This window comes from Apodemus sylvaticus, chromosome 12, assembly GCF_947179515.1.
Source record: "Apodemus sylvaticus chromosome 12, mApoSyl1.1, whole genome shotgun sequence".
Taxonomy (NCBI): domain Eukaryota; kingdom Metazoa; phylum Chordata; class Mammalia; order Rodentia; family Muridae; genus Apodemus; species Apodemus sylvaticus.
The window spans coordinates 78,527,582-78,581,323 of NC_067483.1; the positions used below are offsets into that span (position 1 = coordinate 78,527,582).

Consider the following 53,742-nt stretch of genomic DNA (forward strand, 5'->3'; position numbering starts at 1 on the left):
ACAATCAAATAATAAATGTTTTTCTCTGTAGGATCCGTGTACTCTGCTGAGCCATCTCCTGCTGCATTTGAATATGGGCACAGACAATTATGTCAACAAACAGTTACGGCTGCATCTGATATAAATGTGATCGTCACCACTGAAGTTTGAATTTCATATCAATTTCATGGGCTACACTATGCCTTCTCTTTAAATTTTAGTGGAAGAGCTGGAGAGGTGGCTCAATAGTTAGGAGCACTTGCTGCTGTTCTAGAATTCCCATGTATAGAGTTCCCAGAAACACATCCAGTGGTTCACAACTGTGCATGTGCTCCAGCCCCAGAGGATCCGGTACCCTCTTCTGGCCTGCACAGGCACCTGTACAAACGTGGGAACATGGCATATACTCACACATACAGTAAATCAAATTCAGTGTATGTGATGGTCTGTATATGTTTGGCCCGGGGAGTAGTGCTATTAGGAGGCATAGACTTTTTGGAGTAGGTGTGTCACCATGGGCCTGGGCGCTAAGATCCTCATCCTAGCTGCCTGGAAGTGAGTCGTCCTCTAGCGGCCTTCAAACCAAGATGTAGAACTCTCAGCTCCTCCTGCACCATGCCTGCCTGGATGCTGTCATGCTCCCGCCTTGATGAAAATGGAGGGGACCTCTGAACCTGTAAACCAATCCCAATTAAATGTTGTCCTTATAAGAGTTGTCTTGGTCACGGTGTCTGATCACAGCAGTAAAGCCCTAACTAAGAAAGAAATTGGTACCAGAGACTGCGGTATTGCTGTGATAGGCCTGACCGAGCTTTTGTTTGGAAGAATGTGGATTTGGGGACTTTGGATTTGGAAAGCGGTGGACTCCTTTAAGTGGGGCTTCATGGGCCATCCTAGTAGGAATATGGAAGACTTTGATGCTGAAAGTGGGTTGACTGGTGCGGACCTGGCCCTAAAGGTTTCAGTGAAGAAGAATTCAGCATATGGCATTGAAACTGTTTTTGCGATATTTTGGTGAAGAATGTGGCTGCTTTTTGCCATTGGCTGAAGAGTATGCCTGAGGCTAAGGTGAAGAGGTTTAAATTAATTGCTTTGATAAAGGAAGTCTCAAAATAGCCTGGTATAAATTCCGTTGTGTGGTTACTAAAGTTCGCTTTTATGAAGGGCATTTTAATGAAAAGGAGAAAGCTGAGAAAGGAAAAATACAAACTATATGGTTCAAGTGTTAAAGGGGCACCAAGAAGGAGAATGGAGCTGAATCCTAGGTTCTAGGAGATAGCAGATTAAGGGAGTTGGACTTTGGGGCAAGATCCTATCCAGCTAAGTTTAGATCCAGGCATGGTGGTACACACTTTTAATCCCAGGAGGCAGGCATGCAGATCTCTGAGTTCAAGGGTCAATCAATAGAGCAAGAGTCAGGATAGCCAAGCTTAGGCGGTGAAGGAGTTGGAAAACAGAACAGAAAGCTGGTGATAATGTAATAGAACAAGGGGGCCAGTGCTCCAGCTCCTGCAAGGAGCAGAACTGGCAGCTTCGGCCATGTGGCTCTGGCTTTAGAGTAAGAAAAAGAAAGGACTGCTGGGACAATTGATGCTGGCTAGCTGGAGCTAACAAATTAGTGGTGACTGAGAAGAGACCAGCATTACTGAGGTGAAAATTTCTGGGAGGTGTTTTCTAAGAGTACAAAGAAGCCGTGTTTCAGAGATAGCCAAAATTGTACCTAGTGCTGCAGCTGGACTTGATAATGTGTTAGAATCACCCAGATGGTACTGGTTTTGAAGGTATAAAGGGGTCATGGAGAACAGCTAAAGTTTGGCACTGTGAGAGGCCAGGGAAGGCCATTGGTGAGGTGTAGCCTCAGTTTGCAGTTCATGGCCCAGGACTGAAGGGGTCATGCAAAGAAGCTGAGTCTTGGCACCGTGAAGAGAGCCTATGAGAGGCTATTGGTGAAGCCTGGTTGCAGCAGAAGACCCCAGTGTATTGGAGATGCCAGTACCATCAGATGACCACCAAGAACAGCAGTGGCAGTGGAGTGGAACAACTTGAGCACAGAGTGCTACAGAAGGCAAAGCTGCAGATGTAACACAAGCTCTTTGGAAGAGCCCAGAAGATCATGTGTGGATCCCAGACATTGAAACAAGAAGTTGTAACATCGAAGTTGCCTAGGAGACCCCAAGATGTTCGAGATGCCAGAGCTGTGGGCTATCTGCTGAGGAAAGCTGCTAACAGGGAGTGGAACCACCCAGGAGAAAGAAGTTTGTTGCAGTCAACAAAGATGAAAAAGAAGTTGGAGATCTAAAGAGTGCTTTGGCATCAGACATGGAAATGCAGAGTATGGGGCATTACAGTAAATGCCCCATAAATCTCAGAAAAGACTTTCAACTTTGGACTTTTAACATTGTTGAGACTGCTATAGGCTATGGGGGCTTTGGAAATTGGACTAAATGTATTTTTTATTATGCTGTGGGTAGGTATGGCCCCCATAGACTCATGTGTTTGAACTAGTCTATGGGGGCCAGGAAGTGGAATGTGGTAGTTCATATATGCTTAGCCCAGGGAGTGGCACTATTAGGAGGTGTGACCTTGTTGGAGTAGGTGTGTCACTGTGGGTGTGGGCTTCAATACCCTCATCCTAGCTGCCTGAAAGTGAGTCTTCCACTAGCAGCCTTCAGATGAAGATGTAGAACTCTCAGCTCTGCCTGCACCATATCGGCGTGGACGCTGCAATGCTCCCATCTTGATGAAAATGGACTGAACCCTTGAACCTGTAAGCCAGCCTCAATTAAGTATTGTCTTTTATAAGAGTTACCTTTGTCATGGTGTCTGTTCACAGCAGTAAAACCCTAAGACAGTGCAAAAAACCATTCTATTTTTTAATAAGCTATATTCCCAAAGAAACTAATAATACTGCATGATGGGAAAAATTATCTAATTGTAGGATCTGATTTTATTATTATTTTATTTTTTTAAGATTTATTTTTGTTGGGTGTGGTGGCACACACCTTTAGTGCCAACACTTGGAAAGCAGAGGCAGGTGGTTTTCTGTGAGTTTGAAGCCAGCCTGGTATACATAATGAGTTCCAGGATAGCCACAGCTACATAATTGAGAGAACTTCTTTCAAAGAAAGAAAGAAAGAAAGAAAGAAAGAAAGAAAGAAAGAAAGAAAGAAAGAAAGAAAGAAAGAAAGAAAGAAGGAAGGAAGGAAGGAAGGAAGGAAGGAAGGAAGGAAGGAAGGAAGGAAGGAAGGAAAGAAAGAAGAGAGGACAAAAGAAAGAAAGAACAAAAGAAAGAAAGAGAGAAGAAAAAGAAAGAAAAGAAAAAGGAAAAAACACAAAATAACAACAAATCATTTTCTTTACTTGTTTGGGTTTTTTGTTTTGTTTTGTTTTGGGTTTTTTGGTTTGGTTTGGTTTGGTTTTTGGGTTTGGTTTTTTTCAAGACAGGGTTTCTCTGTGTAGCCCTGGCTGTCCTGGAATTTACTCTGTAGACCAGACTGGCCTCGAACTCAGAAATCCACCTGCCTCTGCCTGCCAAGTGCGAGGATTTTAGGCGTGTGCCACCACCGCCCGGCAACAAATCATTTTCTTAATGTAAGTAAGTATTTTCCTGCATATACTGTGTGTGTGCCCGGTGCCCAAGGAGGCCAGAAGAGGGTGTCAGATCCCTGGGGCTGGAGTCACAGGTGGCTGTGAGCCTCCGTGGGAACTGAACTTAGGTCCCTCTGTCAGAGTAGCAAGCATCCTCAACCATCGTGCTAACCCTCTAACTGATTTATTTTATTTTATTTTTTAAATTATTTTTATTTTGTTGTATGTGCCTAAGTATATATCTGTGTATCACATGTGTGCCTGGTGCCCACAAGAGCCAGAAGAGGGTAGTGGATCCCCTGGGACTGGGGTTATAGAGAGTTGTGAGTCACCATGTGAGTACTAGGAATAGAACTTGTGTCCTCTGCAAGAGCAGCCGTGCTCTTAAGTGCTGAGCCCCTGATTTATTTTACGTTTAATTATGTGCATGTGTACTCCTGGGGAGGGGACACTGTACATGTAAGTGCAGGTGGTAATGGAGGCCAGAGAGGCCATGGAATTGCCCAGAACTGGAATGACAAGTAAGCCACCCTGATGTGGGTACTGAGACCAAGCTCCTCCAAAGAGCTGCCCAGGCTCTTAACTCCTGCGCCGTCTCTACAGCTCCAGTAAAACCATTCTTATCCACAGTAAGCTATATTTGGCTCATAAACCACAACTGCCAATCCCTGACATAGATGATAATATATGATATTATGTTCATATGATAATGTGCCCTCCCTTCCCCCCCCAGCCCTTGAGCGGGAAATTCAGACCTTTATGTTTGCCACAATCATTCTCCTAGGGTGGAGCTTTCAGACCTAGGTGAAGCCTATTCTTCTTCAGATCTGCAGCTTCCTGCACTGAGACAGCTACCCACTGAGCAGCTGATCCAGGTTTCCCTGAACAGACCCTGGCACTTGGGGGTAAAGGTTTTTTCCCCTACCTTTAACTTCAAAGTCAGCCATTACAATTCAGGCCTTGATCAGCACCGCTGTCTTGGTCTCACTCCTTTCTCACTGTTCTTCCCATCCATCCCCAGATCCCTTTCCAGGTAACCCATTAGACACAGCTGCTGGCCAGCTATATGATACTATAATATCATGATAATATAAATATGTCTAAATATACTGTAATAGTAAGTCATATAATGATAAATAGTAATATGTAAAAGAAAGACATCAGGATCAAAAGAGTCCAAAGCTTCCTGGGGAAGGTAATATTGAAGTTGAGCCTTAAAGGAAGAGGTTCAAAAGCAGTAATGAATATAGACAAATGAAGGGGGAAATCTGGGTAATAACAAGAAAAATACAATTAAGGAAGATAAAAAAAGGGTAAATATATATGGAAGGGTCTTGACTATCAGAGGAAGTTTTTAAACTTAGTCCTCATACAAACAGCACTGCTATGGCTGAGAAAATGGTCCAGCAGCCAGAAGTGCGTGCCACAGTAGCTGAATGACCTGAGTTCACTCCCTGAAGCCTATACAAAGGAGAAAGGAGAGAACCGACCCCACGGTGTTGCCCTCTGACCCCCACGCGTGTATCATGGCATACATTCCTTCCATCATACACAGGACACTATTAAGTAAAATAAGCAAAAAATACGATGTCTAGATTGTATCTGCAGAGGAAGCAGGGTTGCTTTTATAAGAAAACCATTAACAGCAAGAAGGCCATGGTGGAGCATCGCAGTCGTCCACAGTGCAAAGGCCCAGGTGACAGTTCCCGGGAGAAAAGGGACAGCATCAAGACAACAGGCCAAGAATGGAGGCAGGCCTGTGCTTCCAGCAACGGAGAGGCGGAGATACAAGTATCACAAGTCTCAGGCCAATGTAGGCTAGACACCTTTGCTCAAAAACCAAAATTCTGCCTGGTAGTAGTGGGAAACACCTTTAATCCCAACACTTGGGAGTCAGAGACAGGCAGATCTCTGAATTCCAGGCCAGCTCAGTCTACAGAATAAGTTCCAGAACAGTCAGGGCTACCCAGAGGAACCCTGTCTTAAAGACAAACAACAAAAAAACAAGTAACAGCAATCCCTATGCAATGTAGACCTTGTAGTCTAGTAGGAAACACACCAGCATGCACCAGAAAGGAATATTGGGTTTTTTTTTTTAAGAATTTATTTATTATATATGAGCACACTGTAGCTGTCTTCAGACACACCAGAAGAGGGCATCAGATCTCATTACAGATGGTTGTGAGCCACCATGTGGTTTCTGGGATTTGAACTCAGGACCTTCGGAAGAGTAGTCACTGCTCTTAACCACTGAGCCATCTCTCTAGCCCAAAGGCATATTGTTATAAGTGCAGTGTAATGAGAATTTGGGGGGGGGGCAGGCTGGAGAAATGGCTCAGCGGTTAAGAGCATCGACTGCCTTTCTGAAGGTCCTGAGTTCAAATCCCAACAACCACATGGTGGCTCACAATCATCTGTAATGAGATCTGACTCCCTCTTCTGGAGTGTCTGAAGACAGCTACAGTGTATTCATATATAATAAATAAATCTTTTTTTAAAAGAGAATGTGGGGGGGGGTTGGTTTTTTAAAAAATAACTGAGATATTATAAGACTATGTTTCTGTTTTAATACCAGGGGTGGGACATGGGGCTGCTTCATGGTGGGCTATGATTTGCCTCACGCTCTAGCAGGGGCATGTTTTTGCCAGCTGCAGATAGTTTCTGTGATTGTGTGACAATGGAACTCTAGGGACTTCTCAGGGGTATATAAATGCTAGGGTAGAGGGCAAGGTTGTAGGTTGGTTGTTGTTGGCTGATTTTTGGCTGTGTTGGCTATTGTTGGCTATTATTGGCTGCTGTTGGCTGTTGTTGGCTCTTGCTAGTCTTTGTTGGTGGCAGCTTGTTAAACAGTCATGTGCAAAGAAGAAACACCAAGAATAAATTAGATATCCTAACAGTGAAGATCAAACTGGACCCCAGGAACTTGACTTCCTTAATCAGCAGGAAGGGGTTTACCCTGTTCTGACTCCTGACTTTATTGACTTTTTTTCAGATTTCTCCCCTCTATCCTTTTTTCTCTCCTACCTAGTGTTAGGGGGTTCAAAGGGTGGAAGAAAAAAGGTGGAGAGGAATGGAAGAAAGAAGAAAAAGACCCGTAAAATAGACAAAGACCAGCTACAGTGCCGTGGTAGAAGTCTGGGCAAGGGAGGAGTCCAGTAAAAGTAACAAAAAAGGATTCAGCTGGGGGCCTTAGACCCCAGCGTTTAGGAGGCATAGGTGGGCAAACCTCTAAGAGTCTGAGATCAGACTGGGCTACAAGTGAGACCTTGTCTCAGGGGGGCAGGAGGTGGGAGAGTTTAACTTGAGAAAGCACCAGAAATGACTATTAAGAATAGCAATACTTAAACCAGGCGGTTGTGGCGCACGCCTGTAAGCCCAGCACCCTGGGAGGCAGAGTCAGGTGGATTTCTGAGTTCGAGGCCAGCCTGGTCTACAGAGTGAGTTCCAGGACAGCCAGGGCTACACAGAGAAACCCTGTCTCAAAAAAAAAAAAAAAAATAGCAATAGGCTGGAAGCCAAGTGTAGCTCTATGAACCTTTAGTCCAGCCCTCTGGAAGCTGAGATAAGCAGATCTTTACAAGTTCAAGGCCAACCTAGTATACATACTAAGCTCCAAACCTGACGAAGATATGGAGGGAGACTCTGTCTCAAAACAAAACAAAAAGCAAAAACCAGCAAGATTCTGTGGAACTAGTTACAAGTTTTGGAGATGGTCTCATGCTAAGATACGAATAAATAAAATAAAGCATATAAAGGTACTTTGCAAACTGTTATGTTAAACTTAGATCTTTTTATTTCTTTCTGGTACCTTGGGAATAGATGACTCATTAAGGAAGAACATCAAAGATGAAGGGAAGCAGAGCTGAGAGTGGACCTGCATAGAAAATATGCATAGCTGCTCCCAGAGTCTTGGGAAAAGAAGCATCTTTGAAGAAGGAAGAAAACAGAACTGTTAGAACACGGAGAGGCAGGGCTGGAGGTATGGCTCTGTGACAGGGAGGGTGCTTCTCTGGTAGTTTGATCCCCAGCACTGGGGGACAGGGTGCATGAAGAAAGGACAATAGCATAGAGGTTAGAGGAGAAAAGGGTCACAGAAGAGAATGCGGTATCAGAGGCTCAAAAGCAGTTAAGATATTGATAAGAAAAACATAAGAGAAAGCTCACTGAATTCAAGAGACTATAAGAAATCATTGGTTGCTGGGTGATGTTGGCACACGCCTGTAATCCCAGCACTCTGGGAGGCAGAGGCAGGTGGATTTCTGAGTTCGAGACCAGCCTGGTCTACAGAGTGAGCTCCAAGACAGCCAGGGATACACAGAGAAACCCTGTCTTGAAAAAACCAAATCCAAAAAACCAAAAAAAAAAAAAACAAAAAACAAAAAACAAAAGAAAGAAAGAAAGAAAGAAAGAAAGAAAGAAAGAAAGAAAGATTGAAAGAAAAGATTAAAATCAGGTTACAGGATTCAAATGAAAGCCGCCCTTCCTGTTTGTGCCAAAGCCTGGAAGGGCAAACAGAACAGAGCAGGTCCAGACTGGAAAGTTGGATAACAGGGTGAGGTCAGCCAATATCAAAGGCAAACACGGAAGGTAGGAACAGATGTAGCAACAGTTCAGAAGTCAGAAGCGAGTTGGAATGAGCACGAGAGACTAATGGGCGTCTGGCTGGAGAGTCGGAAGAACAAAGAATAATGAGGCCTGAAAGACAGCCGCTAAAAGGAAAATAGGAATGCTTCCAGATGACACCTTGGGACTTCCAATACAGCCAAGTGCCTCACACAGACAAGATACCCATTAAACATTCACTGAAGAATGAATGCATTCACCAACACTGAATGAACGAATGACACAAACAACTGCACCTGATAGCACATGGAAAGACTATTTAGAAAGAGACTATATTTTATTTTCTATTATTTATGTATATCAGTGGTTTTTTTTTCTTCATTTATGTATATGTGCCATCTTGTGTTGTCTAAGAAGTCCTGATGTCAGAGAGGGGCATTGGATCCTCTGCAATTGGAGTTACAAGTGGATGTAGCCACCATGTAGGTGTTGGGAACCAAACCTAGAACCTCTATAAGGATAAGAACTTCTCTTAACTACCAAGCCATCTCATCAGCCCTTGGCATGACACTTTAATTCATATCCCTGGCGGTTTTTCAGCCCACGAGCATTTATTATATGTGCTTAGAGTGCTCAAGACTCTGTGTACCCCACCCAGGTGTCAGGGTCTATGTTTGTAATCCTAGCATTTGGGAGGCTGAGGTGAAAAAGATTGCTATGAGTTTGTGATCAAGCCCTGGGAGCTACAGTTACAGGCAGTTGGGAGCTGCCAGATGTGGGTGCTGGGAATCTATCTCTGGTTCTCTGCAAGGATAGCATATGTTCTTAACCCCTACGCCATCTCTCCAGCACAGGGATTGCTTGTTTTGTAGTCTGGATGACAGAGCAAGACACCAGCTCAAAAAACAAAACCAGCCAAACAAGCAAGCGAATAAACCAACCAACAACAAGGCTCTTTGGAACAATCAATAAAAGATGCCAACTGCAGTCTGGCTTGGTGGTTCATGAGTGCCTGTAAGTACAGTATTCAGCTGTAGAGTGAGAAATCTCTAAAGGGAAAGGAAAGGGGGCTAGAGAAATGGCTCAGTCGTTAAGAGCACTTAACTGCTCTTCCAAAAGACAGGGGTTTGATTCCCAGCACCAACCTGGCGGTTCACGGCCATCTGTGGCTGTAGTTCTACAGGATACAGTGCCCTCTTCTGACCCCCGTAGGTATCAGACATGCCAGTGGTGTACAGACCTCCATGCAGGAAAGACACCCATGTGCATAAAATAGAATTTTAAAGTGAAAACGAAAGGCAACAAGAAAAGGCAATCCTTGTGCTGGAGAGATGGCTTAGGGGTTTAGAGCACATACTGTCCTTGCAGAGAACCAGAGTTTGATAACCAGTACCCACGTCAGGCAGTCCCCAACTGCCTGCAACTACAGCTCCCGGGGATCTGATGCCTTTCTGATCTTACATGAACTCTTACATGAGTTCTCACACAGGCTTACACACACACACACACACACACACACACACAGAGAGAGAGAGAGAGAGAGAGAGAGAGAGAGAGAGAGAGAGAGAGAGCACAATAATTTTTAAAAAAAATTTAAAGAAAATGTTTATTTTTAAGAAAAAAAATTCCATTATAAAAAAAAAAGCAGTTCTTTAAGCCAGTAGCTTTACGTCATTGATAGTCAGAAGCATACAGTTCTTCCATTTGGGCTTTGACAAATTTGTGTGCAGATATAACTTCCAGGCTCCTAGAGGTGATCTGCTATACTCAAGACTGCAGGGTCAGGACCAATGGAGGAGAGACAGAAAGTGGGGGGTGGGGGGGTAAGTGAGGTGACAGCGACTGAACGACTGAACGGAACAACAAGGGTGAGTGTCAGAGGTACGCAAGCACAACCTGTTCAGGGCACTCTAAGTGTTTGAGCTTCCAGAGCCAAGTGTGATGTACTGGGTCAGGGCAGAGAGGCGGGGACAGAGGAGAAGAGGCCAGCGTGATAAATAAGGACCAGGTCACAAAGGACTTTGTGTAACACGCTAACGAGATTGGATTTTTTTTTTCCCCTGAAGGTGATGGAAAGCAAATGAAGAATTTTAAGCAGGGGAGAGACATGATCAAATTAGCATTTTAGAAATAGCAACCACGGAGGATGGGTTAGGAGACAAGGCTGAGAACACGGAGAATAATTCAGCAGGCTACCGCCGGGATGGGTGAAAAATGATGCCGGCCTGAGATCAGCTCACAGGCAGTGGGCACTCAGAGGTCATGGGAGAGCAGTGACAAATCATGGCTTCTAGTTAATTTTAGGGAGAGAAAAGAGGCCAGGTGACTCCATCTTCCAGCGCAGCATCTGGAAGAGGGTAGGAATGACAGAAGACACAGTAAGGGCCTGAACACATGTAGCCCACCCATGTTCTAAGCACTGTGTAAAGAATCTTATACCTATTACCTCATTCGTCACAATGAAGAAGGTCTGATGGTTCCCCGACCCCATGTAAAAAGGAAGATGAATTCAGAAAGCTTATTGCTCAGGTCTCAGATAGGAAGGTGTTTTCCGATCCTGGCCTGAGGTGTTGGGAGACGGTGATATATCAATTACTTGAAAGCCTGTTCTCTATGGATGCCAGGGATCATTGCAGAAGATTCCACTCTTGATCTGTTTCACAAAAGAGACCCTAAGGCTGGGGAGCTGTTCTCTACATAGTAGAGTAAGCTCAGAGAGGTCTGTTTTCCAGGCAGCAATGTCTCAAAGAAGTGTAAGATATACTAGGTGTGGTGCTACCTGTCTGTAATCTCAGCACCCAGGCGGCAGAGGGAGGGGGATTGGAAGTTCAATGCCAGTCCCAGGCACATAACAAATTCCAGACAAGTTGGGGGTACATGTCTCAAACAACAGCAACAGCAGCCACAGAAGAAGCACAAGGTAAGCTTCTCTAATCACAAGGCTCAGTATAAGTCCTAGAACCCCGTGAATGAACAGCTCCAGGCCCAAATGTGTCACCTCCATCTGACCTACCAATAAGCAGCCAGCGCTGTCTCAGTCACTGCTCTATTGCTGTGAAGAGACACTGTGACTATTGGGATACATTGTGTGAAGGTGTCTCTGTATTGTCAACTGTTGAGTACTATACCCACAGAGAGCTAAGTACTAGCTGGATCTTGGTATAATTATTCCTATGGCCCGTCACCGGCCTCAGATTTTGTAAAGGTTCGTCCTTCCTTCCTTGCTGGTAGGCTTTAATAAAGAACTGATGGACAACACATAGGCAGGAAGTGGAGGGCTTGGACTGAGAAGTTGGGTCTCTGGGAGAAGACATTAGAAGCAAGAAATTCACCCTCAGACTCTAAGGGATAAGACAGAGCGCAGTGGAGCAGAGAGGTTCCGAGGTAGCCACGTGGCAGGTCGTAGGCTAGTTAGTCATGTTAAATTTCAATAGCTGACTGAGAGACTGCCCTAACTTAAAGGTCTAAGCATTAAAATATTTAAAAGAGACTCTCATCATTTATATCGCTGGTAGGTTATAAAAGTCCCACTATACCATGACCACGACAATTCTGATAAAGAAAAGCATTTACCTGGGGCTGGCTTACAGTTTCAGAGGCTTCATTATCAGCATGGTGGGAACCATGGTGGCAGACCTGGTGCTGGAGAAGGAGCTGAGAGTTCTACGTCAGATCTGCAGGCAGCAGGAAGAGAGAGAGCCGTGAGGCCTCAGGGTGTGAAACCCCAGAGTCCACCCTCAGTGGCACACTTCCTTCAACAGGGCCACACCTCCTGATCCCTCTCAGGTAGTGCCGCTCCCTAGTGACCACACACTTAAATATATGCGTCTACGGAGGCCATTCCTGTTCAAACCACCGCCTGTACCAACCTAGATAAGTTCTGTAGTGAGTTCAGGAGGACAACATCTGATTTCCAGGGCCCATTGAACTGGGTCCCAACTGTGTCAAACAATCAAGAAAAGGGCAAAACCAGTAATTCAGCTAGTAAGAGTTAGGGTCGGAACTGGAACTTAAGTTCTTGGTTAGGGATTCTTTCATATTTTTTATATTTTATTTTATTTTATTTTGTTTTGTTTTGTTTTATTTTATTTTATTTTATTTTATTTTATTTTATTTTATTTTATTTTATTTTATTTTATTTTATTGACAGAGTGTCTCTGCCCTGGCTGTCTTGAAACTTACTATGTAGAACAAGCTGGCCTTGAACTCAGAGATCCACCTGCCTCTGCTTCCTGAGTGCTGGGACTCCTGAGTGGTAGTAAATGCCTGGCTCTTAGGGTTTCTATTTCTGTGGTTTAAAAAATTAAAAAGGCAGCCTGAGGAGGGAAAGAAATGATTTACTTCAGGTTACACTTTACACCCTGTCATTAAGGGAAGCCAGGGTGGATGTTCTGTGACCAGTTGGTTGCTTGAGTTCCTGCCTTGCCTTCTCCGAAATGACTTGGAACCTGGAATTGTGAGTTCAATAAATCCTTTCCTCCCTTCCGCTGCTTTCTGCCAGGGTATTTTACCACAGCAACATAGAGAAGCTAGAACAGTGCCATAATTAAATTCCTTTGTAATAAGACCTCTCTCTCTCTTTTGTTCCTCCTCCTCCTCCGTGTCTAATCACAGAACAGGCACTTGATAGTACATTGCTGAAATATAGTCACTGTGGAAGAGGATCGGGAACCAAGTGGAGGACATTAGTCCTTCTCCAATAGCCTCTCTTTCCCTCGGTACCACCATCCTCTCTTTCCCTTAGTACCACCATCCTCCAATCTCTTCCACCCAGTGACCTCACTTCCTGTGTAGTTCTCAACATGCCCTCTTCCTAAATGTCCCAGTGCTACCATTCTAGAGCACGCTTACTCCGTCACCTGCATTACAGCAATAGCTCGCTAATGGCTTTCTGCTCCCAGCCCCCCATCTTCATCTTCGCCTTCCAACCAGCTACCAACTCGGGGTGCAGACCCAGCCGCGTCATTTTCCAGCCCATCTTTAGGTTCTCTTACATTGGCCTATCTGTGCGTACGCTGGTTGTCGACAACCAGCAGAAGTTGCTTCTCTCCTTTTGTCATGTGGGTCCCTGGGATTGAACTCTGGTCATCAGACTTGGCAGCAAGTAGCTGGAATCCAGCGCCCTCTCTTTAGACTCCAGTTTACCTGATAAAACTGGTGTGGTCCTATACTCCTGTGATCCCAGCACTGGGGAGGCTAAAGGAGCAAAACTTCAAGAATTCCTGCTAGAGCTACATAACAAGATCCAAGACCTATATTGCAAAAGAATAAATAAATAAAAAGATTCCCAATGGATTAAAACTACTTAGTATGACACCTGAGGCGTCTGCGTAACTCAGACTCCAGACTCCAGTTACTGCATAACTGTAACTCCAGTTCTAGGGGATCCAATACACTTTTATGGCTTCTATAGGCAACACACATACACACACACGGTGAACAAAGAAATATGCAAGCAAACATTATCATAAACATAAAATACAAATAATTTAAGGAAGAGGATGATGAAGAGGAGAAGGAGGAAGAAAGGGGGTGTGGAGAGCTAGCTCCCTGGCTAAGAGAACTTCCTATTCTTCCAGGAGGACCCGTCTGGTTCCTGGCACCCTCTTCTGACCTCAGCAAGCACAAATTCGCAGCAAACATACATTCACACAAACACATGCACATGCATAAAATTCTTTTAAAAAGAAAGATTAAAAAATAAAATAAATAAAATAAAAATAAATAATTTTTTTTTAAAAAATACAAAGAAATCAAAAGAAATGTTTGTTCCTAGGTAGAAAGATTACTTAATGCAGAATTAGCAAATACCCAGAGAGACCTGCTGTAAAAAGAGCTCCTTTCTACCTAGGAAGACCAGTTGGTGAGGGATCAAATTTACGCAACATAGATTTATCTAACATATTTTCTATCCACAGAACATCCAAATACTTTGGAAATTATTTTTTGTGGATGTAGCTGTTGGGAGACTAAACATACATTCAAAGATATTCTTCAGTGATGGAGTTATTAGGCATATGAAATAGATATGAGTATACCTATTTCTGATTATTTATTAGAAGTTCCTCTTTTAATTTTGTTTTGAGATAGCATGAAGAGGAAATTTCTGGTTTCTTTAGCAACTCAGTTGTGTCACATGATGTTCTTCTGGAAGCTGTCCTTCGAGAGGGCATGTGATGTTTAGAAAGAGTCTAAGTGGAGCCCCACAGACCGCAAGGGGAGGCTCTCACATTGCGGCGCTGTGCAACACTTCACTTCTTCACTGGTCTTCACTGATCTCCACTTTGTGGAGAGAAATGAGCCAAAGAACTCCTCGTGGTATTCCAGCTGATTCTGGCCACTTGTGCTGACTCATGCCGATTTGGAAGAGCTTTGCTCTATCTGCTGGACTGAACCACTGATTCGTGGTTGGCGTCTGCTATTGAACGGCATTGCTGGTATCCTGACAATGAAGGGTGGAATCATCCCAAGGAACTATTTCTGAATGGGTCCACAACCCTTTTTTACTATTAACCTTTTTTCTTCCCTACCTCTGGTGAGTGGCCTAGAAGGGAGGTTGAAGTGTTTAAGAACCCTAAATAAAGTAGGTTTTGAAAAAAAAAATCTAAGCCTACAAGTGTCTCACTACATAACCCAGGCTGGCTTTGAACTCATGACAGCTCTTGCTTCTACCTCCCAAATACTAAGAATATAAATAGGCATCATCATACCAGCCCTAGGAATCCTTGATCTTGGCTCTACACATATTTGGTACATATTTTTGTATGTTGGTTTGTTCGAGACAGGGTGTCATGTCCCAGACTGACTACGTGACTGAGGGTCAATTTGAACTCTTGATCACCCAGCTCTTACTTTGCCCTTTACCTCTTCAATTACAGGCATGCTATACACCAGTTTTTGTTTTATTTTTGGGGTTTTTTTTTTTTTTTTTTTGGTTTTTTTTGGTTTGTTTGTTTTTTGTTTTTTTCAGATGGGATGTGGCTGTATAGCCCAGGCTATCCTGGGACTCAGTTCCCTGCCTCAGTGACAGGATGACAAGCATGTACCACCATACTTGATACATGTGCCAGTTAGTTTTTTATGTCAACTTGACACAAGCTACAGTCATCCAGAAAGAAAAACACTGGCTTATAGCAGGACTGGAGAGGTGGCTCAGCAGTTAAGATCACTGCCTGCTCTTCCAGAGGTCCTGAGTTCAATTCCCAACAACTACATCATGCTATAATGGGATCTAATTCCCTCTTCTGGTATGCATGAAGATAGGCAGACCCATATACTTAAAATAAATTAAAAAATCTTTTTTTAAAAATTAAAAGAAGAGCCGGGCATGGTGGCACATGTCTGTAATCCCAGCATTTGGGAGGCAGAGGCAGCCGGGTTTCTGAGTTCAAGGCCAGCCTGGTCTACAGACTGAGTTCCAGGATAGCCAGGACTACACAGAGAAACCCTGTCTCGAACAACCAAAAATAAATAAATAAATAAATAAAAGAGGTAAAAAAAAAAATTAAAAGAAGGGTTGGCTTGTAGGCAAGTCTGCAAGGACATTTTCTTGACTAATGATTGCTGTGTGAAGAACCAGCCCCCTGTGGGTGATGCTACCCCTGGGCAGGTGGTCACAGGTTGCATAAGCAAGCAAGCCAAGGCATTGGGAAAATGTCTCAGTGGTTTAGAGTCTCCTGAATTCTTGAAGAGGATCATTCCCAGCATGTACATGATAGCTCACGACTGCATGCAATGCCAGTTCCAGAGGATCCAACACTATCTTCTGAAATTCATAGACTCATGCATACATATGGTGCGTCTATGCACACTCAGGCACACATGTATGCATAAAATTAATATTTTTAAGGCAGGCTAAGCAAGCAATAGAGAGTCAGGCAGTAATCAGACTTTCTCTGTGGTCTCTGCTTTGGCTCCTGCATCCAGGTTTCTGTTTGAGGTACTTCCTGACTTCCCTCAATGAGGAACTGTGATCAGGATATGTATTAGGCAAACAAACCCTTTCCTCCCCAGGTTGCTGTTGGTTGTCGTGTTCATCACAATAGAAAGCAAACGAGGACAGAACTGGTACCAGAAGTCGGGTATTGCTGTGAATGGCCTGGCCTCGTTAGAGAGACGAAAGAAGAAAGGTGTGGGGGCTTTGAGCTAGAAAAGTTAGTGAGTGCTCTGCGCTTACTGACCTGCTGTTGCGGGAGGTTAGATGGTAAGAGCAGTGCAGGTGATGGAGGCCTTGTGGAATTACAGAGGGAACCAAGGACGATCAGTGAAGTGGAAACTTCAGGGTTCTTTAGAGAGTCAGTTGTACTGGATGGTGTTTTGCTGGGGCAAACACGTGAAGAAGTGTTTTCCTGAAGTAGACACAGGTGTGAAAGATTAAGGCAGATTTGTGAAGGAATGTTTCACTGAAGCAGACACAGGAGAGAGGATATACTGCTAAAGCAAACACATGAAAGAACGCGTGATGAAGGATTCCTTGCTAACGACATACATGTATTGGTCTGCCTTACATTGCATAGTTGAGCTGCATTTGTCTAGACTCTGTGGACTGGAGCTGATTGGATACACGTGCTGAGACAAGGCACGCGGCAGACTTTGGAGGGTATAACTAGGACTCAACCGAGAGATGGAGACAAAGCTTAGCTCGATGGTGCAGCCAGCTGTGCAACGCTCGTGGGTCTGCATCTTCGCTGATCTTTGCTTCCCTGGAGAGGCCCAGCCGAGAACTTCTCCGGAGCGGTGTTCCTGTTGGTCCCTCTAAGGCTGAGGCCTGGCTGTCTCTGCTAGGTTGTGTCCCTGCTGTCGCTAACCCGACTCTACCAAACTGGACTGCTGGTGTATCCATGAAGTGTTTGTGAGAGGATCCAGCTGTAGTTACTAACCTGTGAACTGCACTGCTGATTTCCAGACAACACAGACCAGAGTTGCTCCAAAGAACCTTTTCTAAACAGGTCCACCGCACCCCCACACCCACCCCGTATCCTTTCTTTTCCACTACCTCTGGATGGTGGGCTATAAGGGAGATTAAAGCGCTTAAGAACCATCATAAAAATAAAGTTTGAAAAAATTAAAGGTATATATCGGGACTGTTCCTTTGATATTTTTATTAAAAACCTGTAGTTTCCAGTCAGTTGGGCCTAAATAATAAGCTATGATTAACAAGAGGCCACCAGCCCTGATGTAGACAGCGTGAGAGCTCCAAGTTGAAGAGATTAGGGAGAGAAGCTGAGACTTGGCCCCAGGTGCCAGGGCTGGGGCCTGGAGGGTTTTCGTTGTCTTTACATTCTTTTTTGGGAGGAAAGATGCCATTAAGCTACTAAGTGTGTATAAAGGTTAGAGAACAGCTTGCAAGGGCCAATTCTCTCCTTCCACCATGTGAAGTCCAGGGATCAAACAGGTCACCATGCTTGGCAGCAAGTGCCTTTACCTACTGAAGCTTTACACCGGCTCCGCCTTGGTTTTTGGGGTTTTGGGGTTTTTTCTTTTCTTTTCTTTTCTTTTTTTTTAATTTGGTTTTTTTCAAGACAGGGTTTCTCTGTGTAGCCCTGGCTGTCCTGGAACTCACTCTGTAGACCAGGCTGGCCTCGAACTCAGAAATCCACCTGCCTCTTCCTCCCAGAGTGCTGGGATTAGAGGCATGCGCCACCACCGCCTGGCTTTGGGCTTTTTTCTTATTAAACGATTCTTTTCTTTCTTTCTTTCTTTCTTTCTTTCTTTCTTTCTTTCTTTCTTTCTTTCTTTCTTTCTTTCTTTCTTTCTTATATGTAAGTACACTGTAGCTGTCTTCAGACACTGCAGAAGAGGGTGTCAGATCTTGTTAAGGTTGGTTATGAGTCACCATGTGGTTGCTGGGACTTGAACTCAAGACCCTAGGAAGAACAGTCGGTGCTCTTAACCACTGAGCTATCTCTCCGGCCCTCCACCTTGGTTTTTGAGACAGTTTTCTCCCACTGGACTGGATTTCACCAAGAAGGCTAGGGTTGCTAACCAGCAAACTGGGAATCCACCTGTCTCTGCCTCTTTGGCATTGGGATTGAGAGTTGTCCCACTGTGCCTTTAAAAAAAAAAAGTAGATTCTAGAAATTAAACTCAGCTCTTACTGCTTATATCGTGAGCCATTTACAGACAGAGCCATCTCCCCAGCACCTAGAGTTCACTTTTACTCCTTTCTCAGTCACCCCATGTAAAAAAGTAGGATCTCTTTGAGCGTCATGCCTAAGTTCTTAATTAGAATACTGAAGTCTTTTTTTAAACAGGTTTCTGGGGCTCAGAGGTTAAGAGCACTGCAGAGGATTCAATTTCAATTCCTAGTACCCAACGTGCCAGCTCACAATCGCCTAGTCCCAGACGATCAGACACTGTCCTCTGATCTCTGTAGGTACTAGGTGTACACATTTTTTAAAAATCAATAAAAATTAAAAAAAAAAAAAGAATGAAAGAAAATCCTTTGGGATCCTGGTATAATTGTTATAGCTATTCTTTTGCTATTTGCAGACTGCATATGAAAAAGGTTGTCATCTCTTGGTTTATCCAGGATCCGTGCAAAAGGGGGACTATAGATTTAACCTAAAGCTTACCCATAGGAAAGCCTCCCTGAGCCTGGTAAGCAGCAGCTTTTAATGAGTCATGAGGTCCTAGTCCCTCCCTATCTGCCACCAACCAACACTTCTCGGGCATGCTAGGAAACCCCCCCCCCCAACACACACACCCAGGTCTTTGCCCTGGGTCCAGAGTCTGTGTCCTACCTACATATGGCACTGAGAATACCTGGAGGCCCCATACAAGAGGCAACCCTTGTTTCCCAGGCACTGAAGACCACAATCCCTAATTCCCTGGCCGTTCCTGAGATCGCAAGGAAAGCAGGGTGAGCGAGGAAGCCTGGGGAGAGGCGTCCTACACCAAGTTTTGTGGCCTGCGTGTGGCGTGCTGCCTAAGAGAAACAGGTAGGTAATTTGTTGGAGGCCAGAGACTGAAAGCAACATTTCTGCTTTTAGTGTAGGCAGTGCTGGGATCTGATGTAGGACGTCTTGGGAAGAGAGTCTGTAGAGGAGAAAGAAGTGAGTCCTATGGCCCAGAGCTGACTCTTAACCCCTCCCACATTCAGGAGACCATGAGAACTACGCTGACACTAGAAACCATGGTCAGTGACGAAGAATATGGACCGAGAAACTGTATGGTGTGTGGAGACCGAGCCACAGGCTACCACTTCCATGCCCTGACTTGTGAGGGCTGCAAGGGCTTCTTCAGGTAAATGCTTTCTCTCCCCGACAGCAACAACCCCGGCATTCCTATCTGTCCACCTTTAAACACTGGCACATCTCCAAGTTATAATACTCTGGCGGCTAAGCTGAACTGCCCTGTCTAGCACCCTCGGTCTTGCTGACCACAACACAGTCTGAAACCGGTGACATGATTAACAAAACAGGTTAACCGTTTGTCCTAGAGACCAAGCATAGTAGTCAAGAACACTTGTTCAGCACACACTACCTGCAAAGTACCAAGTCTGGACTACACAAGGGGTCCTGAGTGCCCTTGTGTTCTCATGGAAATGCTATAGCTCCAACCACCCCCTGAAGACCTTTGGGCACAGCTCAGATTAGCCTGTTCTTAAATCAGTCCATCTTTTAGGCTGTGTCCTTTCAGGGGTTGGGGAGGGGTGTCTTCTTATACCCACCTGCATGTTCTCTGCCATCTAAAGCCATGCAGTGTCTGTCTCTATCTCACAGACGAACAGTCAGCAAAACCATTGGTCCCATCTGCCCGTTTGCTGGAAGGTGTGAGGTCAGCAAGGCCCAGAGACGCCACTGTCCAGCCTGCAGGTTGCAGAAGTGTCTAAGTGTTGGCATGAGGAAAGACAGTGAGTTGGCCCCTACCATCCCAGGAATCCACTGACTGCATTTCTCTGCTTTTGTTCACATCCACATAGCAGGGAGAGTAAGCTTTTGGAAACTAATCAGATTCTGCCTGTTTTCAAAACTTCTAATCTCCTGTTTTATAAAGGACTTATTTTTAATGTGTATGTTTGCCTGCATTTATGTCTAAGTACCATGTGTGTCCCTGGTGCCCACAAAAGCTAGAAAAGAGTATTGGATCGCCTAGAACTGGAGTTACTAAAGTTGGCTATGAGTTGTCATACAGGTGCTAAGAATTTAACCCAGGTTCTCTGCAAGATCAACGAGTGTTTTTAACTCTGAGTTAAAAGCATCCTCCAGGCTCTCCCCATGCGAGTCTCTTTTAAGGCACACGCTGGCATGCATATCCCCTTTCAGACTTTGCCTCTTAACCCCCCTTCGATACATCCCAGCCACACTGACTCAGCGCTATCCTTGATCATGGTTAGCACGCAAACTCTCCCCCAAGGCTTTCCCATTTGCCATTCCCTTGCCTGAAATGCTCTTCCCCCTCTTCATACGGCCTGCTTTTCCTCTTCTATCTCTTAAGTACATACTACCTGTCACCTCATAGGTACTTCTTAGCTGTTTATTGCTGCTTTCTCTGGGCTATGCTTCCAACAGATAATGAGGCCGGTCTCCCACAACTTAAGTTGTCCGAGTCAGTCAGCTAGGGAACAGAATCACACTTCGGAATCAAGCCTGTCTGCCTCTCAAACTCTTACTTTCCCTCTCATACTGCTTTTCAACATAGAGCAGTGGGAAGGAGACGGTAGAAGCCAAATGTCCTGGCCGGCCTATATCACGCATTGCGCGGCTGTGGAAGTGTTCCTGCAGTCTGCTTCTGAAGAACGTGAGCTCTGACTTAGTGTTGCTAGATCCACTGACATCTAGCCTCAGAACCTTTGAAATTACAATTTCTGCAGATACGAAGTGATGTTTCCAATAATAAGACCCTTCTTCAATGTTTCCAAGGAGCCGGACAGTCTATTCCCTTCCCACCGTACTCTCCGCCCTTCCCTTCTTTCCCAAGGTACACTGTCTTCTGCTGAAGTGTATCACAGATGAATATGAGATCAACAGAAGTGTGCAGTGTGTCCCTGCCACCTGGAGACACTAATTCAGTGAAGTCCAAGGAAGCCTCAGAAACCCTTCCTTCCTTCATGCCTCCTTATATGGGGAGATTGAGGAGCCCCAAGTCGAGGGTTGGTAGAGAAATGGTCTCTGCTGGTCTCAACAGCTTTGTCATCTCTCTTGCCTGACACAGTGATACTGTCAGCAGAAGCCCTGGCATTGCGGCGAGCCAGACAGGCACAGCGGCGGGCACAGAAAGCGTCTCTGCAACTGAGCCAACAGCAGAAAGAGCTGGTCCAGACCCTCCTGGGGGCCCACACTCGCCATGTGGGGCCTATGTTTGACTACTTTGTGCAGTTGAAGGTGAGGACTTACTGGGATTTGGCCGGGGTACCTAAGGAGGTGGCCCGAGGAAGAAGGCTATGGTGTCACGCCCTGCTAAAAGTCTCCAGAATCCCAGAGTGGGTGGGTTCCTGGGCAAAAAACCCTTCTCAGATAAGACTCGTGGGGTCTAAAGGGCAGCCAAGGCTGGGGCCTCTCACTAATGCTCTGAACTCCACAGCCTCCGGCTTACCTGTTCATCCATCACCGGTCTTTCCAGCCTCTGGCCCCCGTGTTGCCTCTGCTCGCACACTTTGCAGATATCAATACTTTCATGATACAGCAGATTATCAAGTTCACCAAGGATCTGCCCATTTTCCGGTGAGTAGCACATGGCCTTTCAGGAAGCCAATGCTTCGTACATCATACCAATCTCGGGTTAAAGTCGCATATCCTTTAGCCTTCCTGAGCGCTAGGGTCTTACATTTTCAGTGTTAAGTGTGCCACCTGGACCTTTGGGATGGACAGACTTAAGTCTAAAGTGCCCTTATTTTCTCCCCACACAGGTCCCTAACCATGGAGGACCAGATCTCCCTGCTCAAGGGAGCGGCTGTGGAAATATTGCATATCTCACTCAACACTACGTTCTGTCTTCAAACAGAGAATTTTTTCTGTGGGCCTCTGTGCTACAAGATGGAAGACGCAGTCCATGGTGAGATGGTAGAACGGTGCAGGGTATGTATCTCGGTGGTGCGAGGTGAGGAGTGGTGGCCAGGAGGCTCCTCAGCCTACTGTCTCTCACAGTAGGGTTCCAGGACGAGTTTTTGGAGTTGATCATCCACTTCCACAAAACACTGAAAGGACTGCAGCTCCAGGAGCCTGAGTATGCACTCCTGGCTGCCATGGCCCTCTTCTCCCCTGGTGAGAACAATCCCAAAGCGGAGGAACTCGGGCCCCGCCACCTCCACCCAAACTCCCAGCTGCTTTAATCCATCCCTGACCTTCTAGCTTTCAAGCCTAAGACGGGGTGGGTCTATACTATCCCCAGCCCCTGTATGATGTGAGGCTCCCCATCCGTGCCCCCTGCCGCCTGGCCCTTACCAGCCTCCTATCTCAGACAGGCCCGGGGTCACCCAAAGAGAAGAGATCGATCAGCTCCAAGAGGAGATGGCGCTGATTCTAAACAACCACATTACGGAACAACAGTCAAGGCTCCCGAGTCGGTACGTAGGAGGCTGCGGAGGCTGTGCTAGGGGAAGGAAGGGATCTGAGAAACATCGAGCTCCGGATGAATGTATTTTACTGCTGTTTCCTTTGGGAAACCAGGTACTTAGGAATCTAGACCTTCCCTCAGGCCACCCCCATCACACATAGTATCCAGATTGCTTGGACTGCCATCTTGTGTCACTTTTCCAAGTTGTTGGCTTTTGTTGTCGTTTGCAGTCAGTAGAGATGCAAAGTAGCAGCTCATGGCCTGTGTGACAGCATTCCTGAGATTGGTGGCATTCCCTCACCTCAGCTCTCGGACTTTTCCAAACCAAAGCCAAAATTTCAAAGCCTTGTTCTTTTTCTGGCCGGTTCCTCTCCTTTGGGTCAATTCCTTGACATTTTAGGTCCCATTGAAATTAGGATCCTTCACGACGCCTGTCCCTAGTTGAACGACGCAGGCTCAGAAGTCTATGCCGCCTTCACGTTGCTCATTCCCTAATGAATCCATTTGCTAAGAGGGGGACGCGTTATACCACAGACTAACACAACCACCTTCTAGAACTCGATCTAGAAGGCTCCACCTTCAGATTCTATACAGTTGAAGTTTTGGCCAAGTACTTCCTTTACACTTGACCTCAAAGCCCTGGGTTCAGGAAAAACTAGGCACAAAGAAGGAAAACAGTGTTGATAGAGGCCCTTCTTGGGGATTTCTGAGATTTTTCAAAATATAGATGTGCCATCCAGAGCATGATTTTCTAACGTTCAGACTTAGCCTCTCTGAGGAGCGGTTCAAGGGATGGGAACCTCAGGACAGGACTCCCAGCTGCCTTATTTCCCTGGTAACCCTGCTACTTCCTCCAAAGGTTTCTATATGCAAAGCTGATGGGCCTGTTGGCTGAGCTCCGGAGTATAAACAACGCATACGCCTATGAACTTCACCGCATCCAGGGACTGTCTGCTATGACGCCACTGCTTGGGGAGATTTGCAGCTGAGGTCCAGGCTTGTGACCTTCCCCAGACCCCCTGGGATACACTGAACTGGAAAGAGTAAAGTGCTGGTACCCAAAATGGGAACCAGCAAAAAGGAGCTTGGTAAAGGCAATGGAACACTGAACAGTAACTGTGTCTTCGTGCGGTCGTCAGTGGGGCATGGAGTGGGTGGGGACAGAAAGAAGAGAGTTGGGTGGCCACAGGGCCAAAGTTGGTCTCTGGAAACACAGAGGATGGGAAAGACGGGAGCCTCAGGAATCAGAGGTGAATGAAGTTCCTTCTGGGAATGGGTGGGCCCATTCTTTGGTCTTTCTGTGGCCAAAGATTTAGCTCTTTAATCCTACCTTCCCAAGGGAAGGAACGGAAGGCTGAGGAATGGGGAAACCAGGAGAAATGGGAGAGGGGGCTTTTTTTCTGCTCCCTATTTTCATGCAGAATTCTCTGCTTTGAAGAAGGAGTAGTAATATCTTAATCAAACAAAAATAAGGAAAAAAGTGGGATGAGGGAAGCCAGAGATATCCCTTAGTCCCGCTCCCTGACTCCAGAGCCATAGAGCTTGCGGGAGATTACAGTGGGGCTGATGGCAGTATTGGGAACCTCAACCGCTGCCTAACTGGACAAATGATCCATGGCAGTTCCAGTTCCGAGGAGGACATCATCCTGCCCCCATCTCTGCCCATGGGACCTTGGAGTCATCCGGCAAGGCAGGCTCTGGAGAGGGACCTCGTCAGTCTCTGGCCCTAGGGCATCACACTCAAAGGTTCCAGCTGCTGCGGAGGCTGCTCCCAGGACAACCTCAGCCCACGGTGATGCTGAAGCCACAATGGAATCTGTTTCGCCAGTGATTGAGGAAGGCTCCCAGGGCAAGGGTGACAGGCAGGGGACGCATCTTCTTCTCCAGCACTGCACCTACACACCAGTTACTATCCACCAAGCCTGCCAGGGAAAAGTATATTGACCCCGTTTATTAACCAGACTTGGTGTAGAGTCAGCAGACATAAGGTAGAGCCTCCCTCCCTGCATATCCCCAAATCCTTCACCATTTCTAAATGTCACAAAACCCTCACCTCTAAACACCATATCGGCCTGGGGCAGAGTCAGGTGGTAACCAAAAGAGAAGGTCGTATCTTGTAGCCTTGTATTTGCCTCAAACTCTACTCCAACCTGAACCTGAGAAGTAGGGACAAGAATAAGGGGAGGATCTCTCTCTCTCTCACCATGAATCCCACAGGAGTTCTCTGACAGGGTATAAGCAAGCTGGAACATGGGTGTGAAAATGTTGACCGGATGAGGATAGGAAGACGGCAGAAGATTCTGACTGCCCAGGCTTACCAGGCTAGAGGATGAGCCCAGAGGTCTTACCTGTTCATTTGCTTTGTGGTAATAACTTGCATGGGCCCCACCTGACCCAACATTCAATGTAGCTACCCAGTGGACAGCTGCAGGGTGCGGGAGAACAGAGGGAAAAGACAGTTACTGTCATAGATACAGGCAAGGAACCCCAGAAAAGCCCCAATTGTTCCTCCTCACCACCACCCACTCGGTCCAGTACCTGAGTACTTCCCAGCTAGAGTCAAGATGGCCCCCTCTTCTCCTGGCCGCCGGTGATAAACTAGCTCTCCTCCCAGCACAAGCCGATGGGTGATGCTCTGCAGGAAGTGAGCAACCATGATCACTGTCCGGGCGAGAGGAGACAAGAGTCAGGTTTACTTTCTCACCATCCGGTCATTCCCACCCCAGCTTAGCCAAAAAAGTCCCTTTTCTAATCCCCAAACTGCATTGCACTGCGCATGAAACAACACAATTGCCTTTTTTTTTTCCCCGCAAATGGACAGGCAAGAACTCTGTCCCAGTTCCCCACCTGATTCCCCAATCAGATCCGGATTTCCCAGGGTCAGAGTGGCTGTGTAGTCATCTCCCCGATACTCGCCATCAAATTGCCACGTGAGGAACTTGGCCTGCTGTGTCTGGGTGGGGAGAGTAAGACATAAAACACACTTCTCTCTTTTTATATTCAGTATTGCCTCTGCTCCTCCTCCCCCGGATCCCCCAAGGCAGGATACCCATGGAGGAGAAAGAGAGGTGCCTCGGTGGGCGGGGGCAGGAACTGTGGGTCACCTGGAAGACAGCCTTAGCTCGCAGCCGTTCTGCCAACAGAAGCAAGACCTGAGCGTTGAGACTGCCACTGCTGTCCATATCCCCCACCACAGTGGGGAACACCTGTGAAGGAGCGGAGACAGAGAGGCTGAGACGGGTAGCTCGCTCTAGTTGGCAGAACATAAACACGAAGGGATTTCAGCTACATCTTACAGTGCCCCCTGGTGGACGCCAAAGACAAACTCTGGCATCTTTGCACAGGAATAGCTCCTGTTCAGAAGAGGCACTGAGAACATAGATGCTGAACACACACATTTCCTCATTCTCAAGATCTATGTCCATGCGGGTTTTACACAGTTGACGCGAGTGTGGGGGAGCCCTCACCTCCGTGGGGCTAAGCTGCCAGTCCCCTGCATAGGCGGTATGAAGATGGTACCCTGGCAAGCCCAGGGCACTCATGTGCACGGTATGAGCTACCTGAGGAAAGAGGAGACAACAGAGAGCATAGCATTCTATTTCCCTTCAATCCTGTACCCCACCCTTGATCTTTTTGTCCATCCAGAGGAGGACTTTTTAAAACCTCAACTATTCCAACTATGCAGAGGGTCACCAGATTTTAAGCAACAAGTCCCACATCTTGTTGCTTAAAGGCAAAGAGGGCAAAATGGGACCCCCACATCTTCCCACATTTGTCCTGCATAGCCTGGCCAAGACTGGACTAATAGGTGTGAAGATGAGGAGGATCCAGAGACAAGCAGGGAGGAGGAGGGAGGAGGGGGCCAGACAAGTGGGAGCACCTGGAAATGGCTGCTCAGAACCTTGTTGACAACCAGCTTCACACCTTCCATCTGTGCGGGGAATACATCTGAAAGGGATTGAAGGGAAGGAACAAGGACAGATAAGGACCCCTGACCTCGGAGACAGACTCCCCTTTCGGTCACACATGAAGCACTGGAGGAAATGACCTCCTTTCAAATCCTGCAACAAAATGTTCTACTTTGAGCATCTGATCCTTCTTGACTGTTGGATGCTCCAGCTGTGATCTTCCCTTTCTGGTCACATCTGGACATCGGCATTCAAGATCCTCCCCTTCTCTATGACCCTTCATCCTGAGACACCCAAACGCTGCGGGCTCACCTTTGCACAACCGGTGCAGCTCATCGAAGCTCCCGGGGTTGGGCAGCGGTTCCTCTCGACGGTGGCTCCGGCGGGGTAAAGTCCCCATCGGTGCCAGGCCCAGGGTGTTCCCCATTTTAGTCCAGAGGACAGGGAGGGGTTAGGGTTAGCCTGGGGACAAAATCTATTGCTCCCTTTATCCCGCACGGGCTCCACCCCCCATCATCGGGCTCCCCAGTTTCAGAAACTTCCATATGGTTCAGTGCTAGACCTGCAATAAGGAACAGTAGGGGAAGAGAGCACCGATGCGAAAGTTGAATCCCGGGCACACTCCCGCCCCATCGTTGATCCCTCACCCCCACCTGTCACCCTCGTCTGCTCTCCCATTATCTAGTCTTAACTACGACCACAGGCTTCAGCTGACTTCCTAGTTTCTCTGTTCCTCATTCCCACGTCCCAGGGGTCTGCCCGCAATGGAACACTAGCCCTTACCGTCTCAGACCATCCTGCAGCCTCTTTCCCCTAGGCACACCCCGGTCATCTTGATGGGGGCAGCCATCTTGAGTAATGGCAGAACTGCAGCTTCACCCTGCATTCCTAGCATGGCCGTAGGCGCCATCTTGGAAATGGGCAAAGGAAGCGCCCCAAAACCCAACCCACTCAATGATGAAAAAGGTGCCTCAATTTACTATTGACCAATAGGAGAGGAGAAAACAGAAGAGTGGCAGGTCTGACAGCCCCAGCGCTTCAGTCCGAGTGCAGTGGCGAGTGGGAGTTTGTGGGTGGCCCTTAAGACATTAGTGGAAGGCCCCCTTCTAAGATCGCCCAGCCTCCTCAAGGTCGAGATAAACTTGTGAGCGTTCAAGACACTAGAGGGAGCATTTTGCCTAGTAGACCACTGGAGTTCCTTAAACCGGAACGTGACAAAAGTGAAACTATATTTTGAAGGCATATTTTATGAAGAAACACTCAAGGATTGTGAAGACGTGGTTCACTTTATCCTCCACCTTCCTAAAAGCCGCTGGAGAAGCCCCACAACTCTCCACTATACACCTCCAAGGAACTGCTACTCACAAACACAGCTCTCCCCCTAGAAAACAGAACCCTAGCCCCCAACCTCCTCCCTCTGGAATTCACAGGCCTTGCCTTCTTGTTAGAATAGAAATGACTGTGAGAGTTTGAGGGAGAGGAGAAAGTTGTGGGCAGACCTAGTTTCTGAAGCAGCTACCCTCCCTATTTAATATTTACTTGCAGAAAAGACAAATAAAATCTAAGAATACAACCACAGCCTGAAGTTACGCTCTTCCCCAGCGGACAGGGGCAAGCTGTAATGTGACACTAGAGATAAGTCCACAAAAGGACAACTGGAAATGTGCACGATTTCTTGGTCTTTGGGATTGGAGAGATGGCTAAGTGGGTAAGAGCTCTGGCGGGGCTGGTAAGACTCAGATGCTTCCCCAAACCAAAAGTCCTAAGTTCAATTCCCAGCAATCACATAGTGGCTCACAACCATCTCTAATGGAATCTGATGTACTCTTCTGTCGTTTGCATACATGCAAATAGAGCATAAAGAGAGAGACTCTGTGTGTGTGTGTGTGAGAGAGAGAGAGAGAGAGAGAGAGAGAGAGAGATGGCTGTTCTACAAAAGACCCTGGTTCAAATCCCAGCACCCACATGGCATTATAAAGAGAGAGACTGTGTGTGTGTGTGTGTGTGTGAGAGAGAGAGAGAGAGAGAGAGAGAGAGAGAGAGAGGAGAGAGTTGGCTGCACTACAAAAGACGCTGGTTCAAATCCCAGCACCCACATGGCAGTTTATAACTGTAATTCCAGTTCCAGAGATTCTGACACTCTTACACAGATACACATGGAAGCAAAAACACATAAATAAAATAAAATAAAATAAAATAAAATAAAATAAAATAAAATAAATACCCTGGCGGTGGTGGCTCATGACTGTAATCCCAGCACTCTGGGAGGTAGAGGCAGGCGGATTTCTGAGTTCGAGGCCATCCTCGTCTACAGAGTGAGTTCCAGGACAGCCAGGGCTATACAGAGAAACCCTGTCTCGAAAAAAACAAATTCAAAAAACTAAAAAAATAAAATAAAATAAAGAGTTCTTGGTCTTCCATTGCACCCTCCCTCACCCCCATGGCTCTCTAATGTTTCAGTGCACACAGGGTAAGCTTGGGGACAAAAGGGTACAATAGGAATATTTTCAGTATCTACTGAGCTGATTCCACCGGAGAGCTCTGGGCCTAGGGAATGAATGTTCCTCTGTCCTTCCATACAATTAGAACAGGGCCAGGGGCCAGGACCTGACTGATAAGGGGATCAAATGACCGGGCACCTTTGACCTCTTAACTACTGAGGTTGGGAGCAGAAGGGCAGAGGCTATTTTTCTGAATTTGTTTTTTGGGGGCAGGGAGTACACATTGATGAGAACCCATAAATGGAGCTGTATTTCATGATTATTTTAAAGGAATTTCATTCATGAAATCTATCAAATGCAATAATTCCAATGCATTTTCTCTGTGCCTTTGTATGTCTGTAAGGTGTGTGTGTGTTTGTGTGTGTGTTATTCATGTTCCCTTCCTGTCTCATTACACATTAACTCAAAAGGGACAGAGGCAGTTCTCACTTATGTTCCCAAAATCCCCTTTCCCTCCCACCTCCTATTTCAATTCATTTTCCTTCTTTTTTCTTTCTTTCTGTTCTTCTTTCTTTCTTCCTTTCTTTGTGAAAAACAAGGTCGCTCTTGCCTCTCTCACTCTCTTAGCTTCCCTCTTGCCCTCTTGGGCTCTTCCCTTCCCCTCCCCCCTCCATGTGGTCATGGCCGGCCTCTATTCTCTACTCTCTCCTTCTCTCTCCCTCTTAACTCCCCTCCCCATGCCCTAAATAAACTCTATTCTATATTTGGGGGGAAAAAAAAAAGGCAGAGTCTCTCCAGGCAGCCCTGGAACTCACTTGATAGATCAGGCTACCCTCAAATTCACAAAGATCAATCTGCCTCTGCCTCCCCAGAGCTGGGATTAAAGGCTTGTGCTGCTATGCCCCGCTCCTTTCTCCTTCTGTTCCCAAATTCCTCTCTGCCAAATGGCTGTGAAGGGGTGAAGGGTTGGGGAAATGAAATTTGTCCGTAACGAGGTAGAGATGACAAGGTCTAAGGGCTCCGTGTTAGAGCTTTCCAGAACAATAACTTAGAATCCTGATTACCTGATTGATACATGTGAACCATCAACTCCTGATGCTAAAAGAATAAGTCATAAACAGACATTGGCCTTCTCTAAAGTTTGTACCCCTGTTGCTCGCTCGCCCGCTCGCTGTGACACCGAGAGTCCCTTTTGCTTGTCCTTTTCTAAGGCTTGTTTACACCATCGTGATCTCTGCCCTTCTGGACTTGCCATTCTCTGTATCACCTGACGGGGTGGGGGTGGGGGAGGAGAGGTGTATATAGCCCCTACCTCCAGTCAAGCCCGGAGTAGACGGGAGTAGACAAGAAGGACTGCGACACAGACCCGGTATGATAAGGGAGCAAGAGCTGTGGGCACACTGCAAAGAGGAGGGGCCTTGAATTGTGGAAAGGGAAAGAGGGGCCTAGGATAGATCGAGCATCTGGGTGGGCTAGGTTAGAGCGAGCATCCGAGCATCCGAGCATCCGGGTGACGGGATCCCTTTGACGGAATCCGGGTGGCTGAAGCCCTTTGACGGCAGTGTTCTTTCTCACCAGCTGCAGTGTCCCCAGGCTGCATTCTGCTATCATGAAGCTGCTTGCAATGGTCACACTGCTTGTCACCCTCTGTAGCCTGGAAGGTGAGTTTTTGATCCGGCGGGGGTGGGGTGGGGTGGGGTCGGGGGGTGGGGGTACCAAAGGAAGGAAGGCGCTGAGAGGCTTGGTTGCCCAGCCTCATGTGCGTCTACAGCCTAGTACATCATCAACCAGTAGACTCAAGAGGAAGATCATTCTCTTGCTAAAGTCCAAAAAAACCGAACCAAACCAAAAACCAACAACAACCAAAAAATATCTAGCAGGACATCAATTTGGGAAAGGGGCTGAAGACTGGGGTATGAGGGGAGACCCACTGGGATCCACTGCTGGCAGTCCAAATGCCAAGACTGTGACCTGTGTTTGTGCAGGAGCGATGGTTCGGAGACAGGCAGAGGAACCGGACGTGCAGAGCCTGTTCGCTCAGTATTTTCAGAGCATGACTGACTATGGCAAGGATTTGATGGAGAAGGCCAAGACCTCGGAGATTCCGAGCCAGGCCAAGTAAGTCTCTGGGAGAGAGCTCAAAGGGCTACGGGACTGCTTCAGGGAGGGAGACAGTTCTCATGGGTATCTGAACTCAGGGGTCCCACCTGAGTTAGGGAAGCTCAGGCTTAACTTGGGGAGAAAAATCCCTCCCTCAGCCTAGATGGGGGCAGCAGGAAGTGGACCTTGGACTCCAGTCTGATCCTCTGCTGCATGGACAGCCTATCCGCTCCGCCTCCAGCAGGCTTTGCTATACCAGGGTACATCAGGGTATATTATTTGGGGACCCTAGGCAGTCTGTTCTGACCTTCATCACCAACAAAGACCCTGTCAGTGAGTAGGGCCCTTCGAATTAACCTCTGGTCCTTCCTTCCCCAGGGCTTACTTTGAGAAGACTCACGAGCAGCTGACACCCCTTGTCAAGACAGCTGGAAGTAGTCTGATGAACTTCTTAAGCGGTTTAATGAACTTCGAGAAAACAGCTTCTGCAGCTAAGTGAGATGTGTCAGGACCAGTCTTCCTACCCCAGCTGCCCCGCTGGCCACTGCTAGAGCCCCTCTCCCGTTTTGCCTGTTTTCTCCAATAAATGAGGAAGGAATTAAACTTCGTGCCTCTTGTGTCTTTGGGTGACTGGGACAAGTAGCAGGGTGGGGGAGGAGAAGGAGGAAGGAATAAGAAATATGTTTCAAAAAGGAGAAGGAGACGAGTTTTGGTGTGGTGGGTGGAGAAAGGATTGTAGAAACACGACATGGAGAAAGGATTGTAGAAACACGACATGGACGGGACAGCAGGTGCTTGTGGCTTGTCTCCAAACAAGTCCTGTGCGTCCTGTGTGAAGGACTCTTTTAGCGTCACTGAAGGACACGGACCCAAGAAAGGAATGAAAGGCTCTCACACAAAATCCCTTCACCGGAGGTCACAGGAAACAAGGGTAACCCTCAGAATCTCATCTTCACCTTTCTATAGAAAGATGTTGAGGGCTGGAGAGATGGCTCAGAGGTTAAGAGCACTGACTGCTCTTCTGAAGGTCCTGAGTTCAAATCCCAGCAACCACATGGTGGCTCACAACCATCCATAAAGATCTGACGCCCTCTTCTGGTGTGTCTGAAGACAGCTACAGTGTACTTACATATAATAATAAATAAATCTTTAAAAAAAAAAAAAAAAAAAAAAAAAAAGATGTTGAGTTTGTTGTTGTTGTTGTTGTCGGTTTTGTTTCATTTTTAAAGAGCCCAGCAGTGTGGCTCAAGACCCTGTCTTTTAAAACCTGGGGCACACTTTCCTCCATCTCACAATAAAGATTTGTTGTTTGCCTAATCCTTTTCTCCCAAAGTGCTCTAGTTTCTTGATTCAAAACCCGTAATTTAGCCTTGTCTGGTGGCGTGTGCCTTTAATCCCAGCACTTGGGAGGCAGAGGTAGGTGGATTTTTGTGAATTCAAGGCCAGCCTGGTCTACAGAGTGAGTTCCAAGACAGCCAGGGCTACACAGAGAAACCTTGTCTAGAACAAACAAACAGTGCTTGCTTGCCTGACAACCTAAATTCAATCCCTGGGGACCCATATGGCGAAGAGAGACAGCAGACTTCCTGGAAGTTCTGGAAGACTCATGCACTAAATAAATGCAATAAAAATTAGGAGGGAAAATCATCTTGATGAGGGGCTGGAAAGGGGCCTCAACTGGGTAAAAATGCTTGTAGTACCAACCGGAGCTCTGAATGTGATCGCTGGTGCCCTTGGTGGCACCTACTGAACATACACGGGCTGTGGTGGCTTCTCTTCCCATCCCCGGTAATGAATAAATAAAATTTAAAATCTCTCATGTGCCTATGCACAGTGGTATATGCCTATGGTCTCAGCACTCAGGAAGCTGAGACAGGAGGATCACTTGAGCTTAGGAGCTTAAAACCAGTCTAGGCTGTATAAGGAGACCCTATCAAGAAAGAAAGGGAGGGGGATAGGAGAAGTGCTGCAGTCCCAGCCTCCACTTTAAAGCCCCCTAGATACCTCTCTATTAGGTTCTCCCTAAGGCCCTTCTTGCTCCCAAATCCCCTGAAAGTTCTCATATAATCTCCCACTAGGATATTGTCATGATCCTTGCCATCACATTCCTTCTAAATGTTTAGATTCTCAACTCTGCTAACTCAAGCATGCACATCCTGGATTGATACTATCTAGATTGGTGACTATTCTGGGTTAGACATACAGGCTTCCCCACAAACCCATCATGATTCATTTTTTTTTTTCAGACACAAAAAGCCACATTGGGTACAGAAGGAATTTCTCAGGTTCTAATGGGGCAGTCATGCACATGGTCAGAGTTTGACTTTGGTCAAGGAGAATCCCTGGCTTCGGGCAGGAATCTGCCATTAGGACATAATAGGGAAGTAGGTTAAAGCAGAATATTTATCCTTGGGTGGAGTGCTAAGAGTGTACTTGACTAAGGTCAAGGTTAACATCTCCCAGATAGCCAGGATCCTGCTAAGTTAATTGTTCCTCCAGGTCTAGGAATTCCTGAATTAAGCAGGTGACCTACCCAGCTGCCGGAGTAGTCAAGATGAGGACCTCCAAGAGAAACTAGACAATTTCCACCGGTACTCAACCTGGAGTCTGGGGGGGAAGGGTTTGCCCAAACTGTTAAAAGGTCTGGCGTCATTAAAGTTTCCGGCTTTGATCAGTGAATATTGTCTTAGCCATACTTCTTTTCGCCCCTCTTCCCTATTTATCCCTCAGCTTCTGTTCCAGAAACTCACTTCGTAATAGCTGCAGGCAGCTATGGAACCCAACACTAATATCTCCAAATACATCTCTACTGCCAACACAGAGTTAGGAGTGTGTGAACGCTCTCTGCTCCAGCTCCATCTCAGACCACCGAGGGACCCACGGTCTCACCTCTCATCCAGACACAGTCAGCATTCATAGTCTCAGGAGCTGAGTTTGCCTTACTCAAAACTCTATCATCACCACCCAGCCGAGCGCTCAACCCAAGCTCTACCAGTTTGTGACAAGTGACAAAATGAATTGAGTCAGATCTCTGGCAGTTTTATTGGGAGGTTATCTCTTTCCATTGTTTAGTGAGAGTTGGGGATCAGGGAAGGAGAGAGGAACGAAGCAAAGGAAGATGGAAGAAAAGAAATGTCAGTAAGTCTTTAACGGAGATGGGGACCTGCCAGTGTACGTTGATTTAGAGCCTAACATCATTACAGGAACAAGGTCAGCCAGCTTTGAGAGTGTGGAGATAGCATGGCAGTGCCAACCAGGCGAGCTAGGAGAGAATTGCAAGTGTAGAAAGATTCGAGCAAGCACACGAGTCCCGAAGCTACTGCGGTGCTTTCTCATGCTTCAAAGTCTCGTACATCTCCTGGTTCTGGGTGTTGAGGCCCTGGAGGAGAGTCAGAGGACGATCAGGACTGCGTGCGCATCCTACATCCTACGGCCCCTTCCATCTCACACTCCATTCGCGTCAAGCTCACTCCCAGCCCCAGCCTCTCTGTCTTACCCCTAAGGTAGGAATAAAATGAGGTTCACTCACCGTGTAGACAGCATCTGATTTCTGCAGAGATGGAAGGAGCAAGGGGTTAGAGACCCACCTTCTCCAGGGTCTCCCCCCCCCCCCCGCCCCGCCGCCATTTTCCTTCCCACCCAGGGAGTATCTGGGCCAAGTCCAAGACCAGCTGCCTTAAGCTAGGTGCACTCTCATGATCGCTCATTTCCCGGTATGACCACAAACACACTTCAGAGCAACATGCAACTTCCCAGCATATTCATTGTCACCTCAGTAGGAAAACTGCTAATTAAGGTCGAAGCCCACCACATGGGATATAGCCTCTGGGCTCAGTGCAATATGGAGGACTCTCTGTTAGCAGGGTTTTTCCTTTTCTGACCTGGTCTGGGGAATTCTAAGCCCACACTTATGCATCTACCTGAGGAATGTCATGTAGCCTCAATTAGATTTTAGGACTAATTTCCTTTCTCCTGACAAGACCTGTTCAGTCAGAACCTGAGATTCCTGAAATACTTCCCCATGCTAATGAGGTATACCATCCTGCCCTCAGTCCCCCAAAACTTTATAAGCCTTGAATAACCCTAAATAAAGTCAATCTGCCTACCGACAGAGGATCTCAGTGTGGTCATTCATCAAATGTACTCACAGGGCTTCCAACAACGTCTCTGCTCCCTTTGCCTGCATGGACCAAATTGGCCAACGCCCACGAGACAGGGAGACCCACACACCTCTACTTGATTATTTCCTGTCTGGATATTTTATTTGTAGCTCAGCTAGATGGCGGGTTGTTACCCTTCCTGAGGCAAGGGGGCAGGATACACATTAAACACCTAAGACCACGCCTTCCCAGAGGCACCAGACCTCAGGCTAATGCCCCAGAAAGGTTGAGAACCTGAAAAGAAACATTGACATGCAGATGTGGGAGAGAGACTCCATACCTCACGGCTGGCTATGGCTGCCTTTCGGACCTGGATCTGGAGTAAGGGAAAGGTGATCAGCAACAGAGAAGTTGGAGGCCCATCTCCTTTCCCTCCAAACCATGGGGAACCCCTCTGGTTCCCCTTCTTGCTGTCCCCACCCCCACTTCTGGGTCTGGCTCTATGGCTATCCTACCCAGCCCCACCCACCCCACCTTACCTTAAGTCGACAGTAGAGCAGGGTAAGGACAATCCCATACAAAAACAGGATAGCGTCCAGGATATAGCAGAGCTGTGGTTCTCCCAGGGCAGCTGAGGGGATACAGGGTGACCATGGGACCCCCGGGCAGAGGGGAGGGAAGGGCCAGCCCTCAGGGAAGGGAAAGGGGTCAGAGGGTAGGACAGGGCCTGAGGGGGGTCCTTCTAAGGGAAGAAACTAACTCCCTCTCCAGACTATTGTTCCCCCCCCCATTCCCCTCAGGCCATGACAGGAATGGCCCAGGAAGCAGGAAGGGATCTGCTGCCCGCTGGGACGACTTGGGTTTACTATAGATTTCCTTCTCTAGCCACCGACAGCTCTCTTTTCAGCATTGTGGTTCCGCCGGCATCACTGAGCACTTGGTCTACCTCAAGAACCCATTGGAGTTTACTGGGCTGAGAGAAAGAAACAAAAACCTCAGCCCAGAGGGGGAGGGGAGAGAGAAATAGAGGCAAATTTCAGCAGAGAAACCACAAGAGTCTGTCTCTGCTAAGTCCTGTGACCTGTGGCTAGAGGGCTGGACAGGAAGGATGTGAGCCGGGGAAGGGAGGGAAGACAATTACTCTACTATTGGTCATCTTCTCAGCCCCACTGCCTCACCAGACGCAACGGTACCAAAAAACAGACCAAAAAGGGACTGCTCCTCGAAGCTCTACAGATGCCATTGGCTTTGCGCGTGAAGATGGATGGTGACCACGGCTCAAAGGCTCAAAGGACCACAAACTAAATCGAAAATATGGATTCCCCCTCCTGCTAATCTGCCTGTTAATCATGCTAGGCTTCCAAGAGGGGACGTTGGAGCTGAAAGTGACGGGCTGGACGATCCCAACACTTGGGAGGCCGAGGAACTGCCTGCCATGAGTTTGAGGTCCGCCTGAGCTAGAGTTGAGTTCCAAGACCAGCCTAGGAGAGAGTGAAATCCTGTCCAAAAAGAAACAAAAACCAAAAACAAAAAACAGCTGGTGGTGGTGGTGCCACCCGACTTTGATCCCAGCCCTCAGGAGGCAGGCAGGTGGATCTAGGCGTTAGAAGGCAGCCTGGTCAACAGAGCAAGTTCCGTGACAGCCAAGACTACACAGAGAAACCCTGTCTCGGGGGGTGGGGGGAACAGAAAACAAAACAAAATAAAAAGCACCCCCCAAAAAAATCAAGAAAAGCCCAAATCAAAAGGCACAGGAACTGAACATGGTAGCCTCCTACAACTACACGAGGCTAAGGCAGGAAGCCTGAGGATACCAGCCCGGGCTCTGAGACCGTGCTTCAAATGCTCGCACAGGATCTGGGCTCCAGAGGCTGCTCCAGCCTTATCAGGAGCAAAGAGTGAAAATGTTCTCCTGCTGCTGCTGGGACCTTAACTTTTTTTTTTTTTTTTGCATTCCTCAGCTGATGCATAAGTCTCTAAGATCGGGCACTTCACACTGCCAGTTAACAAAACGGTGTAGCCCTGCCCACTTTCACACAAGTCAACTTAATCAAGATTGGTAAAATTCTTTTTGCTCTACAACACTCGCACAGATGATATTGCAAAAATCTCAAAACTACCCTGTGGGAGATACATCAACTTCACCATTTTATGGATGATGAAACCCAGGCGCTCAGAAAAGCTAAGAAAACACTCAGAGCCAGAGTGAAGCAACAGACTTGGAACTCGAATCTAGGTTTCCTGCTCCCAAAGTCTGTGCTCTCCTGTGTGCCCCTCCTTTCCCGTCAATTCTCCCCCAGTTAACCCCACCTCTGAAAATCAAGCTGTCAATCAACAGTGCTTCTCCAAACTCCTTGCTGGGTGTGGTGGTCCAGAGCTATGAACCCAGCATTTGGAAAGAGAAGACAGGAGGATCAAGAGACCAAGGCCACCCTTAGCTAAGTAGGGAGTTTCAAGGCTAACTTGGGCTACAGGAGTCCCCCCCACCCCCAACACACACCGATATTCTCCCAGGATAGACAGACCACACCGTAAGCGATGCTGAGAGGAGTTCACTGGCAGACTAGAACCTCAGAGCTGATGCATTTTGCTGCTTTAGCTTTTTCTTCTCAGCTGATGATTGAGACTATAGGACCCGGTGCCCCGTGGCTCCCGTTATCAGTTCAGGCAGGCCCTAGCCTATACAGAGGGGTTTGGGGTATAACTAGCTAGATATCCGCTCCCAACAGAGCATCCCAGGATATTGCTGATTATGAAACTTTCCTAAAGCTGTTCTCCGTGCTGTACCGTCCGTCCCCCTGACAAACTCACCCTTCATTAAGGGTCTAAAGTCAGTATGGAAGGTAAGAAAGGGACAATAAGGAAAGAAATGATGGTAGTACCCGGGTGGGAACCCAATAGTGGTCCGAACCCAAAGTTTGGAATCTGCCTCAGCCCTGGCCCACTTGCCCAGGGCCAGCTTTCTCCTGCCATCCCCAATTCCTGCCCTAGATTCCCACGCGAGCCCAGCCCACGCCCACCCGAGCCTTCCACTTACCTGCTTGCTCCACCAAAAGGAGCAAGAGCAAGATCACGGCCGGGACCATCGTGGGCGGGGGCTGCGCGCTGCGCTGGGGGCCAAGGCCGAGAGCTGGTGATTGCGGGCTAGGACACAACTGCGCAGCTGTGCCCACGAACAGTTCCCTGACCACAGTTCCCTCCTTCCTGCCACGCCTTCCCCCACACTTCGGCCCCTTCCCCTTCCTGTACTACAGACCAGGCAGCTCCCGGAAGGGCCAATTCGGGGAGCTGGAAGATCTGGCCTCTAAGCCTCAGCCCTTTCAGGGACCCACCTAACCCACAGAATAAGCGGACTTTCATGCTTGGGAAGGGTTGTGCATAGCTGCCATATTTAACACCCCGCCACCTGCCACTCAGACGTATGTATGGATGCAGCAAACTGCCCCTCAGACCCCCCTCAGGCCCCACCCTAACCCTCACCTTCCTCCCTGGAACTTGAGACCCCCAATCTTCATTTGAGTTTTATAAACTGCAGTTTTATAGATACTGAGAGGGTGGGAGCAGGAGGAACTGAGGGGAAGGGGAAACGTGGAATGGAGAAGTGGAAAGAGCAGGGCTCAGAGAGGGGGTGGGGGTCAGCTGGGAAAGCTAGGGAAATACAAAGTGAAAGACAGCGAGACACCAGGAAAGACACTAGAAGCTGAGCTTAGGGGCCAAAGGTGGCTAATTTAATTTAGTTTCTCCTTTTCTGGTACATGCACAGAAAGCCTGTAGGGATAAGAACGAGTACATGCATGTTTGTCTATACATGCGGAGACACACGGCCTTGCTTCCCACAGACACAGGCCTCGAAGAAGCAGCTGACAGGCAAGGGAGCTCGAAGGGAGCTCCGCTCATCGGTCTATCTCTCCAAACACAATATCCTGGGTGCCTAAAAGGTTAGAGAATGAAACGGTATCACCAGAGGTCCAGAGGACATTAAGATGGCCAAGAGATTCAGGCCCAGAGGCCAGGACACAGTCTATACTGAACAGGAAGCATTTGATCTTTGCTCCCAAACAGAATCCCACCCCCACCCCCGCCCCCAGGCCCCTTACTATATAATAACAAGGTCTCACACCTATGATGGCCACGACATCTGCCAGCATGTGTCCTTTAGACATCTTGTCCAGACCAGCCTGCAGGGATGGGACAGCAGCGGCGTTAATCAAGAGTGCAGAGAAGAGCTCTTACAGACCCACCACAGGCGGCAGGGAGTATATACTGTTCACCTCAGCACAGGGGAGGGCAGTCTTGAGTCTGAACCAGCCTAGTCTACACAGAGGATTCTAGGCCGGCCAGAGAGAGACCTTGTCTCTGTCTCAAAACAAAACAAACACCACAACAACAAAATCCTCACATAAGATGGGCACAGGAGCTCATGTCTGTTATTGCAGCACTTGAGAGTCTAAGGCAGGAGGATGACAGTGAATCCAAGGATAGCCCTCACATGTAGTAAGCTCCAGGCTAATTTGGGTTACGTAGCAAAACTCTGTCTTAAACAAATGAAACAAAACAAAATTTCACCCAGGAGTTGGGTGTAGAGATATATGCCTGTAAGCCTCATACCTGGAAGGCTAAGGCAGGAAATAATACGTTTGACCCCAGCCTTAGCTACATAGGAGTTCTGCACATGATAGGGCTGTACAGCCAAATCCTATCTCAAAACAGCAAGGTGCTGGAGAAATGGTTCAGCAGCTAGGAACATGTATCACTCTTGCAAGGACCCAAGATTGGCTCCCTAAACCCACAACAGGTAGCTGGCTGTTGCCCGTAACCAGCTCAGGGGATCTGATGCCCCCTTTAGGCCTCTGTAGGCACCTGCACTCCTGTGGCATACATATAGACATATACACAAACAATTAAGCTAAATAAATACTAGCCGGGCAGTGGTGGCACATACCTTTAATCCCAGCAGTGAGGAGGCAGAGGCCAGCAGATTTCTGAGTTCGAGGCCAGCCTGGTCTACAGAGTGAGTTCCAGGACAGCCAGGGCTACACAGAGAAACCCTGTCTCAAAAAAAACCAAACCAAACCAACCAACCAAAACTAAATAATTTTAAATAATAGCTAAAAAAGAATAACAATACTCAACCAAAGTGAGTAAATTATTAATGTGCTACAGTTAGAATCATTGGGATTGTCTTACCAGGTGGGCAAAACCAGGAGCCTTGATCTTACAGCGGTAAGGGCGGCTGCTGCCGTCGGATACCAAGTAGACCCCAAACTCTCCCTGTCCAAGGAAGGAAGTTGGATGCCCCGTTAGTAGAACAGCTCTCTGCCACCAAACCCTGTCTGGCTTCCCTGCAGTCCTCTGTCACCAGTGAGGGAGTGCTTCACTTGCTGTCTGCCTCCGCCCACCCACTCCACGGATGCGCCTTCCCCTCCCTTACCTTGGGTGCTTCGATGGCGGTATATGTGGCTCCTGGAGGAACTTGGTAGCCCTCAGTATACAGCTTAAAGTGATGAATTAGTGACTCCATGGACGTCTGAAGGAAGGAAAGGGAGCATCAAGACACCAGATGCAGCCGGGTGCGGATGGCGCACACCTTTAATCCCAGCGCTCTGGGAGGCAGAGGCAGGCGGACCTCTGAGTTTGAAGTCAGCCTGGTTTATATAGAGTTCCAGGACAGCCGGAGCTACACAGAGAAACCCTGTCTAAACAAAACAAACAACAGAAGGAGAGTAGCTCTAGCCTTGGCTTTCCCCTGAGAGACACAATCTCTACCTCCAGGGAGACTAAGAGTCCACGTGTAAGTCAGGGAGGTGAAGACAGAATAAACGATGAACTCTGGGAGAGGCTGAGTCTTAAAGAGTTAACAGAAAGGGAGGACTTAATCCATGGCTCCTGGTCCCCTGCAAAGACCCCCCTTTCTCTCCTCGCTCTGCGGCCCACCTTCATCTCTGCCCGTTTCGGTGGGGACACTTTGGCGTCGTCAACCTTGATCTCCCCTGGGGGCATCTTGTTCAGACATTGCTCAATGATTCGCAGGGACTGGCGCATCTCCTCCACACGACACAGGTACCTGAAATGATGAGACAGACTCACGACAGGAGAAGGAGAGAGAGGAAGGCGGGGTCTGGATGAAGCCTTTGGGAGACCTGACCATGCTGTCAATGGTCCTCAGTTTCTCCTGGGACACTCTCTGCTCTGCATGGCTGCCCATACACACCCTGCCGTGCCTCAATTCTACGGTTATGTCCTTCTCTCTTCAGAAGGTGGCCTGCACCGCCCCTCCTTAGCCTCTCACACAGTTTGGACTGCAGAGTAAGGAGTCGAATGGAAAGATAAACAGAGAGAGCGGGTGGTAGCAAATCTTACTCAGGGTCAGTAAACAGGAAGAACGCTGGGTCAGGAAGATTCCTGACTCAATCACTGACAGGCTAATCCCGAACTTACACTTCAGCCTTCTCAGCTACAAATGCAGCCCAAACTAATTCTAAGATAGGATGGTGGCAGACGGGAGAAAAGAAACAGCACTCGGATCTGGTCCGTGAGGTGGCGAGGAGCATACTGGGGACTGTGAATGCTCAACACACACTACCATGGTAACACATTCCTTGGGCTCCTACAAATGCCAGGACACAGGGCAGAGGGAGCAGCAGAGACAAGTCAGGCAAGCAGGAGCTACTGAGCAGTGAGCTGAGTCTTACCTGTCATAGCAGTCCCCATGAGAGCCAACAGGAACGTCAAACTCCACCTGGTCGTAAACGTCATAGGGCTGGGTCTTCCGCAAGTCCCACTGGATGCCTGATCCTCGAAGCATCACACCACTGTAGGGACAACAGGACCGTCCTCCACGGGACAGGATACACACGGGCTCCCACCTCCCTCCCACACCGGTTAGGGAACAGAAACTCCGGGCACGGAGAGGAGTATGCCAAACACACCTGAAACCAAGGCTGAAACTCTCCAACCGCTCCTACCCGAGGGAAGACCTTATAGCCTCCTACCTGAATCCGTAGTTAAGTGCGTCCTCTGCTGTTATAACCCCAATGTCAACTGTCCTGTTCCGCCAGATTCTATTGTTGGTCAGCATCTGTGGATGGGGGATCCGGTGTGCTAACACTCTTCATGATAGTCTCCTGAAGCTACGTACTTACACACCGCTGGGTACCACAACCCCACATGCCCTTCGGAAGATAAAGGGTTTTCCCCGTTGATTTCTAGCTTACCTCCTCCACCTCGTCAATCCGAAGGGAAAAGTTCTTGGAGAATTCATAAATGTCATCCATAAGGCCAAGGGGCAGGTCCTGGAAGCCAAAGGTGGCCCTTGTGACAGCAGCCAGTCTCAGGACAGCGTTCCGTCAGCCCACACTGCCCCCCAGTGGTCACAAGGGGGAAGTGCAGAGGCAAGAGAGCCGCTCACCTGGTGCACTCCTCCTGGTCGGACATAAGCCGCGTGCATTCGGGCTCCAGATACCCGCTCATAGAACTCGAACATCTTCTCTCTCTCTTCAAACATCCAGAAGAAAGGAGTCATGGCACCAACGTCCAGGGCGTGTGTGGTGACAGCCATGATATGGTTTAAAATCCGCGTAATCTCTCCAAAGAGCACTGTGCAATGGAAAGACGGGAAGTGAAGAAGGGGCCGGGAAGATGATGGCTCAGCAGAGGAGAAAGGCCTTGCTAACAGGCTGGAGCCCACACGGTAGGAGGGAAGGGACTCCGCAGAAGGGGTCCTCTGACCTCCCCACATGCCCTTGATATATACTGTTTCACATTCATGCACATACACAGAAAATAAACAAATATACATTATCATGCATTTTTTTTTCTTTTTGAAGAAAGAAGTATGTGGGAGCTGACATCCTACGGCTCAGTCTGGGTGGAATCTGGAATCTAAACATCAAAGCTGAGTTCAGTGCACTCAAGATGCCCGTGTTCACCCGTGGGCCACGGAGATGGGGAGCAGCACATACCTCGGATCCACTGTGCCCGCGGAGGAGGCTGGATGTTCAGTAGCTTCTCCACAGCTATGGAATAGGCCTGTTCGTTACACATCATGGACACATAGTCCAACCGGTCAAAGTATGGAAGGGCCTGGGGAGATAGGGAATCCAGGTCACCCTAAGAGACCCAGGAGGCCACCGTCTGCTGCTGGAAACCTTCCTCTTGACAGACTACCCTTAGAGTCTCAGTTACCCAGACAAGTGGGGATGAACTCTCCCCAAAATCAGTACCATGCCGATTTAAAACTAGCATGAAATGTTTAAAAACTGGCTATCTAAAATGATTGGAGATTTATCATTACTTTGATTTATCATGTTTGACAATTTCCATGATAAAAATACTCTTACCATGCCAAATTTTAAGTTATCAAAATGTAACTAAACATACCCTTGAAACACATGGCCCAAAATTATACAGTATCTTCAAGATACAGATCAACTATATCTGTGGGTTTGAGGCTAGCCTGGTCTACATAGTGAATTCCAAGATAGCCAGAGATACATAGTAAAACCTTGTCTCCAAACAAACTGCCAAAACTATACACATACATACATACATACACAGAGAGAGAGAGAGAGAACCATGTACAATCTAATTTCTAATAATAACTTCAGCAACTAAGTCATAACATTTCCTACACATTGCCTTCCAAGCCGGTGTAAGTTGACTTCAGCAGTGAAGCCTTTCTCAGAGAGGCCTTATACTTCTTTTTCCTCCTAGTCCCTCAAAACTGAGATTTTGAAGGAGAAAAGGAATCAGTTTTACAGTAACTTTAGCCCAGAATGTCAAGAAAGCTAAGTCCCAGCTGCCTGCTAAGTCAGTTCCAGCTTCCAGGAAGAAGGCGGGGTTAAAAGCCTCTCGGGACAGCCTGTTCTGGTCCGGGTGTCATTTGTGACGCAAGCTGGACCTGAAGCCACTGCTGCTTAGGAAGTCACAGAGCTGGGTCTGAGCCCTTATTCCAGGGCCTTTCTTCATAACAGTGAGAAGAAGAAAAAGCAACCAACCAACAAGCAAACAGAAACAACCTTTGGAATCTGTTCCAGATCCAACTCCTTCAGACCTGACCTTCAACTATTTAGGTCACACCGTTCTACGACGGCAAGCTCTGTCACAAACCTCCTCCAGCCACTCTGACTCACTGAGCATTTTGAAAACAAATTCAAGAGAGTGGGAAGACACGAGAATCAGCTGTTACTCCCAAAGAGCTGACGTCTCATTCCCCCCTCTCTGCCCTCAGGGACACTAGCTTTGACACACTCATGGGAGAGGAGGGAAACTGAGGCACTAGAGTAAGGATTAAAAGGCCGGCCAAAAACCAGTCAGAGAGAAGCTGGGAACGGCCCCAGCTGTAAGTCAAGATGCTGGAAGAACCCATCCGGCCCCATTCGACACCTTCTCCACGCCCCCATCCAGTCAGTACTAACCTCGAAGCACTAACCCTCACCACCCTCCTGCCCCGAAGCTGTGGGGCAGCAAACCCATCAGGTCTAACTATCCGCAGCCGCCATCAGCAGGCCCGTCCCCTCTGCACCTGCAGATAGGTCTTGTACTCAATGAGCTTCTCTGTGCCTCGGTGCAGGAGCCCGACGTGAGGGTCACATTTCCGCACCATCTCTCCACTCAATTCCAGCACGAGTCTCAGGACTCCGTGAGCTGCTGGGTGCTGGGGCCCGAAGTTCAGGGTTGTGTTGGTCACTGTTTTTTCCTTCAAAACGTCAACATCTGAGAAGTGGGAAATAAGTCAGGAGCGAGTGATCACTTCCTGGGGGATCCCCAAGGTACAGCACTCCTACACATCTTCTGGCCCGCCATCCCATACCTTGTTAACACCCTCATTCCAATAACTAGGAAGTGGCTAACAAATGGGAAAATGAAAGGGAGTTCTGAGTTTTCCAATAAGAGGGAAAACTCTCAGACAGGACCTCAGTAGGTTATCCAGGATGGCGGGAAACTCGTTCTATAGCCGACACTAGTAACAACTATGCCTCAGCCTCCTGAAGAACTAGGCTTACAGGCCTGTCACCAGGCTTGGCTACTATTCTTCTTTGTGATTGTGTATTTTGAGAGAGGGTTTCACTACTGTAGCCCCAACTGGCCTGGAACTCACTATGTAAACCACAATGCTATGAATTCAGAGATCTGCCTGCCTTCACCTCTTAAGCAAGGGAACTAGAAAGACATGTGCTACCACAACTGACAAACATTTTACTAATTTCATTTTTTATGGGTATGTGTGTGCCTGAGTGTGCACATATGTGTGCCACATGTGAGCAGGAGCCCACAGAGGCCAGACGACATCAGATCCCCAGAAGTGGAGTTATAACTGGCTGTGAGCCAAAGACGGGTGCTGGGAATTGAACCTAGGTCTCATTCAAGAGCTCTTAACTTCCGAGCCTCGCCTTCTTATCTGTATCACGATATATCTAAGTGTATCTGATAAATGGACAGTCAGTGAGAAATTCATACTTAAGCTCAGCATGGTAGTGCACACCTTTAGTGTCAGCGCAAGGAAGGCAGGTAGATCTGTAAGGTGAAAACAGCCAGGACCACACGTTGCTCGAGAGGGTGGGTGGAGGAACAGTACTACTAATGACAGCACTGCTCACCGATTTGAAACTGGTTCTCATGTAGCTCAGGCACCACAAACTCACTTCCTCTGTGCAGCTAAAGGTGGTGACCTTGAAATTCTGATCCCCTTGCCCCTACTTTCTGAGTGCTGAGAAGTCTAGTTTTCGCCATGCTGGGTATCAACCCCAGGATGTTGTGATGGCTAAGCAGGCCCTCTATCAGCCGGGCTACACTCCTAGCACAAATGGCAGGGTGGCTTTTGTTTGTTCTGTCTTTGGCTACAGGGTCTCTCTACAGAGTTTTGGCTGTCCTGGAATTCACTCTGTAGACCAATCTGGCCTCAAACTCAGAGACCCACCTGCCTCTGCCTCCCAGGCGGTGGGATTAAAGGCAGACCATGCAGTTTTTACTCTCAAGAAACCTACACTTCTGAGCCAGGCATGGTTGCTATAATCTTAGTGCTCAAGTAGGGGCAAGCAGGGGCGTGGTCTACATGTGAATAAGACTCTAAACCAGCCAGTGCTACATGGTGAGAGCCTATCTCAAAAAATAAAAGAAATAAGAAAAAAGTAAGAAAATTAGACTTTAACTTATAAACAATTCCATGTAAAAACTAGAAACAGATGAGATCTGTAAGCTACCAGGTAGGGTTTACGGGGTCAGACATGATGATGCTTGCCTTTAATCCCAGCAGTTGGGGTCAGGGGTAGAGGCAAGTGACTTAAAACCCTCTTGAAATGCCCAAGATCAAACACAAGACAGATCTAAACAAGAGTGAAGATGACAGCCAGACATGGGGGCACACAATTCTGATCCCAGCACTTGAGAGGCAGATGCAAGCTGATCTCTGTGAGTTCGAGGCCAACCTATAGAGTGAGTTTCAGGACATCCAGGACTACCGAGTGAAATTGTATCTCAAAAAGGGGCGGACAGTGCAATACAAAAATGGACAAAATGAGGAGGACGTAGGGGTTTTAAAAGGAAGAGCTGAAGAAATGGCCTGTAGGAGTCAGGTAGTTCCCAGCACTCCTACAGAAGTGGGTCACAGCCACCTAGAACCCCAGTTCTAGGGGATGTGATGCCCTCTTCTGTTCTCTGTAGGCAACTGTACACACACACTGTCCTTATAAAACAGCCTGGTTTGGGCTGCAGAAATGGTTCAGTGGTTATGGGGCACTGATTGTTCTTCCAAAAGGTCCTGAGTTCAATTCCCAGCAACCCACGGTGCTCACAACCTAGAGTACAGATAAGTCTTTTTTAAAAAGCTGCTTGTACACATATGGATAAGCAAACATACACATAAATATATGTATACATATATATTTATACATTTATACATACATTTATTTTACATACATCTCATACATAAACATAAAATTTAAAGTAATATAAATAAATTAATAAATAAATAAAGGGAGGGCTAGAAAGATGTCTCAATTGGTAAGAGCCCTTGTTGCCCATGCAGGAGACTGGCATTCAGTTGCCAGCACCTACATGATGGCTGGAGCAGGGACAATTTCTTGTGCACTGTGTAATCGTTGTATTTCTGCACCCAGAAGAGATTTGAGCATCAGCCCACTTTGGCATTGCTGTTTTTATGAGGCATTACCTATCGAAGGGTTTCTCCGTCACCTTCTGATTGGCCTAACATCGAGCAGAACGGCCTACAGCAGAGCAGGAGAGGGCAGGCGGAAGTGCCGAGCAGAGAGGGGAACTCTGGGAAAGCCAGAGGAAGGAACTGGCGCCAGGTTGCAGTGAGAGGGAACTAACGGCTCATGTAGCAGAACTTAAATTAGAATAAATGGGTTAATTAGAGTATACGAGCTAACTGGGAAATCATGTAAGATAAGGCCTGAGCTATAATAATTGTCTCTGGGTCATTATTGGGTAGCTGGCAGGCCAAGACTATCCCGTGAAGGGCTCATGACCATTCATAACTTTAGTTACAGAGGATCTGACGCCCTCCATGGGCATCAGGCACACACGTGGTACATAATCACACATTCAGGCAAAACACTCAGACACAGACAGAAACATCTAAAGAGAATTGTTTTTAATTAAAAAAGAGAAATGCTGGGCAGGCAGTGGTGGTGTATGCCTTTAATCCCAGCACTTGAGAGGCAGAAGCAGGTGAATTTCTGAGTTCCAGGCCAGCCTGATCTACAGAGTGAGTTCCAGGACAGCCAGGGCTACACAGAGAAACCCTGTCTCAAAAGGCCAGAGAGAGAGAGAGAAGGAGGGAGGGAAAAGAGAGAGAGAGAGAGAAAGAGGGAAAGAGAGGGAGAAAGAGAGAGAGAGAGAGATGATGATGATGATGATGGAAAAATCTACATGGTTTGATGATTGGACAAAGATGGTTTCCATATTGAAAGAGTCTGGGTGCCGCTGATCAAAGGATGAAGAGGGAAGTAACCCAAGCGTACAGGAGGCTCAGGAAGGTCTTGATCCTGATCGAGGCAAGCCCTGATCCTTCCTCTCGCTTTCTCTCTCCCTCCTTTTAAAGATTTATTTATTTTATGTGTAAGACTGGTGTGTGTGTGTGTGTGTCAGTGAGTGAGAGAGATGACATCTGGTGCCCTTGGAGGGAAGAGAGCATCAGACTTCCAGGAACTGGAGTTCTATAGGTGGTTGTGAGCTGCCATCTGGGTGCTGGAAACTGATCTCAGGTTCTCCCAAGTCCAAGGGCCCTTAACCATCGAGCCGTATATCTGTCACAAGACCCTGTTTCAGAGTGCAAAAATCAAGAGCTAAGTTGTAGTGACAATTTTGGGATTTGGGTTTCTTTAAAAGACACAGACATATTGGGAAAATGTGCTTTCATTTTAATCCCAGGTGTGGGGATGTGAGCTGCTTCGGGCTGTCTGCAGCAGCTGACTAGGATTTGCCTGGAGCAGAGGCGTGGTTTTCCCAGCTGCAAATTCAGCAACTGTTTGACACTTGGAATTCTGAAAACCTTTCAGGGTTATAGAAATGCTAGGGCCCCAAGAGGTCGGGTGGTGGTTGACAGGTTCTCAGGGGTGGGGGTGGGAGTGGGGATTGGTTGCAGTTTTTTAGTAGCTGTGCTCAAAGAAGAAACAAAAGGAAAGAAATTAGATTTAGGGCTCTCTCTCTCTCTCTCTCTCTCTCTCTCTCTCTCTCTCTCTCCCTCTCCCTCCCTCCCTCCCTCTCTCCCTCTCCCTCTCTCTCTCTCTCTCCTATCTACTGATAGGGGGTGAAATGGAGGAGAAGGTAAAGAGTAGGAAAAAGGACAACCCACAAAATAGCAAAGACCTGCTACACTGGTTGGTTGGTTGAGTTTCATTATTGTAGTTTTGTTTTAAAAATAAGGCACCTCTCTGGATCTTCTATTTAAAAGACTTAATTTTTTTTTTATGGGCATGAGTGCTTTGCCTATACGAACAAATGTTTACCACCTATATGCATGCAGCCACCTGAGGGCAGTGGATCTCCTGGAACTGGAGTTATAGGTGGTTGTAAGCTACCTGATATGAATGCTGGGAATTGAACCTGGGTCCTCTACAGGAGCAGAAAATGCTCTAAACACAAAGCCATCTCTCCAGTCCCCAAATGCCTAGTGTTGATGGGGAAAAGATGCTCATATTTAAGTAGGCTTCATTCAAATGGTATTAAGAAAATCATGTTGTCCACAGAGAGATGGAAGTGTATGGAATCTGGAAAAAGTTGACACTGATTAATTAAATAATGGCAAGGACCTTTCGGTATTAATTGAAGAGGACTATTGTTCCTTCCTTCCTCTGATAAATCCCTGATATTATCATATTTTGCCTTCAACAGAGAGCTCAATAGCATGTAAAAATCAGCAAATATTTAGCCAGGAGGTGGAGGTGCATGTCTTTAATCTCAGCACTCTTTGGGGCAGCGACAGTCGGATCTGTGAGTTCAAGGCCAGCCTGGTCTACATAGTGAGTTAGTTCCTGAATACCCAAGGCTACACAGAGAAATGCTGACCTGAAAAACCAAGAAAATCAGCAAAGTTTTCTGACACCTTGAAGCAGCAGCTCTTAGCACTCACCATTCCAGGGAGGAGGTTTCCAGTGGGCTGTTTCCTTGGACGGGTACATGACAGCTCCCGAAAACTGCTCTGCCCATTCTATATCCGGCTGCCACTGCCGGGCACCTCTGAGGAATTAAATATAGATCCTATACAAGGGGCATCAACAGGATGCTTGGTTCCTCTGTTCCTGGCCACTTCTCAAAAAATGTTTTTGAGACTGTAATGTAATCACAGCATTTCTCCTTTCCTTGGTCCTGCCAGCCCTCCCGACCGCCCCTCCCCACTTTCCCTCAAATTCACTAGTTGTTATTGCAGGCACACGTGTATTTGTATACACACATATATCCCTAAATATCCTGTTCACTCTTATGTGAGCCCAAGGAAGGACGGTCTGAATTGCCGAGCTGTGTTCTTCAATGCCAAGTCACACACACATATGTTTGGGACATACAAAGCTGGGGTCGAAGCTCCTTCCTGAATATGAATGTTGAGAATATCATTCATTCATGGTAAACCTAAGATTATTAAAAGACGGGAGATAGGGAAGGCGGGAGGAGAGAGGGAAAAAGCAAAAGATGCGAGCGAAAGAGGGAAGAGAGGAACTGGGGAAAGAGGGCTCCGAGAAGAGGGGGTCTCCTTCGGATATGGGAGGTACTCTCCATTCATTTGCACAAATATTTCACCCCACATATTTCGCTTCCTGACCTCCCCCCCCCAAAAAATCATCTCCCTTTTCCCCATCCTCCGCCACAGGACGCTGACTGCATCTAGGAACCTAAGAAATGAGGTCTGCGTAAGGAGGGTTACAGGCCTGGGTCATTCTTTCCTCGGGGGTCACAGAGCCCTTGAAATGTCCTCAGACTGGAGAAATTCCAGTTTTGAAGAGAACGCATGTAGGAACCGCCTCCTCCTCACCTGCTGGGCTGACTCGGCAAGCGGATCCCAGACCCGGGCCGCAGCACCTGGGCTCCGACACCGCGGAGGCAGCACACAGCCCTCAGGGCCGCCATCTTTACCGGGCTGCGGACCTTAGGAAGGAGAACCGGGCGGAAGTAGCTCCCGCGCGCCTCCTTGTGGGCTTCCCTTCTATTGGCACAATGGAGTCACCATCTTGGAAGCTGGCAGGGAGGTCAATTGCGAACGGAACAACATCCGGATTCCGCTTCTCAGCTTCAGTTGCGCTTAAATAATAACGACTGCTGTCATCTTTAGTAAGGGCGTGCCCCCCCCCCCCCCCAGGCTTCTCTGGGCGTAAGGCAACTTCACGCTGAATTTCACACTTCCCGCTAAGCCCATTCTCTGCACTTTAATTTACCTTAGAAACTGCCCTCCCACTAGGTCCCCATCGCACACTCTGTATGGGCATTCATCTTGGTCATTCTCCTGCGGTAGGACTGCTTTCTACTGAAGCCCCAAGTTTTCCTTTTTTTTTTTTTTTTTTTTTTTTTTTTTGGTTTTTCAAGACTGAATATCCTCCGTGTAGAGCTGTGTAGGGCTGTCCTGGAACTCACGCTGGAGACCAGGCTGGCCTCGAACTCAGAAATCCACCTGCCTCTGCCTCCCAAGTGCTGGGATTAAAGGCCACTTGCCCCACTGCCCGGCAAGCCCCATGTTTTGATGACTATCTCTTTACTACAAAATCCAAAAGTGTTGATTTCCAGATGTCCGGAACCCGGCTTGTGGAAAGGGACTCAAGTGCGGCTGAGCAAGTCAAGTGTGAACGCTTGCCAAAACAGAAGGGAATACTCAGCCAAGACCGCCAGCACTGGTGTAGCAAGGGTGCAACTGGTGCAAGGATATGGAGGCACCATTTTACAAATGGGAGGGGGAAATGCTCTGACAGTGACTCTTAAATCCCTGAAATTCCTAAATCGCAGACTCAGGAAGCACCCTTAGCAATACCTAGTATCCCACCTCCACTCAGGACAGTTGTACCTGACACTGTCTTCCTCAGAAGTATCTAACAATATAGACAAGTAATAATTCCAGGACTCTGAGTCTAATTTTGTATGGACAAAGAGTTTCCCTGCCCTAGAGACTGATTTTTGTCTGTCTCCAAGCTCAGCTCCAGCTGGGCCACCCACTCTTTGAGGTTCTCCAATTTTCTCATTGGAAAGAGACCTCCTCCACATCTCCCCCAGACAGGGTCCCTGGGACATAGCCCACCAGCGGTGCAGCTGGGTGGAGCAGACAGACCAGGGGAGTGGCGCTGAGCATTCTTAGCTGCAGAGGAAGAGGAGAACGCCAGATTTGTAGGCTGAAAATTGGCCTAATGGGAACCATACCAAAGGGTGGGGCCAGAGATCCCGTTGGCTGTGGGAACTGACCAAGACCTGGCGTAGACAAGGTGATCCCCAGAAAGTCAGGGCTTGGTCCCCTTACTGTCTTACAGCCCCCTCTCCTTTTCTGGGCCTTTCCTCCTGCAATATAGTTTAAACACAAAATGTGGGGATGGTGGGAGGGGGGTTGCTCATTGTTGTGTTAAGCCGTCTATGTGAAGTCAAGACAGACTTTAGCTTGCTTAGCCCTGGGGGCAGTTTGAGCAGAAACTGGGATGAGGGCTCTTGGGGGGCTACCGAGGACACTGCATCTTTTGTGCCTTCTTCTGCCAGCATACACACACACACACACACACACACACACACACACACACACACACACACGGGCCTGTAGCTGCCACTCTGTGGCCCTTTGTCTTTCACTGCTTAGTCACATTCTTTGTTCTCAGCTCAGATGGGGGGATGGAAAGGGGCAGTGAGGGTGCCCTGGTGACAGCTCCTCTCGGCCCTGTCCCTCCTGGTCCCTCGTCCCTTGTGTGATTGACTCCTCCTGCCTCAGCCCCTCTGCTCAGGACCAGGGAGGGTCAGGGCATGTGATGGGGTCAAGAGGTGAGACTGGAAGTCACCACAGGGTGGGTAATTGAGGAAGTGATAGGCACCGGGGACAGGTATTAGTGACCAGTGACCAACTGGACGGAGCAGGAAGGGAGGGGGAGAGGAAGCATTCTGATGAATATGATATGGGGGACAGGAGGTGACCAGTCAGGGAATGAATAAGGGGACAGGGACAGGCGAGGTGGCGTTTCTCTGGGAAAGGGAAGGGACTGCTGAGTGTACTCTCCTTCCTGGGGATTTCCTGGGGAAACAAGTGGCCACAGGGCGGAGTGAGAAGAAATGGCCCCAGTCCTGACCACTTTGCTTCCTGGCCTTGGGCATGTGCACTCTGGTCTCTTAGTCCCTCCAGTTCTGAAGCAGAGAGCTCGTTAGCTCCCTCCTCCAACACCCTCACGCTGGTCACCATCCGCATCCCAGGCTCCGGGTCCTTGATTCTCTTAGTGCCCTCAAATGCTATTCCCCCTCTCTCTGTCTCTCTGTCTCTCTCTCTCTGTGGCTCTCTCCCCATGGGGAATGAGAAGTCAAAGATTACTAGATATTCCAGGAACTATTGGATTTGAAATGTGGGGGGTCAAGGGAGTAGCAGAGATTAATTCTGGGTTTCTGAGAAAGAGAGAGAGAGAGAGAGAGAGAGAGAGAGAGAGAGAGAGAGAGAGAGAGGGAGGGTCTTGTCTAGGTGAGGGCTGGCTGAGGGTGTGCTGGGGTAGGAACAGGGCCAAGAGCCTGGGGGAATCTACTGGGAGCTGAGCCAGGGGAATGGGCACTCAGGAAGTGGGGGGGGGGGCTCGGGTGGAATGGTTCTTCTATGCTTTGGGAAGGTTGGGGTAACTCAGCAGTGGAGTGGGGGCTGCGGGAGGAGAAGAGAGAGAAGAGAAAGGAGATCAGAGAGAGGGGGGAAGGGGAGAAGGAGAATGAAGGGGAACAGAATGAAGGAGATCTACTCTGGATCTTCCTCCTATAAAAAGACAAGCAGTTGGCTCCTCCTTTGTCAGCTGTCTCTTTCTTGTTTCCAGTCTAACAGAGCTCTAACCGCTGTCTCCTTGCCTTCCTGTCTCTGGCACCTCTTCTTCCCAGAGGCTTGGCCCCGTCCTTTCTTCT

The 53,742-nt window shown here is 47.8% G+C and overlaps 5 protein-coding genes across 7 annotated transcripts; 2 read left to right on the forward strand and 3 right to left on the reverse strand.

The window, feature by feature from the left end:
- The first annotated feature begins 19,237 nt into the window (after window positions 1-19,237).
- On the forward strand, window positions 19,238-23,615 carry Nr1i3 (nuclear receptor subfamily 1 group I member 3). Its single transcript, XM_052199856.1, has 9 exons — window positions 19,238-19,374; window positions 19,854-19,984; window positions 21,286-21,455; window positions 21,655-21,794; window positions 21,980-22,125; window positions 22,179-22,334; window positions 22,394-22,395; window positions 22,518-22,636; window positions 23,486-23,615. Exons 1-9 carry the CDS (start codon window positions 19,238-19,240, stop codon window positions 23,613-23,615), a joined length of 1,131 nt encoding a protein of 376 aa, XP_052055816.1.
- Window positions 22,697-31,555, reverse strand: Tomm40l (translocase of outer mitochondrial membrane 40 like). Of its 3 annotated transcripts, XM_052199851.1 has the most exons (11): window positions 31,461-31,528; window positions 30,288-30,375; window positions 26,847-27,096; window positions 26,507-26,574; window positions 26,094-26,186; window positions 25,731-25,832; window positions 25,474-25,579; window positions 25,165-25,287; window positions 24,975-25,051; window positions 24,680-24,782; window positions 22,697-24,548 (listed from the first exon to the last, which is right to left on the reverse strand). In XM_052199851.1, the coding sequence occupies exons 3-11, from the start codon at window positions 26,959-26,961 to the stop codon at window positions 24,409-24,411; spliced, it is 927 nt and encodes a 308-aa protein (XP_052055811.1). In that variant the 5' UTR covers window positions 26,962-27,096; window positions 30,288-30,375; window positions 31,461-31,528; the 3' UTR covers window positions 22,697-24,408. The 3 variants fall into 3 exon arrangements, with proteins under 3 accessions (XP_052055811.1, XP_052055810.1, XP_052055809.1); XM_052199850.1 differs by lacking the exon at window positions 30,288-30,375 and having other exon boundaries at window positions 31,461-31,555; XM_052199849.1 differs by lacking the exons at window positions 30,288-30,375; window positions 31,461-31,528 and adding an exon at window positions 27,318-28,728.
- On the forward strand, window positions 29,661-31,678 carry Apoa2 (apolipoprotein A2). Its single transcript, XM_052199853.1, has 4 exons — window positions 29,661-30,344; window positions 30,554-30,636; window positions 30,961-31,093; window positions 31,454-31,678. The coding sequence occupies exons 2-4, from the start codon at window positions 30,585-30,587 to the stop codon at window positions 31,572-31,574; spliced, it is 306 nt and encodes a 101-aa protein (XP_052055813.1). The 5' UTR covers window positions 29,661-30,344; window positions 30,554-30,584; the 3' UTR covers window positions 31,575-31,678.
- A 2,415-nt stretch (window positions 31,679-34,093) lies between these two features.
- On the reverse strand, window positions 34,094-38,373 carry Fcer1g (Fc epsilon receptor Ig). The gene is made up of 5 exons (XM_052199854.1): window positions 38,213-38,373; window positions 35,715-35,806; window positions 35,516-35,551; window positions 34,605-34,625; window positions 34,094-34,454 (listed from the first exon to the last, which is right to left on the reverse strand). The coding sequence occupies exons 1-5, from the start codon at window positions 38,259-38,261 to the stop codon at window positions 34,392-34,394; spliced, it is 261 nt and encodes an 86-aa protein (XP_052055814.1). The 5' UTR covers window positions 38,262-38,373; the 3' UTR covers window positions 34,094-34,391.
- Window positions 38,374-38,881: 508 nt separating this feature from the next.
- Window positions 38,882-50,800, reverse strand: Ndufs2 (NADH:ubiquinone oxidoreductase core subunit S2). Its single transcript, XM_052199845.1, has 13 exons — window positions 50,666-50,800; window positions 49,769-49,875; window positions 44,699-44,889; window positions 43,137-43,257; window positions 42,584-42,771; window positions 42,390-42,467; window positions 42,168-42,253; window positions 41,868-41,987; window positions 41,110-41,239; window positions 40,607-40,702; window positions 40,363-40,446; window positions 39,296-39,353; window positions 38,882-39,106 (listed from the first exon to the last, which is right to left on the reverse strand). The coding sequence occupies exons 1-13, from the start codon at window positions 50,758-50,760 to the stop codon at window positions 39,069-39,071; spliced, it is 1,392 nt and encodes a 463-aa protein (XP_052055805.1). The 5' UTR covers window positions 50,761-50,800; the 3' UTR covers window positions 38,882-39,068.
- Between the last annotated feature and the right edge of the window lie 2,942 nt (window positions 50,801-53,742).

Excerpts from the sequence above, each read along its gene's own strand:
- Nr1i3 (XM_052199856.1), top strand. The coding sequence starts at position 19,238 with ATGAGAACTACGCTGACACTAGAAACCATGGTCAGTGACGAAGAATAT. Across the intron at positions 19,375-19,853 it reads GGCTGCAAGGGCTTCTTCAG|ACGAACAGTCAGCAAAACCA; the intron begins GTAAATGCTTTC and ends TCTATCTCACAG. Across the intron at positions 21,456-21,654 it reads ACTACTTTGTGCAGTTGAAG|CCTCCGGCTTACCTGTTCAT; the intron begins GTGAGGACTTAC and ends TGAACTCCACAG.
- Tomm40l (XM_052199850.1), bottom strand. The coding sequence starts at position 26,961 with ATGGGGAACACCCTGGGCCTGGCACCGATGGGGACTTTACCCCGCCGG. Across the intron at positions 25,580-25,730 it reads GAGCTAAGGCTGTCTTCCAG|ACACAGCAGGCCAAGTTCCT; the intron begins GTGACCCACAGT and ends CTCCCCACCCAG. Across the intron at positions 25,052-25,164 it reads TCTAGCTGGGAAGTACTCAG|CTGTCCACTGGGTAGCTACA; the intron begins GTACTGGACCGA and ends CGCACCCTGCAG.
- Apoa2 (XM_052199853.1), top strand. The coding sequence starts at position 30,585 with ATGAAGCTGCTTGCAATGGTCACACTGCTTGTCACCCTCTGTAGCCTG. Across the intron at positions 30,637-30,960 it reads CACCCTCTGTAGCCTGGAAG|GAGCGATGGTTCGGAGACAG; the intron begins GTGAGTTTTTGA and ends GTGTTTGTGCAG. Across the intron at positions 31,094-31,453 it reads GAGATTCCGAGCCAGGCCAA|GGCTTACTTTGAGAAGACTC; the intron begins GTAAGTCTCTGG and ends TTCCTTCCCCAG.
- Fcer1g (XM_052199854.1), bottom strand. The coding sequence starts at position 38,261 with ATGGTCCCGGCCGTGATCTTGCTCTTGCTCCTTTTGGTGGAGCAAGCA. Across the intron at positions 35,807-38,212 it reads CCTTTTGGTGGAGCAAGCAG|CTGCCCTGGGAGAACCACAG; the intron begins GTAAGTGGAAGG and ends GTATCCCCTCAG. Across the intron at positions 34,626-35,515 it reads CAGCCATAGCCAGCCGTGAG|AAATCAGATGCTGTCTACAC; the intron begins GTATGGAGTCTC and ends CCATCTCTGCAG.
- Ndufs2 (XM_052199845.1), bottom strand. The coding sequence starts at position 50,760 with ATGGCGGCCCTGAGGGCTGTGTGCTGCCTCCGCGGTGTCGGAGCCCAG. Across the intron at positions 44,890-49,768 it reads GAAACCTCCTCCCTGGAATG|ATGTTGACGTTTTGAAGGAA; the intron begins GTGAGTGCTAAG and ends CCCACTTCTCAG. Across the intron at positions 42,468-42,583 it reads GACCAGGAGGAGTGCACCAG|GACCTGCCCCTTGGCCTTAT; the intron begins GTGAGCGGCTCT and ends TTTGGCTTCCAG.